Source organism: Corvus kubaryi, unplaced genomic scaffold, assembly GCF_017639235.1.
Source record: "Corvus kubaryi isolate FWS band 111438036 unplaced genomic scaffold, C.kubaryi_AGA036_p1.0 133, whole genome shotgun sequence".
Lineage (NCBI taxonomy): Eukaryota > Metazoa > Chordata > Aves > Passeriformes > Corvidae > Corvus > Corvus kubaryi.
In genome coordinates this window covers 35,205,272-35,277,360 of record NW_024580667.1, presented here as the reverse complement: position 1 = coordinate 35,277,360, position 72,089 = coordinate 35,205,272, and the positions used below count along the sequence as shown (strand labels likewise).

The 72,089-nt window shown below is 41.2% G+C and overlaps 2 protein-coding genes across 3 annotated transcripts in view; both read right to left on the bottom strand.

Moving 5' to 3' along the window:
• Positions 1-18,372, bottom strand: part of STK24 (serine/threonine kinase 24) — a 54,009-nt gene extending 35,637 nt beyond the window's left edge. The window contains exons 1-2 of one of the 2 annotated variants that reach the window (XM_042043446.1): positions 18,023-18,372; positions 4,379-4,609 (exon numbers count right to left, since the gene is read on the bottom strand). In XM_042043446.1, coding sequence (XP_041899380.1) covers positions 4,379-4,609; positions 18,023-18,064 — 273 coding nt within the window. In that variant the 5' untranslated portion in view covers positions 18,065-18,372. Of the gene's footprint in view, positions 1-4,378; positions 4,610-17,535; positions 17,587-18,022 lie in introns of those variants that run through there. The other variant, XM_042043455.1, reaches the window with a different exon arrangement.
• Positions 18,373-31,604: 13,232 nt separating this feature from the next.
• SLC15A1 (solute carrier family 15 member 1) lies at positions 31,605-59,369 on the bottom strand. The gene is made up of 23 exons (XM_042043381.1): positions 59,090-59,369; positions 55,641-55,663; positions 52,551-52,635; positions 52,326-52,467; positions 49,459-49,578; positions 49,206-49,305; positions 48,872-48,962; positions 47,194-47,277; positions 46,007-46,089; positions 44,770-44,856; positions 43,654-43,743; positions 42,319-42,363; positions 42,190-42,219; positions 41,980-42,068; positions 40,709-40,790; positions 39,815-39,940; positions 38,353-38,502; positions 37,892-37,941; positions 37,153-37,263; positions 36,910-37,006; positions 36,338-36,484; positions 35,393-35,500; positions 31,605-34,410 (listed from the first exon to the last, which is right to left on the bottom strand). Exons 1-23 carry the CDS (start codon positions 59,091-59,093, stop codon positions 34,222-34,224), a joined length of 2,133 nt encoding a protein of 710 aa, XP_041899315.1. The 5' UTR covers positions 59,094-59,369; the 3' UTR covers positions 31,605-34,221.
• Positions 59,370-72,089: the final 12,720 nt, after the last annotated feature.

The window sequence follows — 72,089 nt, the reverse complement described above, 5'->3', positions numbered from 1 at the left end:
ATAGCAATACTTCCTATTTAAAGCACAGCAAAACTCAGAAGAGATAGCAAATTTCAGCCAAATTTCTAAGAAATTTTCTAAAAATTAACAAAAACAAAAGAATCCCTAATCCATTACAAGGAAGAATGTGGATGCTGTTAACCTAAAGTCTAAAGAAGTAAATAGACCCAGAGAAGTTTCATTAATTAATTCTATAAGGATCTAAAAAGAACTACAATTCTTCTATCCTTGGAGCATTTAATCAGATCATAAAGGAACAGATAAACCTTTCATTTGGAAGACAGCAAGCAACATTGCTACACATTTTTAACACACCATGGCAGATAAGGAATGGCAATCCCTGTAGATAAATGCACCCATGTAAACCATGACACTGCAATTTGCTTTAAGAGCAACATTGCAGTTACTTCTTATATTCTACAGTAGACAGAAGACCTTTTTTCCCAATAGAATGGGAACATTAAGACTTCGTATTTAAAAATACAATGCTTTCAGAAAAGGGCATTTCTGTTTTATATAAATACATCTTGATTTCTGACAGAAAGATGTACCACAAATAAACTTATATTCAGAATGACAACCTAAACTGATACCACTTCACTATTGCTTTTGCTCTGTTTGCATGAACTCTGACCACAGCAACTGCACACAAACCTCCAGCAACAGACACACGGAACAAAGTCTAGAGGGAATGCAAGACTTGCTTTATGGGAGCAATAAGCTGCTTCTTATTTAAGACTCACTGTGCTAAAGCAGTAATATTTCATATGAACAGATATGGCTTAGTCTCTGGATATGAAAGAAGAATTTGCTATAAAGAAAACACATTTCCAAAGTATTCAATTAGTATATACAGAGAATTGTAGAGTAAGGAAATTTAACAAGGCTTTTGGCTATATCACACTATTCCAGATAGAACCTAGAAATTAAACAATGTTTTTAAAAAGTAAATTGCTAGAACAAAGTAACTTTCATTAACTCATTAAATTGCAATAGTTATTTCAAGCTGTCCTACTATGTATATCATGCAGTAGACAAGAAGAGCTTGACAAGCTCTTCTCACATCAACTCAAGACAGCATGAGGCCTCAGACAAGCACAGCAGTATTATATAAGCCTTCTAAAATTTCAAGCAACAGGTTCCTGGACACACTGGCACGTAAAATCACATAGCTTAATGGAAGAAGGTGTGGAATAACACAGAATGAAGAACAATATAAAGATTTCTCAGAAACAGGTGATCCAATTTATTTTAAAAGAACCCAAATATTAAAAAACTCAAGCCCAAAACATTCTGCCTACCAGAGAAAGGATAGCAATTCCAAAGACAACATCGATCTGTCCGCCAAAAATAATTAACAGAAAATCAAATTAAGAGTTCCCTATAAACAGTACCTCTTTCTATCCAACATCCACCAGACACATGGTCAACATGCATGAGGCTGCACAGACCACAGGATAATAAATGGTGAAACGGTTGGCAATATAAACTGAGATCTTATTGTTTTCCACTCGCTTACTTCAAAGAAGTTTGTTCTCTGAGAAGACATTACTATCTTTCTTGTAATTAGTGCTAAACTGTCCAATCACAAAAGAAATCATGTCTCTTGATCACTCAACACATGGAAAAATTAATGTGTTAAACGTACTCAGTGACGGATTATCTACACTGTTAGAGTTAAAAGACAGTCAGACCCTTAGAACTACATATAGCAGTCCTGGATTCCAAATACAACAGATACCTGCAGCAAATAAACTTAGATTTCTAGCCAAGAATATGAACCAATTCATTGAAATATTAACATAGTCCCTTTTGTGTGTGTGTATATATGTGATGACACATCTCTGATAACAAGACCTGACTCTTATTTTAGAAAGCAAACAGAACTGCAAAATGTTGCCTTTGCAAAGATTCTACCATTTCAGCATCACCTAATAACCACCACACATTAATTTTTAACAGCATAAAGAAATGAGCTTTTCGTTTTGAAGACCAAAAGTTCTGTAGTACCAAGTGTCTTACAAACAACACACATTCACAAAGAACTGAAGCCATGAGTCCATGAGTAGTTGCACATTCTACTAACTGTAGAAAGAGATGTACTTCATGGCAAAAGTAACTCAGTCATACACAGCCACTGTTGGTGCAGTATCATAGAAAGCTGACACAAGTTGAAAAACTCACAGGCTACTACACTGAACAGAAAAAGGCATGTGGAAGGTATCAGAGGGTCCCCCTCACAACAATAAGCATAAATATCCCTATTGGCACTTCGACCCAGCCAAACTCATTCAGGGCTCAGAGCCCTACAATCTCCTCTCATCCTCCATCAGGAAAAGCAACCACTGCCATAACACCTTCAAAAAACATTGACATTCACGTAGTTCAAATTTGAACACTGGATTTTCTTTTTCAGCCCCATTGTTATTACACATTTTTAAAATTAATAAGAGGTTTTCCCATCAGACTTTTTCTTATATTCTATTTCTTATCCTGTAAGAGCTAATACCCCTTGCTGGTTTCTCATGTGGGTACAAATGACACCAAGGGTAACTAGAAACCATCACATTCAATTTCAGAGCTCTGGAGATGATGGACAAGGGTCTGGAGGCCCAGGTAGTCTTCTCCTTGATTATCCCAGTTTGGGTCAATGACAAAAGGAGAAGTAGATGGATTTACAAAGTAAACAACCAGCTGCATCACTGGTGTTGGCAACAAGGTTTTGGTTTGGGACTGTGCTGATTGGAAGAGATGGAACTCACCTCATGAAACAGGTCACACAAGCCTTTGCCACCAGAATGGCCAACCTTGTAAAGTGAGCTTTGAACTAGGAAAAGTGGGAGAAGAGGAGAGGACTGTGACATTTCCCTGCACCCCTACTGGGACATAGATACACTCAAACACCTCCATGAAGTGCCGGCACACCAATGAAGGCAGTATAGGGAACAAGCAGCAGGAACTTGAGATCTGTGCGCAGCCACAAGGCTTTGATCTCACTGTGATTACCAAGACATGATGGGACAGCTCACACAACTGGAATGTCACAGGGAAGGGCTACAACTGTTTAGAGCAGACAGACCAGAAAGGCACAGTGCTGGAGTCGCCATATTCATTTAACTATCAATCCTTGACCGTGTAATTTCAAAAGTAGTAGTAGCCATGAGGAAAAATTCATCCAATTTACTGTGCTCATTAAGTGCCTTCTGATACTTCTGAGATCACACCTATACGTAACATCTAAGTCCTGTTCTGGTAATAAGTTATCAGGTCTAAAAAATCACTAACAAAGCCCTTCACTGATAAGATATCCAAGCAAACTGGTTCAGAGCACAAGGAAGAAAAGAAAAACTGTCCCTCACTTGAGTAATGCATCTCCTGGATCCAGAAAAAGTCCTTTTCTCTTTGAAAACTAACTGGCAATCTCAGAAATACAGAGATAAAGCAGGGTGCCCCTTTTAGAACCTTCACATCTTTTCTGAGAAATAGAGCACTTCCACAAAAGCAAAAGCAGACTGAATTAAAGTGTTTATGCCTACTTCTAACTTCAAATCCTGCCAAGATGACAAACTCTTATCTAGATTCTCATCTCACTGTCGTAAAAGAAAGAGCTATTGAGATGGGAACAAAGTCTGCCCAAAGGAATAAAGTAATACCAAATGCTTTCAGGTATTTCCACTACCTTCAAGATGTAATAAATCATTACATCCATTCAATTAAAACCAATAACAAAAAAAGCAAAACAAAACAAAAGAGCAAGATTTCTGGCACACTTAAAACTGAATCCCAACAATAATAATATAGCAGTGGGAGGAAAGGCAAACAGATTCACAAGACAGTTAACAGAAACGCCTTCCATCATTAGCTTTACTTATCTCTAATGTGCAAAAAAATTTACTTTCAGATTTTAATTTTTAAATCACTCAGATCAAGGCTAGGTTCAGTCTCCTCAGAAGGATAACCTAATAGCTTAGAATGATCAGGAATCAAACCCTGACGAAAAATTTCAAGCTTTACAAAACAGCTGATGCTACATTGCTTTTAATGTTTTGATAATTCAAATGTAGACTTAGGTTGAATTTTCTGAATTTAAATAACCTAATATTAAGAGAATATAAACATATTAGAGCTCAACAAACTCATGTTATTTAAGGGGTTTTTTGTACAGAAACAGAAAAAGACATGCATTTTTTTCCTATGAAGTTCTGTCACATACTTCACAAAATACAGTAACTCATTCTTTCTTTAGAACTGAAAGGACAGAAATACATTTTTCTTTAACTGAGGTCTGACAAACCTCACCAAAAAAACAGGCACAACTGGATAGCCTGGAAAAGAATTACTTATAAAATTAAATCGCCACCATCTGTGAGTATCTTACCTTTAAATAGGATCCATAATATTTAGTTACATATGGACTGTCACACTGACTCAACACTGTGATTTCTTGTTGGATGTCTTCTATTTCATCTTCTGCTTCTTCTAGGTCAATAATTTTTATAGCAACAACTTTCTGAGTCCGATTGTCAATTCCTTTAAAAACTTCACCAAAAGACCCCTTACCAATTCTCTCCAGTTTTGTAAACAGCTCTTCTGGATCTGCCTTCAGAGTCTGTTAAAAATAAAGAGAAAAGTCATTCAGTATTTGTAACACTAAAACAAAATGCACTGTTTTTAAAGGCAACAAACATTTCAAATTCCACATATTCCTATATATCTAGCTACCTTTTTCTACCTCCATAATTATCACATTCTTTCTACATCCCTTATATGCACACACCGATAGGATAAAACCCTGACACATGGGACAGGGTTAAATTTGTTCTTTATATACAGCGTAACATAAACCTATCTGGCAACAGAAAATGCTGCTATCTCAATTTCTTTTTCTTTGCCAAGAAAGAGTATCCAGAATGAAAGATTGTTACACAGATTCGGTTTTTATTAAAAGCAAATAGATCAAACACCTCTACCAATAAAAGTAAGCCTTTTGTCTAACCTTTCCTCTTGAAATTGGTTCCCTCCCACATCCCAGAATCCTTCTCTTTTGTATTTTTCACATATCTCATCCTCCTAAGGATTTCATTCACCTTCTTCAGGGCACAGAATACTATTTCCTTCTGTTTGATGTGACAAACAATCCTCTTCAATTTTCTCCTGCTAAGGATCACCTGCATGAACAGCCAAGCTTCCTCCTTCTCCGTGATGCCAAGGTTTTCTCAATCAGGATTTATCTTTTTCTTCTTCTCTCAGTTGTGTAAAGTCATTCAGTCCTAAAAAACATCCTGTTCCCAGCTTTCTTGATTTGAGCAGTCACATAAAAGCCACAAGTCCTCACCTAAACATGCAAATAAGACTGAGGTGGACCACACTGCCACACTTGGTTTTTTTCCACTGTCAAGTATTCAGCTCACTACTGCTGCTCAGACTTCTCACTTTCAGTGCACAGATGGTAAGTTCCACAGCATCTTGTACCTTCTTAATCTAACAGCACGGACCCTCACTAGGCAATAAAAAATACATACATTGCAACTATAGTGGGGCTGGACTATATGACCTTTAAAGGTTCCTTTCAATCCAAACTATTCTATGATTAAACTGGAAAAGTCATAAATAGAGGGAATAGTCATGAAATGAAGAAAAATAGGATAGGATTACTTAGAATCTTCTCCTTAAGAAATAAAAGTAATACTTTAAAAGACATGTTTGTGTTTTTAAAAGGATGACACTCATGCTAGCTAAGTGAAAATACATTGTTGATATAGAAAAAGGCTCATACAAGAAGAATTCAGTAATGCCTAAATAAGCATAAAACCACACTTTTTACTTAGCCCAACTTTGTAGTAGCATGAAGAGGGGAATGAGAATTTCTAGGCTACCACTGGCAAGCACTGAAACAACACTTTCTGTAACAAGTAAATTTAGCTTATAAACCACCTCCCACCTATACTTCTGTCTACTTCTGCTCTCACATCTCAAAGTTTACATAATTAGCCCATGCAGCTGCAAGAGGAAGATAGCCTAGAACACAGTTTTTCTGGAGGTATCTCAATTTCATACTGAAATAGGTGTTTTGAGGACCAGGTAGCTGGAACTGACCAAACCTAAAGATAAACCCACTCGGTTCTCAGAGCATTTTATCATCTGGCACAAATTGGGAGTACACTACTACTTTTAGTACTTTGAAGACAGCTATAAGACATCACGGCTTTCAGATAATCATTCCAGGAACACATCACTGGTGAGATCAGCCTAAAGCAAAAACACTCTAAGCGTACTTACTGCAAGACTTCACCAGCCCCAAGAAGTGCCCCCTGCTTTACGTCTTACTGATACATCCTTTTATCCAAAGTCAGTTTCAGGAAACAAATAGAAGGGCATGGGGTTTTATAACCCTTTTGCCATGAAGGTAACAGAGCAAAAGATCCAAATCCTTTCCATGAAAATCAGCTTGTTCCTCCTTTAATTTCAATGTAATGAGAACAACATACTCTTACACACTAGTAAATATTACATACGTAATATGCTAATATATCTCCCACTTGGAAACCAGACCAAGGCACTTCATGTTTTCTGACAGTCAACCCTTAGCTACAGAATAACCCTTACCAACACCTCCAGGGACATAATTTCTAAGAGATCACAAAACTACAAACCAAATTGTGCTTACTGGTTCTTCTCATGCTTCACAGAATGCCCTGTTGTCAACATTCAAACCAGTCTTCTCTGAGAACTCTTCATGAATAAAAATAACCTTAACACCTGCATCAGATATTTTCCCTTGTGGAAAACAATTATCTGTCTACACTTTCATATATCCTGCGTTGGAATTTGAGATAATGTGCCATAGAGAGCTGTGCACGCCTAATCCATCCACACAAGCCTTCAAGTTCCATTCACCTGCCACAGGAATCTGAGCATTACATCATTACAAAGGCATCTGGGTAAGCCACAAACCAATCCCAGTCACAGCTGCCTAAAAAATTCCATGTTTCACCTCCTGAGACTAAAAAGCCAGCACTGCTCAAAGTTGCAGTGCACTGCAGTTGTTCATGTGGAGAAAATGCAAGAGCTACCTGCCAGCAGCTCTTCAAGTTCGTATACACCCCCTATTTTCGTGTACGTATACACCCCCTATTTTCCCTCTTCCCCTTAACCATCTATTACTAGCATATATTAGATCCCCTTGTTTCACAACACCACAGTCTTCATAGACTTTCAGGAACCTCACAGTTTCTTTTTTACAGTGTCAAGCTCTTGGGATTCTGGTGTTAGGCTGGCAGTTTTATAAGACAACTGTAAAAGAGAATTAGTAATTACAGAAAAGCGAGGAAGATAACTATTCCTGGAAGACCCAAGAAGAAGGGAACAACTGTTCCTGTTTGATTTTTTATAATCAAAATTTAGCAGACATTTTGAAATGCTAATTTTTCAATAATAACAGGACTTAATGGGATTAAAATAATTATCAATATTATTTCATAAGTTTCTTGTGAAATGACTAATTGTCAAACAAACAAACAAACCAACCTTTCCTTACTAGTTCACAACTTTTGTAAATTCATTCATTTGTTCCAAAATGTAACAGTTGCCATTCCTGAATTTTGTTCTGAACAACAGTAGGTAGCAGTTGTTTCAAAAAACCCGAACAACACACTCTTGCTCTGCAAGAAGGTCTCAATTTTCTTCTCAGAACACCAGGTGTTTGAAGTGAGAGCCTTAAACTACTGGCAACCTGTGTTTTTGCAAAAACTAAGAGTTGGTCTCTTTTAATGACCTGCTGTCTTTCAAAAATACAGACGTCAGGCCTCCAGATACATAAATGAACTGCTTAAATCTGAAAGTACGGGAGTGGTCAATTCCCACCCATTTTTCCAAGATCACATCTGGAAAGGATTTTCCAAATTTGTTTTGGCTTGTTTTTGTAAATACTTCCAACAGAGACAAAATAAACAAATAGCTTTATAAATATTCTCTCTACACAACTACCTAGAGGAAAATGACTTCCACTGATACTTTCACTATGGTTTCGCCAACTCTATTCTTTGCAAGCTTTCACTAAGCATAGAGCTTATTTCTACTCAAAATAATGGGAACTGATAAAAGAGCCTTCATTAAGCATCAAATTAGCACTTCAAATATTGCTAGAAACCACAGATTAGAACATCAATATCTGCTGCAAATGGGTAAAGCTAATCACCTTGACAAAGAACTAGATCTCCACCACTACGACATTTTTTTCAAAGCTTGTCACAGAATACACAGTGCAACAAATCAAAAACAAATTATGGAGCATTCAGATTGGATGATTCCAGAACTTTCAGTTTCCACAGACACTTGAGTTACTTTGCTTTTTATTTCAAATAGTTTTTCACACTTTTGAACACAAACTGCCATCTTGTCTAGTGTCCAGCTTGTTTAGCCATGCAGAACAAAGTCCTTTTCACCATAAGCAAAGCCACCATTCATCCAATAATTTGAGTAATCTCTCTGTACTTGTTCCACATTGGATTCATTATTTTTGACCTTAATCAGCCAAAAAAAACCACTCCATTTAAAATTAACTCTTTTTAGTACCTAACAACACTGTTGCCCACTTCAACAGAATAAAAATAGTCCAATACATTCTCAGATCCTATTTGTTCAATTTGGCCTCATGGCTCAAACTCAGCTGCAATCAACTAAACCAAATCACCTCTTCCTAATGCTCTGCATTTCCAACTAATGAGCTCCCAGACTCTTGCAAAGGTTCTTTGTAATACTCATACTTACGACAAGCTGCACTTTATGTTGTTTTGTTCAGTAATTCCAGTTCCCAGGGTTGCACAGTTCTTCAGCACTGGCCTCTCAAGTGTAACGGGTGCCTTTAAATTTTGTACCATCAGCCATTTTAATCAGCATGCATTGCCTTTTTCTATGCAAAGGTCACTTTTCAGTCACCAACTGATGAGAACAGTCCTGGAGAAACTAGCAGTATCACCCACTCTGACACCACCTCTGCAGTACCCTCCTCACAGCCAGGATTACACATGTCTAGCAACATATTTATTTTTATGACTCTCCAATTCTCATCCACACTAATTGTCCCTCAAAGCTCAACAGAAAACATTACTGAAATTCAAACTAGTTAGATCCAACTTTACCCATAACCGTTCTGAGCAAAGATACAGCTTTATGTTTATTTCCATGTCTCACTCCAGTTCTTATTTCTAACCTCTTTTTATGAAGAGTTATTCCAGCTATTGTAGAAAAGCATTAAAAAATGTCTCTTTAACTTACAAGAATTATAAAGCATCTCCATAATTCAAGTTCTTTTTTACTTGCAGATCTGTGATTTCTCTGTGCAGCTCATTTGAAATAGACAATCTTTTAACACCTCATTTTGTATATGTTTAATTTCACCAAATCAATTTCCAATTTGTCAGTCCAATTCTCATTCCCTACCAAGACTGAGCCCAAAATATGATAATCTGAAGAGGTTCAAAGATTTCTGGGGATTGCTTAGCCTGGAAAAGAGAAGCCTGAGGGCTTGGAAATCTTATTGTGCGTGAATACCTGATGGAAAGGAGTAAAGAACACAGGGCCAGACTCTTCTCAGTGGTGTCCAGAAGAAGGACAAGATGCAATGGCCAGAAACTGAGTATAGGAAACTTCATCTAAACTTCCAAAAAAAAAAAAAAAAAAAAAAAAAAGAGGAAAAGAAGAAACAAACAAACAAACATACAAAAAATAACCACCAAAACAACTACAAAGGTAAAACCCCAACCTTCCTTAATGTGAGGATAATCCAGCACTACACTAGGTCTGTCCAGGCAGGTTGTGGATCCTTTGAGGTATTAAAAAACTAGGCTGGATGTGGTCCTAAGCAATCTGATGACTCTACTTTGAGCAGGAGGTGGACTAGATGTGCTCCACAGGTCCCTTACAATCTCAGCTATTCTGTGATACACTTCCTATCACACCAAGAGTTAGTTTTGCTGCTAAATTTACTGCTCAAAAACAATTTCTTCAGAAATGAGACACCATTGCTGCACATAATTTCTATATTTTAAATTTTTTCTTTGGTTAGATCAGAGAACAGAAATCTGCCAGAGAAGTTCACACAGGAAATTTTCCCACGTACCCAGAGAACTTTGAGCCTAAAGCCAATCAAAGTGAACAGCAGGCACAGTTGATGTCATTCTTCACACAGCTCCCCATTTCAAGAAGGCACTGCAAAGGTTTCCCCATAGCACCACTTGCAATCTTTCAAAAAACCATTGAAAGTGTCTTCATCTCAACACGGTATTAAGCAGTTCCCCTTTTTACTTTGATCCCCACAAAACTAGCAGCACAGTTTGTGCTGTAGTAGAGGCAGGCAGTAACAGAGATACATAAATTTGGGTAAATTGCACAAACTCAAATCATGCAGCCCTCCCACAAACCTGGGCTACCAAAGCAGGGGGCAGGGAATAAACAAACCCACAGCCAGAAACAAACAAAAAAAAAAAAGCAACCACCAACTCCCCAAAACACCCATATAAGATGGTTTTGTATCAGGGAAAAAACTACCTCCAGGAAGGAGAAGCCTCAAAGTTTGCTTTTCAGCATTTCAGCTTTCTCAGAAGCTCACAAGTTTTTGTGTCAGCAATATATATATACCACATATGAACAACTGATACAACACAAAATTATTTCCTGCAGCTGGTGTGAAATTGAAATAGAACAGAGGCAGCAGGCAGATTATAAATTGTTCAATTGTATCAATCCCTACCTATACTTTCAAAGAGCAGCTAATTAACCCAAAAAGACAAATTTAAATGGGATTTAAAGTCTGGGATTTTTATATAAACAAGGATAAAAAAAATACATTTTTAAGAAGCCTTAAAACTGGAACCAAATTTGAACCATCTCTCAGTCTTATCCATCAATAATAAAGTAAAATGAGACAAAGTACCATAGCTATGTTATAATTATCATGAACAGCAACAACTGATTTTTATTTCATTTTAAGAAGACTAATCAGCAAAACATTGAATGAGAAGTACAAAGACTAGAATGAAAGCATTCATCTATAATAAATAGGGGTAGAATTTGTCAATTATAAGAAGTAATTGTTTTCTTTTTTTCTTCATACACATTCCATATTTCTAATTTGCCATCTCCCATACTATAATTATTCAATTCAGACACATGCTACCATAAGGAAATTGCTTTCTTCTGGGAGAAATAAAATATACCAAAAATGCAGAGAATTAGCAATAGCAATACTTTAACTATTGAGAAAAAGGAACAACTGCCATAAATCCTGCTGTGAAACTTCAGTGGGTTGAAACAGAGGAGAGAGGAAGCAAAAAATAAAGCTGTAAACATTGCATCTCAAACACTGCAGGTAAAAACATATAGCATGAATCACTGTGGCCTACTAATACCCATATTTGTCACACAGTTCAACTCTCTTGTTCTGATTTCTACCTAGATTGAAACAGGGTTTAAGCACATTTCCAGCAGGAATAAAAAAGTTGCCTAAAGTTAGCCTACCATAAAAGTATTCCTCATCCCTTGTATAACCCTCTTTCCACTTATTTTCATGCAAGATGCACTTATCTTAGATTCAGAATACAAAGTATTCAATTCTTCCTCAGTAACACAAATATACAAAGCATGCTTCCAGATTTCTAATTAACCAATACCATTTTCTGGGTGCAATGTCCCCTGCACAAATTAGTCTGAAATTTTCTGATATTTTTTATTCAGAAAGCTGCTTAGTGTACAACCCTACAAGTTTAATACCAAAATGAATAGTTACCTAACCACAGCCTGCTTCCAGAAAGCATATTTAATTGGAATTTATTCTGAGTTTCTGAAGTTCCTCAATTTTTAGTGCAACATCACTAAAAACTTTCATAACATGTAACTGACTTCCCCCCCTTTCATCCACTACACTTCTAAACGGTAAATTACTGCAATTAAAAATCTCTCCATGCCTTGAGCACACAATGAAAACAACACACAAGTATCAGCAGTAGGTACATTATGGCAGTGAAACAGAAGATGTATTTTAGACACCAAGAGAAAGACAGCTAAGGAAAAATGTCCCAAAAAGAGTTTTAGAAAAATGTCTCTCACTTGTTTACACTTGCTAAAAGGCTAAATGCTGTAAAAATGACTCTTAATTAGCTAAGCTACTGATAAAAAGAAAAATAAAGTAGCTCTTTGTGGAAAATCCCATCATTATGACAAATGGCTGAATAAATAGTGCTAATTGAGGCAATTAGAAAGTTACATTGCATTAACACTACTTGAGAAAAAGAAGGAAAAGAGCGAATTTTAGGTTCTACAGCAATTCCATAATTTGAGGGGAGACTCTCCTTGCACCCATTGTTTTCTGACAGGAAACCCAGATGTCTGTCTCAAGAAGCTGCCAAGCAGAGCAACTAAGAATACAATAAATTCTCCTGGTCCAAGCCTCACTTTTAATCAAGTTACACTGCAGAAGGCTCTCAGTTCTGTACTAACATACAATCAGCACACTCTGATGTTTGTGCAACCTAAACATTTATTACTCTAATACCCATTCTTGTCCACTAAGAGGGAACAACACCATGCACAAATACTTCCAATAAAGAAAGTATTTTTTGGTTTATGAAAGCCATTTTACTAAAAAAAAGAGCATCTATTCAATACATCTCTTCAAAAATAAACTACACTTATCTGAGTTTTGGAACTTCCTGAACGCAGACAGAAGTCTGGTTTCACGTAATATACTAAAGCTTAAAGCAAGCTTGGGAAAAACAAACAGATTTTACTGCTATCAACTAACTTGTGAATGCCAACATCACCTTGCACTGATCATAGCTCAAGACTCAGTTTGGCATATAACCCAAACACATCAGCTTAAGGGAGTTAGCAATTTTGGCAGAAAGAAGTTGCTACATTCACAGTCAAGCTTCTGTGTATAAAAAAAATTTAAATATGGAAGCTGAAGTCTACCATTAAAACAAACAAACAGACAAACATTTTTCTCTGTTGAGAAATGGAGATAATTTTACTGATGGGTTAGGAAACCCAAGATTAAAATCTTTCTAATGTAATGTAATTTTATTATCTCATGTTGTCTTCTCATAAAACTAAATATTGTCTTAAAAAATTTGTCCCTCTACATCTCAAATCCAGTACACTGAAGAGATTCTTCCTATGTATTGTATTTGTTATTAATTGTCAGGTGCATACCTACACATGGAGACTTACCCAGATCAACAAAGAGTTTACAAGTAAAACCAGTTCTGATTATATACCTGCATCCACACAAATTATTACTTTTAGGCACACAGAACTCTGCTGAATTAAATAGTACTCCACAAATGCAGGCAGGTGTATCATCACAAAAGCAATAACCAGATCAAATTCAATCACAGAATCATAGGATACCAGGTTGGAAGGGATCTCAAGGAAAATCTGGTCCAACCTTTCCCAGCAAAAGCACAGTCTAGACAAGATGGCCCAGCACCCTGTCCAGGGAAGTCTTAAAAGAGTCCAGCAGCAGGGAATCCACCATTTCCCCAAGAAGATTATTCCAATGGATGATTGTCCTATTTGGGAAAAAATTTTCCTCCTGTGTCCAATCAGAACCCTCCCCAGGGGTAACATATACCTCTTACTCCTCATCTTTCCACGTGATTCCTAGTAAAAAGGCAGTCTCCATCTTCTCTGTAGAAACCTTTCAAATACTGGAACATGGTGATAAGGTCTCCCCTAGGCCTTCCTTTCCCAAGGCTAAACACATCCAGCTCTCTCAGCTCCACATGACAGGCTTTCCAGTTCTCCAATCATCTCTGTGGCCCTTCTCTTGACCCTCTCCAGCTGTCCACATCCTTTTGTATAGCAGGCACCAAATTATTATCAGACACAGTATTTTATATTATTATTGATTTATATTAGATGCCTGGTTAACTTTTTTAGTTAGTGTTTGGTGCATCCTCTATTCTCCTTCCCACTCCACCCCCCAAGAAAAGGAGCATGAGAAGAATTTAAGCAAATTTTGAAAATGCGGCCAAGATACATATTTCCATCTTCTAGTTCAGAAACACAAAAGATGCCACTGTGTAAAAGCTGACATCAGAGCCTTGTACACCACTCATAACACAAGGCCCGATATTTAAATGTGTTTGCTGCATCAGTAGCCTTTTGTCTCTCTGGGGAACAAAGATGACAGCTGGCTAAGAGGGTACCTTACTCAAACATGAAACTGGTACATGAAACTTGCCACAATGCAGGACAAGTCTGACTGGTCTGTGAGGATACCTGAAAGACACAGTCGCCATAAGCAGTATCTATTTACCTTTTCTGGAAGGCCACACAATGGAAATAGGTTTTCCTGACTCCTCTCAAACAGCTCCTTACATCTATTACATAGCCCTGACACAGCCTTTGACTACAGAGTGAGAAGATGCCCACTTCATTTTCACCAATTAAAACTTCTGTCCTGCCACCCAAGGGCTGAGCTTGTAATATGTCACAGAACCATGACATCTGTATTCAGGATATTTTAAAACTCATTAGCCAAGATCATAACAGTTCAAGGATCTGTCCAATATTTAAGTGCTGTAAGTTACTGCAAAGCTTTTGTCAAACTATAATGTAAACAGTAACAGTGAGCACAAACTCTCAAACAAAAAAACCAAAAAACAAACTGGGTCTCCTACACAGAAGCTGCAAATGGAAAGCAGTAGAAGCTAAGCAGCCTTTCCACAGTGCCTTTGATTTAGCAACACAGTATTTTGCAATTACCAAACACAGAGCTCACACAGGAAGTCGTTAAAACAGTTTCTTATAAAAGGAGAAGGAGTTACAATAAGGAAGACAGTAACACCTATAGTGTGTAACTATGAAAAAACAGCCATGCTGGATCAGAACAAAGGATCCTCTAGGCCAGGACACTTCTCCTACAACAGTCAAAAGTGAACATCTTGGGAACAGTGCAAAAATAGAAAAGTAAACAGCAGTATTTCCCAAAACACCCTTCCAGTCTCCAGCAAACTGACACTTTAGACACTTTCTGAGCCAGAAAAGGTGCCTTTATACTTAAAAACCTTTCTTTTCTGTTAATTCGTCAAGTTCCCACTTAAATTTAGTTAAACTTTTAGCATTTCTTGAAGCAAAACAGCTTGAATGTCAATGCTTATTTACATTAAGAACCTGTAGCTCGTGTACTGAAAATACAATGAAGAATGAATAAAAATAACTTACTGCATAAACACTGTTATTGCTACAGAAAAACTGAAAGGGAAGAAGATAAAAAAGGGTTTTATCATACAGAATAGGCTTGTCTTAAAGATGATGGAATTTTAAAAGCACCACAGGAATTTATTACCATAAATTTATTAACATAGTACTTGATTATTTAAAATACAGCTTCCATAAAGAAGCTACAGAAGCTCACCACAGCCTTGAAATGCAGGCCAGTCTGAAAATCAAGGTCATATACACTTACTCGGAGCCAGCCTTGCAGGAATCTCACACATTTACAGGCAAACACACACTCTCCTCAGGCCACTTCCATAAGGCATGAACAAGCAAGACAACACATTCTCAGTTTAGTAATGATGCGGCTTCACACCGCACACCCAAACTCATATCTATACAAAGCCCTTAAAACAACAACAGCAAAAACTTTTGAGTCCAAACTTAAACTGCACACACAGAAATTTAGGTCAAAACCCAACTCTGTTTTTATTCAGGTTACAACATGCCCACTTTGCAGCAGACAGCAAATCTCAGGTTTTGACAACCTTCCAGCACCATCCTACATTTCCTCCACAGTTTTTCATTCCTTTGGCTCACTCTCTACCCACTCACTTTTTATACATCACTCTTCAAACATCGATCAGACATCTTGTTCAGGGAGAAATAGATTAATCTTTCATTCCTCTGCTCTATTTACACTACCCGTGCTCATGCCAAACAGCATTAATAAAGTGATGTCCCTCCAAGTGATTTTTTGGGGTCAAGAAGTTACTCTGCTCACACAAGCACACTGGGTGCTCTCTTGTGTAAGTACAGCAAAGAATGTCAGAGAAAGCTGCATAACTTGTCACTGACACTGCTTCCACCATTTGTGGCAGAAGCTGGTAGGTGGGGAGGAGGGATCACACTACAGAAAAAGAAGACATAGTCCCGTGATTTAGGCAATTTAATTATAACTCAGAGAACTAAGCTCTATTCCTCTCTTCTACACAACGAAAAAGTCCCAAACCTTTTTCTTATCGAAGCAGATGTCACACATTGCATGTACTTTACTCTTTGAACATTTACTTGGAAATAAAATCAAAGAGAATCATGTACTGAAAACAGACCACCATAAAACTGCTGTATATTCTGACAGAATGGAAATGGATATAGACATCTTGAACTGGGCACCAAAAATTAGCAAGCAGCATTCACATTGCTCGCAGACTTTATGCCTCTACCTCTCAGCAGGTCTTTAGTTTGGTGTTCAGGGGGATTTTTTTAGACTATTAAAGTTCACACTTCAGCAACTCTCATAATAATAGAATAAAAATCATGAGAAAAATAACACCATCCTGAATAAAAAGATTTGAAGCAAAGTCCCAAATTACATGGACTAACAAGAACCCTGAAGATCCACCCATTTAGTACAGCTAACAGTACTACAAACTAAATAATAAGTCAATAAAAAGCACAGGTCCTTAGATCATGCAGTGACACACATCAGCAGTACATCCATAATGATGGAATAATCTTCATTCTCTCACAAGCAACTACAAATCTGACTTTTTAATTCTAACGTGTTACAGATTGTGTTTCAAAGTAGATAGTTGCCTCAGTTCTAATATGTCTCAAAGGAATAAAAAATAAATAAATTTTAAAAAAGCCCAAATAATAGCCATAGTCAATCAAGAAACCCTTATTTCTCTGTCTCTGGCAATCAGCAAACTGCTCATATTTGGAAGGTGAACTTGAACTCTCAACAGAAGGACCTACAGAGCAATAAATTAATCAGCTCAGAGTGTGGGCCTAGTTAGGCTACAAGGCATCCAGTACTATGTATGAGCATATAATTCATGTCATGCATGTAACATTTTCAATTCAAATCCTCAGATTTTTGGAAGAAAAGAGATTCATGACTTAGAATCTTGACTCACAATAAAACCAACCATGGTAAACCAACACTTAAACCAAATTATGCACAAATGCTTTCAATCCAGGAGACAAATTAAGGGAAACTCTTACAGGTCATTCATAGGTTGTTCCTTCGGAGATTAGGGCAAGAAAGTTTCCAATCAGATGTGAGAAACATTAGAATAACAACACACAGATACCAATGATCTTAATGTTTTCCTGGCAGCAGTTTCCATTTAAACCAAGAAAAACGAGGCGGTGAGGAGGGGGGAAAGCCAGCTCAGGCAGTACAAAAACGCATTAGTTATTTCAAAAATACAGTTAAGACACAGAACCAGAAAATTCCACCGTATAAACAGCAGCTGACGAACTCTCGGAATCAAACACAGGAGCCAAACACGATCCCCGAGCACCCACCTCAGAGCAGCACCACAGATATGGGCACTGCAGCATGCGCTGAAGGTCAACATTTCCAGGCCCTGCTTTTACGGACTGGTTTTACGTATGCTTCCCCTATCCACCTCAAATTAACGGGGCCGAAAATCGCCCACTGAGCCGCGGTTCGCTTCAGGAATTAAAACACCGAGAACTCCCGGCCGGGGGAGGGGGCCACACACCACGCTCCGCTCCGCACGCCTGCAGCGACCCAGCGGCTACCGAGGACAGGGACGGAGGGAGGCAGGGGCAGGCAGGGATCCACCGGGCCGACGGAGCTCGCTGGGCACCACGCCAAGCGCTGACAGCACGTTTCGTCTCCATCCCGCTCCCCTGCTCCCGCGGCCGAGCCAGGGCCAAGAGGCGCCTGATCCCCGAGCCCTGACCCCCGAGCCCCGGGAAAGCCCCCTTTTACACCCACCCTCGCCCGAGGTGCGTGTCCGGGCCTGCCCTGGGGGCAGCTCCTCACCTGCATCCCCGGCAGCCCCGCCTGCACGGGGGAGTGAGCCATGGCGGCGGCGAGAGAGGCAGGGAGGGAGCCGGCTCTCCTCAGGCGGCTCCAGGGCACAGAGCTGAGCTCATCTCCACGCTCTCTCACACACAGCACGGCCGTCCTCCTCCTGGCCCTTCCCCCGGGCGAGCAGCGCCTGTGCGCCGGCGGTGGGAAAGGGGCCGTCCCAAGGCCAGGCTCTCCAGGCCGCCGTCACGGATGAAAAGGCGGCAGCGGCTTCCTCATCCCTCCTCCTCTTCCTCCTCCTCCTCCGGGCCGTGCCGGCGACACGATGACAAACCTGAGGCGGGAGGAGGAGGCGAAGGAAGAGGAGGAGGGGGAGGAGCGGCAGCGGCGGCCCCGCCTCCCCTGCGCGGGTACCTGCCCGCCCGCCGCCATGGGCGCGTCAGGAGCGGCCCGCCGGGGGTGCGGGTGCTGCTCCTCGCCCCGGGGAAGGCACCGCAGCGCCGGCACTGCGCTGCAGCCTGTGGCGTCAGGAGGCGCTTGGCTTCCTGTCAGAAGCTGCAGAAGCCGCAACCCAAAATGCCAACCGTGCTTCTGTAGTTCCTAAGCGGGAGCAGAGTGGGTCAGCACTGAGGTCTCTCCCACGCAGCAGAAGCTCTGCATACATGCAAACCCCTTGAGAACTCGACAATGTTCTATTCTCTGTTACAACTGGAATTTAACAGCTCAGTCGCACAACTTTCCATGTGCCATGGAATGCCCTAAGATTCTCTCCTTTTTCCACCCCGCACAAAACCTAGGGGGTTTCATGAGTGTTAAAGCTATTGAAACGTGTCAGCCGGTGGGGCTGGAATCATAGGACAGCGCGGTTCGCTGTCTTTTCAAGTGGTTTTTAAAAATGAGGTGAGCATCCACTGCAGCATAAATTGCTTTTCATTAGATAATTCACTAGAGTTTGTACAAATCTCTTAACTGCAAGAAACACTTTAAAATATAAAACGGTCTTATTGAAAAGTGATTGGAACTTCCACTGAAGTTTTTCCTATAGTTACGATATTCTTTGTTGTGTCATGTGAGCTGGGTTAATGCTACACAGTCTTGTTTTCCTGAGACTTGTAGACATATAAATGTTCCCAAGGTCTCTACCTCAAAGTATTATTCAAATAAAATTAGCCAATAGCCTTATGCAGGCAAGTAAGTGTGCACACGTACAAACACATTGGTTTTTTACCTGAGAAAATAAACTAAATATACCAGCCTTTGAGTATAGTGAAACAGGAAAGGATGATGGCTAGAAACTGTATAGAAAACTGAATTATTGGATTAATTTTTTTAGTTGTTCAGGAAGGAGTTGATAGTTTCCTTAATGCAGGCATGGAGTTTAGATTCTGTGGAGTTTGGCTTCAGGAAATATGGACAGGTTACTACCGTTTACTGGTATGTAATTTTCAAAGAAGTGTAAAGTCTTTTCATTTGAGTTCTACCTCAATCCAAAACAAAATAACAGTTATCAGAATCAGTATCAAAACTTTATATTTAGATTGTTTTCTGAAGCATTTTTGCAATCTTCCTTTAAAAAACAGTTTTAGTACCTCTTTGGTTGCTACACTGTTTGCAGTAAGTTTTTCTAGCTTGCTACAGAGAAAGTCAGTGGGCTACAAGCAAACCTTTTCCTTTGTCTCATGAATATCATTGAGCTTTTGCTACATCACATAATATTAAAAAGCCTCATTGAGAAAATGTCAGTTTTACCATTGCCTATGCAGTTTTATTTCTGCTCTTTCCTGTATAGTCATTATGATACAGATTTTATCAGCTGCTTTACCTTTTCTGCAGTTGCACGTTCAGTGTGGAGTCAAAATAAAAAAGGTACACAAGTTTTCTCTTTTGTATTACGAAAGGTATACAACTGTTATTTTCTGTCCATGAGAATATTCTTTGGGACTTAAATAATTTTCATATGGAACATATACTTGATTTGCTAGAGTTGGTTCTGGTTTACCTTGTTAATTCCCTTTCTATGTTTGTAGATTCTCTAGCTCAAGGCACATAAGCACAAAAATGTTCCCATGCTGCTCTGAAGTGACTTCCACCATGTAAGCTCCAGGCCTGGGGCCACTGTGAGGTCTTTCTGTTGCTTGTATACTGTCACGGATTTATTTAATCTTAAGGTTTTGAAGTTCTGCATTATATGTTCAACAAGAATATGTGCCTGAAAAATTATTATTTGAGCCGTGGAATAAATTCTGTGGGCAGATTTACTTGTCAAATGCAGGAAAACAAAGGAGCAGATTCAAAACTCTTAAGTCATAAACCAGCTACCACATACCATGAAGTCAGAACATTGTATTAGAAGATCTAATATCTTGTCAGCTTCTAAATTTTATACTGTAGCTCATGTTCTGATACACTTCCAATTTCTCCCTGGACTTGTAGAAATTTTAAACAAATAGTTTTGAATGTAATTTTAAAATAATGAATGTGTGCGTTTGCTGTTCGTTTGGTAAATGCTAGTCTTTCAATCTAAATTTCAACTCTATCTCACAGACTAAATAACAAAAGCCCTGCAAATTTTCCTCCCCTTTTCTCAACCTTTTGTGGATTTTTAAAATATTCTCTGAGAAAAAAAAAAATTTTTATTAGTCCAAAGAAGGGGTACTCTTGCAGAAATCTTTATAAAAATAGAATGATTACATGATATGCTGGCCAACCATCCCAATTCAATGACTGACACTTCAAAAATAAACAGTTCTTATCATTAAGACAGTTCCCTGATGTATCTTTTTGAAGCCAGATGTTCCCAGCAAAGATTCAATTTATTTTATGTGCCAACTTCTCAATAACTGGTTTGCTTTCAATTTAACATGATACTTTGAATATGCAGAGATTTTCTGCCTTGCTGGTTATGTTTAAGTCATAAATTATAACATTTCAGTCTCCTTTTTCAGTAAGAAAGGAATTACAAAAGAAAAATATAATTACATAATTGTGAAGGTCGTGACTATGAACTTCTGCTTATAAATCTTTCTGTGAAGAAAAGACGTTCTCCTTACTGACAAAGACTGAAACTTCTCAAATTAATAATGTAAGACCAGATGATTTCTAAGATGAAAGGTGCACCAGAAACCCAGCTGGTTTAAAATTTATAGTTGTAAAGGTGTGACACTTGCCTGTATCACACAATGCACAGCAGCATTAATAAGGCTCTTCATAAATGGACTTTTAAGAATTTAAGTGTTCCTGGGGCAAGAGGGGAGGTCCTCACATGGGTCTCTAACTGATGATAGAGAGGAAAGAAAAATACAAAAACATTTCACAGTGGGGGGTGTTACCAGTAGGCTGAAGCAGGACCAATCTTGCTCAGCATATCCATGAATGACCTAGGAAAGAAAATTGACAGTCTCATATTGCCAATCATCATGAGGAAGAAACTAAAACAAAGTCCAAGGAGTTGAAGAAAAATCTCAGAGTGAGTGACTGCTGAGTGACATGCCAGCAGATGGGGTTTCAGCATTGAAAATGTGCTCCTTCAGCAGAGTAGAAGAATGTCAGAATATGAATGCTGTAAATATCCTTAATGTGGCCCTAGAGAAAAGCAGCTTTCTGGGCAAACTTTATAAGCACGAAGTAGCTAAATCAGTGAATGAAACCCCAAAGGTATAATTAATGTTCATTTCTGCACACTGAGTCATCCTGACTATGGCTTCTCTTTTCAGATCAATGCGCAGTCCTTGTCTTTCCTTTCTGGGAGATCTGCTCAAACAGCAACTTACTCTCCCAGGAATGAACCAAGGAACAAGACAAGGGTAGGATGCAAGTTTATTAAAAAAAAAAAAAAAAGTTTAGTGCTAAAAAGCACATTTCCCTGTAAATAACAAAAAACATCCCTGTGTTGTCCAGGACTGATATTTTCCCTGCCTTTGGTTGTGTATGCTCCACAAGATTAGTTTCCAGTGTACATCCAAACTATGCAGGAATGATACACCTACAAAACATTGGGGTTTTCTCTGTTTCAACCAAAAATTTAAAATTTCAGTTTTCAATTTCTGTTGGAAAGGTTTAATCCCTTCTACAAAGTTTGTCATTGAGCCTTTCTTCCTCTCAAGATGCCATGGGTAACCCTGCAGCTGTGTATTTTTTCCAGCAGAGGAAGCTTGTGTAGTTTCAAAAGCACACAGCTTGCCTTCCACAACTAGATTTGGCTGTGCATTTATGTTCTGGTTTGACAAGCCACTTGCCAGAAAATGGTTTTGTCAATTACAGAAGTAGAGCTGGAAGTTCAAACAGTGGCATTCTACTTCAGGTCTTGTGAATGCTGAAGGGAGAAAAAAAATAGGTTATTAAATTATGTTCCCCAAAGAAAAAGCTTTTTTTTGCTATGTTTGTATAAAACATGCTGTTTTTTATATATTTCCCTTCCTGCAGTGATGTTATTCATATCATTCATAGAAAACTGCAGGTTTTTGAGATTCTCATCACTAGAAGAAAATTCACTTCCTTGTAGTACTGAGAAACATAATGGATAAGCCAGAATGAGGCAGGAAATGGAAGAAACATCTTGAGTGTTATATGCTGTTCATTAATAATGAGCAGAATATAAGTGCCTGAAAGTATTTTAGTATTCCAGGCAGACAACTAAAATTAGATGGAGACCTAGAGCTCATTAAGAAACATGAGACTGATTTTACTGTCCTATGCCTCTGCCCCTGAGGAGCATCAATTGCATTATATATTGGTTTTTATATGCCTTTCTCTTACCCCCTTGTCACACAAACCAAACACATACAAATGGAAAAAAACATACCTTCTCTATCTTCTTCTCACATTTCACATTTTATAATGGAGACATCTGTTCTTATCTCAGGTTAATGTCTGTGTACACAGTAGACTAGCAATGACTAAATGGATCCATTAAGGGTGACCTTTAATGGTTTTAAACTAAAATAGAGTCGATTTAGATTAGACAGAAGGAAGAAGTTTTTTACAATGAGGGTGATAAAACAGTGGAACAGGTTGGCTAGAGAGGTGGTGGATGCCACATCTCTCTGAACATTAAAGGTCAGATGGGGCTCTGAGCACCCTGGTCTGTTTGAAGATGTCCCTGTCCCCAGCAGAGGGGTTGGACTAGATGATCTTTAAAGGTCCATTCCAGCCCAAACTATTCTGTGATTCTATGACCCTGTAATCATGCTGAGACACTCACCCTAGACAGTCCATATCATCACAGATGTGAAATGTTTGCTTGCAGGCTACAGTTGTCCCAGCAGAAAAATTGCACTGTATTTCACTGATAACTGATAAGTAGTGGTCTTACAACTGACTGCATTATTTCACTATTTTAATTCAAGAATTATCCCATTTTACTCATCATTAATTTCATTATATACCAGATGTTACCTGTAAAATCTTGTGTTGACAGAAGTGTATTGTATTCATCTGTTGAATAAATAAATGAATAAATCTGTTGAATAAATAAATGAATAAATAAACATATCCTGCAAGTACCTATTATCACTCTGGGGTGTTGTTACCAAATTAAAGTCATTGTGATGTGATGAGTTTTTTAGAGTACAGCTTTGTGCTGTGTTTAATCCAACTTGACTGCAGTCTACTGCCAAAGTGCTGATCCCACTCTTCCTTTCTCCCAGCCCTGGCTCCAGTCCTTGCATTAGCAATCACATGCTCACTTGGTGATTTGGATCAGTTCACTGATCCCGTGGGAAATGCATCCACATCCTGCTGGATTAGTCTCCTCCGGCAGCAGGAGTCTCTGGATGTCTCTGGGTGTCTCTGGGTGTCTCTGGGTGTCTCTGGGTGTCACACAGCAGGGACACCATGTGTGAGGGAGCAAGGGAGGGAGGCCAACATCTCCCATTCACTGGTAGCCCACAGTTAGCTCAGATGAGCTAGGAGGTGAAACTCCATCCAGAATGTCCTCTGTGGAGTGGGATGGTGGCTCCAGCTCTGTCATACCACAAAAGCCACCTTCTCAGCTTGCAGGAATGAATGCTCCAACCTGTGGTTTCAGCCCAGAGCTGTGCAGTCATAGCAGTCAGTCTTCACAGAGCATATACAGAAGGAAACAGTGGAGGAATAACTTTGCTGACACTAAACCTCTTTTGCTAGGTAATCAGAGACCCTCAGCCTGCAGCCTTCATGGCCCAAAATTTAACACCCAAAAAGGAAAAGCCAGAAATCAGATACCCTCAAAAAGTGAGCTTGTTATTTTGGGAAGGTGTCCGTTTCCCGCGCTTCACGGGTCGGAGGAAAATAACTTTAAGGGATGGGACTATGCAACTACACGAATTTATTGTTTAAAATAACAAACTCATCAGTCGAGGCGTGAGATTTTACAACATCTCCGAGTAATGGCGACTAGTCACAAGATTTAGGGTTACATCGTAATTTATAACTTTCTAATCCAATAGATACTTAAAATGACACTTTGTTTTAGATTAATGACCTTCTTCTTCTCACTGCAATGCAGCTATTATGTCTTGACCAATAACTTCTCATGTCACGTACACACAGATGTCTCTCTTATACCATCTACATTCTTAACTTAAACTATATAAAACCACACTATTATATTTTAAAACCCTTCACCAAAACACCCAGTGTACAATTTTACTTATAATGATAGGAGCACAAGTTTGTAATCCTTTTGCTTAAAGTCCACAAATCTCTGTCAATTAAGCCAGACCTAGTCTATTCCAGGGTTGTAAATCAAAGCCTCCTTTAATTGCAGGAGTTTCTACTCCTCTGTCTCCCACAGGAAGGTTTCTATAAGAAAGTAAATTACAGGCCATGAGCTGTTTTCTAGCATTTGAACCTGCCATCATCCCCACTAGATATGTGTGGGGGACAGCTACAGCTTGTAACTGTGCCCCACAAAAATGCAGCTCCTGTGCGTGTACCTTCCTACTCTGCTCCTCATTCCCATTCCACAGTCTTCTAAAAGTAATTACCCAGTAAGTTCCTGTTGTGCTCACAATGCTCTGACGTGATCCAGCCATCTTTTACCTCTTCCTGCAGACCTCCCCTCATTCACAAAAATCAGCTGCAACCTCCCACTTGCACCAGACCTTTGGCAAGATCCCACAGCCTTGCGCTGCCTTGGCATCTATAGTTGCCAGCTCAGTTTTCCTACTATCTTTTTCATGAGGGCAGGGTTGCTGGGGATTTTGGACTGAGTATATCTCCTCTGCCAGCTGAGGCAGTGGGTACCTGACGCTTTTATTTCAAAGAAGAGCAGATTTTGCTGTTCCACATCAGCACTACTCTTCTTCCCTGCACAGAAGCAAATTTACAGGGTGAGCTGTAGGCTGTAGGCTTCTATTTACACTTCAGTGGATTAGCAGAGCTGCACAGTCTTCCCATCGCACGGCCTCCTGACAGCAGAGGGATTTACCTCAGCATCACAGCTGCAGAACGCCACAAATCTACATTTTTTTTCTGTTGAAGCTTAAGTGAGAAAAACACATATAAGCCCTTGAAACTGCTACCAAGAATTACCATCACAAAGAAATACAGAGATGACTCTTCTAGACACTTTGTATATAGACTTACTTGGGTTAAATGCAAATTTCTGCTACACTGAGTGTGCAGAACTCACCTTGACATTCTGTTCTTCCTGGATGAGGTTCTAGTTTCTTATCTGAATACTGCAATTTTGAAAGACATTTGATCTCAGTTCTGCTCAATCTGCATTTTGCACCTGGAATATATCCTGCCCCAAAGTGAGCCTTCTTCTCAAACTCCCTAGGTGCAAGTCATGAACTTCCCTACCATTCTCTTGAGAAATTCTTCAGTACCAACTCACAGGTACTGTGAATCAGGTTTTATATGTATATATTTATGTTCATGTTTATATTTATATGTGTGTAAATATATATATATTATCAGATCTGTATATATAAGGTGATGCGGTTATGTGCACTGATAGGCTTAGGCACAGCATACTGATACCAGTGCAAAAATTCTCATCAGCTTCACTGGACTCTTGATTTCTGCTGTTTGTAGGTAGTACATAGGCTTCTCAGCCCATGGCACATCTTCCTTTTCACCTGCATATAGGCTGACACTATTGTCATTGACTTATTTACGTGAGCAGTTTTCTCAGAGAATTCAATACAGACTTATGCTTGCTTTTATTTGTATTTATGAAAGTAAAATAAAAATTTCTAACCTGTTCCTTGTTACAGCTCAAGGTTTTACTATGTGTCTTTACATCATTCTTCCAGCAAAAACACAGGATCACATAGTTTCTATGTTCTGGTGGTTAAGCAAAGAAGCACTTTCAGAAGATGCATCTCTGTGATTTTTATACACATGAAGTGTTTATATTTAATGATTTTTCAACCAGCTTCTGTAGAGATTAATTTTAAAGCATTTCAGTTCAGTTTTAAGATTATATTCCAGGCTTCCCAAGAAGTTCATGTGAGAATGAGGGTGCAGCATCATTAGGGGGTTTAACTGCTCCAAGACTGTCCTTCCCAACAACCACGTCTTTCTTCGGCACTGGCATCATTTCATGTTGCCTTAGTCTGAGCTGGAAAGCACACTCTCCCCTACAGAGATCCTAAGCTGAAGTTTCCTCTGCTTTCCGTAGGGCAGACACAGTGGAGGACAGAGCAGGAAGGTGCAGCTCCAGCAGTCCTCGCACACAGCTCCTCGGCCCCAGTCTGAAGATCTGGCTAGAAGTGCCTGAGGAGCTGCCATCCAGTGACTCTCCTAACTCCTCCCACCCCAAACCTTTGTCACTGAGCATCCCAGCCTCCCCCATCAGCCCTGCCCAAATGATTTCAAGCACGTGATGCCAGGGTAATGCAAATCTCCTCTGAGCAGTCCTGCCTCCCAAGGCTCTCCCATCCAAGTCACAATTCACTGCAAATCCCTCCTGCTTTGACGAGCTCCTCAGGACCTGATGGTCCATCCAAGAGCTGATCACAGTCCTGTCAGCCCTTACAGCAGCAGCATCCATAGCCCCACAGGCTATGGAGGTTCCTTGTTGTCCTCTAAAGGACTATACCCAAAGCTCTTTTCTAAGCATGTCCAAGTTTAACTCTAAAGTTTGCAGGACAGCTCTAAAACCTGCATCTGTATACACTTGAGGAGATGTCAGGATGAGAAGTGCAGTGCTTAGGAGGTGTCTAAAGCTGAATGTTATTCAGGAATTCTTCCAAGAAACTCCCTTAATGGACAGTGTCCAGCTGGCATGGCCTCACCAAGAGCCCTCTCAGAGAGCTGGGGCCCCTACCAAATGCAGTGGTTGTGGCTTTCTTGTTAATGATAGGGTGGGCTGAGTAGTTGTACAACAGATTAACAGTCTGGGAAGTCACCCAGGAGGCAGGAATCTGAAATCAGTGCATACTTAGTCTGTCAGAACCAAATGCAGCCGAGTTCAGCCCAAATTTGTATCCACTTAAAATAATGGTTTGCTGAAGTGTGTACACATCCCTCTATTTAACATTGTGCTGTTTTCTCTGGGGACGAGTCCGCTGTGCCCACAGAAGTCAATTTTGCTTTGTCTGACTGACATTTAGCTCAGTTACAAAAACTCCCTGAAACTTGCTTGTGGTTTTGTTTCTTAGGGCAGAGTTTCGTGCCTGGGGTTCGAGTCCTGCAGTTAAATTGGATTAAGCACAACACAAAGCTGTAGCCAGTGATTTTATCATCTTTGAGAGTAAGTGCTGGGTGTTGCAGCACAATCCACTTTATTCTTGTTCTTTACTATTCTTCAATATCAAAGTCTCTTTTTATAATACCACCTGGGATTTTGGCAGTTTTAATAAGTGTTTAAAAGTTTAAAAGAGAAATATTTTCACCAATGCTGCCAGAGACTCTCTCTTGCTAAAATCCACCCAAATATTTTTATTTTTCTAAACGTACAGCAAGCCCTATGGTCTCCAAAAGCAATCCTGATCTGTGCATCTGATAGGATACAATAGTGATCTAGGTCTTTTTATAGGATAATCTGAAGCTTGTGATACCTGCGAGTGAAAAGTGGCTAAGTTAATGATGTAGAGAGCTTTTCTGGATGTGCCTCTCCGTCCCCTTCCCTGCCACTGTAGAGTATTTTTCTGCCACCGTAGAGTATTTTTCTGCCACCTGGTGGTGGAAAATGAGGTCCTGGGGAGGGAGCCCGGGCTACACTTGCCTGAGCAAGGGGTCTAGAGTTGACAAAGAAAGTAAGTTTCAGTAAAGGTAGGAAAGTGTCGTGTATTTTATATCTATTAGTATTATCTAGAATCTGTAGTCACAGACTGGCGCTTCACTGCAAAAAGCCCAATCTGGGCAAAGCAAATAAATCCTTCCTGTTCCAGACGCTGCCTCAAGGCAGACGGGAAATGGCTCTGGGCTTCTCGGACTCCTCCTGGTTCTGCCAAGCTCCCTGAGCTGGAAATAGGTGGCACAGAACAGCATCTTGGGTCTTGCCCATACAACAGGGGTAGCAGCAAGTCAGGGACGGAGCAAGTTCATCACCTGTGTGCTGTGGGTGCTGGAGCAGCCATCTGCTCTGAAGCTGTAGTGGAGAAATGATGAGTCACACTTGCAAGGAATGCATGAAACAAACAGCTAAAACCGAAAACCAACCAAGCAAAAGATGCCAAAGCCCAGCTTGGGTTTCCATAACTCAGTCAGGAATGTGTTGGTGAGTGACCACAGGCTAGTCCAAAAACAGGGGGAGGAGATGATCTGTGGCAGTAACATCTTGCTCTGCAACAACAGAGAATATAATGACCATTAGTCTCATCTCCCTGCTCCCTGCAGGACAGCAGGGGCAGTTGTAGAGAATCTGGAGGTTCTCTTCCCACCCTTCCCAATTTCCGTGCTCAGTTTCTTAAGCAAAGTCTCCCCCTCCAGGTTCAGCACTCAGCCAGGCTGTGCCACCCTGGGATATCCACAGCTCTAACTTGAGTTAGCAGTGTAGCAGTAGTAGCAGTGTCCTACTCCTACCCTCCCATGTTTGGGATCCGATTTCAGTAAAAATATATTCAATAGCATTAATTCACTTAGGTGGTTAGAGAACTGATCTCAGGCACTCTGTTGAACTAAAGTACCAGCCCGAAGGGGCTGAAAAATTTGAATTAACCTTTACTTGAAATATTTTTTGTATGATAAGACCTTTTTGAGATAGAACTCCCATCTAAGTAGAAAACATTTCCAATTTTCACCACCATGGTATGGCTCCAGGAGCATTGAGGTTTCTTTTTTTCCTTTTAAGTTTGCAAGGCTTGAATGAAGTATTTTTCCCAGTTGGGAAAGGACTATGTTCAACTTAGAGTAAAAAAAAAATGCCCTTTATGGGCTAAAATGGAAAGAAGCTCAGACAGGGACATACATCGCAGTCCTCTGAATCTCACAGGAGGAGGAAAAACACAATTTCACATGAGCAGACAGCTGAAATTTCATCTTAATCTCATGAGAGTTTTATCTGCCACTCACAGCAGAAGCAGGTCAAATGAGGGGTTGCAACAGCAGTTTGAGAATGAGTGCTATGAAGGTGCCGCACTATCACGTTTAGCTCTTGCATAATTTTTCTTCGTTATTTTATTTAGTTATGCAGCTTCCAGAGTTCGAAATTTTAACTCCCCCTCACCCCCAAAATACAGCAATAGTGTTACAGGGACAGAGCCGCTTTCACTGCAGATATTCTCCTTATGAGTGTTCCAGAGGGTCTTATGACCATTTTGGCATTGCAGGGAAAACCAGCTCTTTCTTCCCAGTACATCTGCCAGCAAAGGCAAACCTGTCTGATTGGCATTTGCAATAATTAGGAAGTAGTTGCTGGCTAGCCAATGTGACACCCAGCTGCAGGAAAGGTTGGGAGGAGGATGCCAGGAGCCCATCAGCCTGACCTCAGTGCTGAGGAAGGTTATGGAACAGATTATCTTGAGTGTGATCGCACAGCACGTGCATGGGATCAGGCCCAGCCAGCACTGGTTTAGGAAAGGCAGGTCCTGCTTGACCAACCTGCTTTCCTTCTATGACAAGGTGACCTGCCCAGTGGATGAGGGAAAGGCTGGAGGTGTTGTCTACCTAGAGTTCAGTAAAGCCTCTGACACTGTCTCCCCACAGAATTGTGCTGGAAAAGCTGGCAGCCCACAGCTTGGGCAGGTACACCCTTTGTAGAGTAAAAAACTGTCAGGAGCAGTAGCGTTATAGCCAGTGGTGTTCCCCAGGGCTCAGTATTGGGAACAGTCCTGTTTAATGTCTTTACTGATGATCTGGACAAGGGCATCAAATTCTGCCTCAATTTGCAGAGGACACCAAGTTGGATGGGAATCTTGATCTGCTGTAGGGTGGGAAGGCTCTGCAGAGGGATCTGGATAGAATGGATCCATGGGCAGTGGCCAATGGTATGATGTTCAAAAAGACCAAGTGCCAGGTCCTGCCCTTGGGTCACAACCACCGGTAGCGCTACAGGCTGGGGGCAAGTGGCTGGAAAACTTCCTGGAAGAGAATCACCTGGAGGTGCTGGTCAACAGCCAGCTGAACCTGAGCCAGCAGCAAGCCCAGGTGGCCAAAAAGACCAGCAGCATCCTGGCTTGTTGCTTATTGCATCAGCAATCATGTGGCCAGCAGGACCAGAGCAGTGATTAGCCCCTGTACTCAGCAGTGGCGAGGCCACAGCTCAAGTCCTGTGCTCAGTTTTGGGTCCCTCGTTACAAGAAGGACACTGAGGTGCTGAACAAGTTCAGAGAAGGGCAATGGAACTGGAGAAGGGTCTGGAGCACAAGCCCTGTGAGGAGCAGCTGAGGGAGCTGGGGTTGTTCAGCCTGGAGAAAAGGAGGTGCAGGGGAGACCTGAACCCTCTCTACAACTGCCTGAAAGGAGGGTGTAGCCAGGTGGGGATCAGTCTCTTCTCCCAGGCAGCTAGTGATAGGATGAGAGGAAAGGAGCTCAAGGTGTGCCAGGGGAGGTTGAGATTGGAAGTGAGGAGAAATTTCTTCACTGAAAGAGTGGTTAAGCATTAGAACGGGCTGCCCAGGGAAGTGGTGGAGTCACCATCCCTGCAAGCATTCATAAAAAGGTTGAGTGGCACTTCACAACATGGTTCAGGACAGAGTGGTATTAGATGAAAGGTTGGACTTGATCTTGCAGGTCTTTTCCAACCTTAATGATTCTGTGATTGATGTAAACACACAGCTACTCTCTGAAAAGCACAGGTCCTGTTCTGCTCGTCTTCCTCTCCTCTCTCCCCCCTACACAGTCAGAGCAGCTGTTAAACTCCCTGGGATGTGGACTAAAGGCCACCTCTGGGGTTAAGGTAGTTTATGCAGAGTTTTGACTCAGGACTAGGAAGGAGCATGAGAAAGGGATAACATTTATAACAGCAGCATTAGAGAACCCACTGAATTACAGCTGTCATGTTACCTTTGTGCTGTGCTGAATTACACAAAGTCCTGTCTTGGTGTCTGTAGGAAGAACAGTATTGCTTGAGCTAGGGGGAAATGGGGCATCTTTGATTTTCCCAAACCTCTTCCTGGTGGTGGAGGACGATTTTACTTGTTACTTCCCCTTTGACAACTTGTCTCCCTTTCACACTTTAACTGGCTCCTGCCTTATTTTATTACCAATATTGTAATCTCTGCACAATGATCAGTGAATATTATGCTAAAGTACAACATCAAGCTGTGAAAGAAAAAGGGAAAAGCAAGTTGTAGAGTACGTATCTGTGGCTTGCAATTGCTTCCAGGAAAATTTTAAAAACTAACAACTTTGAATAGACACTTATCTGTAGTTATAGCCAAGTTTTTTTCAAGGATTATGCTGCTAATCAGACAATTTTTAAGAACAGCAAATGGCAGAGAATGGATTAAGGTAATTCAGAGAATATGACATTGAACTATTTTAAGTCAAGTGTCATTAGGCTGAGGTAAGGGGGAGCATGGAAAAAGCATGGAAGCTTTACAGTTATTTATAATATTATTAAGCATACAGACATGCACATTCCTGTATCTACCTGGCCACGCAGAGTGCAGATGGGACTGCTAGAACAGGGTTTCATATTTAACTACTCTTGCATTTTTTAAGGGTTATTGTTTGTTTAAGAACTGAATTTAGAATGATCAACTGTTAATTTGATTGAGTTCAGGCTGTCTTCTCTGTAACAGAAAATTATATGCAAAGTAATTATCAGCAAGTCTGATAGTCTAGACAGCAGCATCCTAAACGAAACACTGTCATATTTAGCAGTTAACTGCACCTCTTAATGCTTAAAACCAAGGAACTGAAAACACTCAATTTCAGCCCAAAGACCAGTTGCCTGCACACGGCTTCTGGACACAGTCACAGCAATGCTGACAGGAGCTACCTGGGTAGGCACGTGGATATTTTAATTACTTAAACCCCTGCTGAAAATGAGATTAAAATCTTGTCACACACAACCGTCTCCATTCTACCTTACAGGTAGTTTTCATCTCATCAGAAAAGTTCCCCATCTAATTTTACAGTATTATTGGCTTTCTAACCATAAGCCACATCCATCATGTTGTAGACAAGTTACTGGGCTTGCTAAAGCATGAAGTTCCAACAGCTTATGGTATAAAAACTAGACACATGACCTGTATTCCAAAGGGAAAAAAGGTAGTGTTAAAATGCTAAATAAACATTTCACCTGGCATGGACAAAGCAGTAGGCAGAAGATGCTATTCTGTTGGGATACAGTTAGGAGATAATTTATTTTGCCTCACTTACATGGCAGAAGAAAAGCTAGTCTGCCATAAATAAGCTGGTATAAAACTCCCTTAACTCCTCAGAGAGTGACCGAGAGCCAGATGCTCCTGTGGCTGTTACAGGAGACCCTCAGTTCCATTGGCTGGGGGACATGTGTATCTCAAATCCATAGGAAAGGTTATCCCCAGATGACCCTAGAGACCAAGAGGGGATTACTGCCTATGGGATAACAGAACTACCTCTAACACAAGCAAAGAGTGCCTTGGACTTGTCTTCTCAAACTCCATTTTTAACTGTCTTCATGGGTGAGGGACTCTGTGCACATGGACACCTGGGTGCCAGCAGCTCCAGTGGGAACAGGGATCACAGGGGCCCGTGCACCGGCAGTGCGAGCAAAGCACCCAATTGCTTGAATACGGATGTCTGTGTCACCACTTGAAAATACCAAAATAGAATTGCTCTAAAATAGAATAAGAGTATTGGAAGACAGGTATCAAAGCAGCTGAAAGTCTGGCCAGGGTACTGGAGGGGCCAGCGAGTCCAAGCTGGTGGGAAAAGTGTAGCATGTAGACCTTAAAAAACAAGAATTACCAAAACAATATGCAGATCACTGGCACTCCATTACATGGAGCACAGGACTACAGGAGCAGGTCCTGCTAAGCAGCAAAATGTAGTCTCCCCTAGCATAAATTTGGTAGGTGTTAGGGTATATTAAGATAGAGAAGACCAGCACTGATCCATTAGCTTTAAGTGATGGAGCCTGTAGACAAAGGTAGCAGAGAGGTGGTATCGAGTTTTGTTAACATGCAACTGTAAGCCATATTCTTAAAACACTTTCCTTATTTTGTTATAACACAAGTTTTATTGCTCTTGCTTGTTCCAAAGGTCATTTGCTGTTATCAGTTTACCTGAGTGGACACTTCTACTATTAATTAAAGACATAATAGGAGTTAAATGGGTAGTTAACAGGCAGATAAAGCACTACATCCATGTCCAAGTTACTGCCACTTGGAATACAGACAATATTTTAATCTGATCACTGCCAGAGCTTTGCTCCCATTATCTGTAAGGAAGTATAAAAGAATTTAAGGCACATGTGACCTGCTGCTTTCAAGTAACAGTGATGCGAGAGGGATCATGCAGAGAGCTTGGTTTCCATTGCTTTTTCTTGACAAGTCTTGTTTCTTTCATGATATAAAATTGAAATGCAGTATAAAAATACTTCTTGTCACAGGGTCCAATAGTTCCAAGTCTAATTTAAATATTCTAATGCTATAATATTTAAGACTGAGGTACATTAAGAGTGCAAATTCTGCTGGAGTTTCTTCAGGATACCACATTCAGTACAAGAGAGAGACTAATATTTTCCTATTGCTTCCCTAGGGAGGCTTCACTTTAAACAAACAGTTTTGCATAGTGTCTCTCACAAGACATATAATCCAGAGGTGTGATTACTGATACCCTGATTCCTCTGACTGCAGGGAGAGTGAACAGGATTTCCATCATTTACAGACACTCCTTGAGTACAGCTTTTACATTTGAGAATCAGCTTCAGCTTCCTTTTCATTGTCATCTAGATCCTTCTTGTCTTCTCCTTTTTTTTCCTCACTGAACTGGGCTTCAATCTCATTTGGATCAACATAGGTATAAAAAGAAGCCATGATAGCAAAGATGATGCAAACTACCAACAGCAAGGCAGCAAACAGCACATACTCTGCCCACTGTAAAAAAAAAAAGCAGAATTTATCCATCAATATTCATTTGTCAAGAGTATTACACCATTTTAGTATTTTCAGGAAGTAAACTCAGAATGTGAAACAAGTATCATAACAAGTATCATATGGCTTACAGGACTAAGTGTTAATACATACAATACATATTAAAGCAACTCAGAATTGAGGCTCTTTCAGCTATGCTATCTTCACTGAAAAGACAAAAGTTCTGTGAATGCTGAAGAATTCTGTAACATCCTTTTCCTGGAGGAACAGGGAATTGAATGAAAGACTGAGAAGGAAACTCAGCCCCCTCCTTTTGGTCAGATAATCTCACTCTAAACCAGGCTGGCACTGGTTCTGCTTCCACTTAGACATTTTTACTGCTGACCTACTGACCACAAATGTGGGCAGAGATCAAGACCAGAAACCCTACCTGAAAAGCCTCAACATCTCTGTTTCATGTTCTTTCTGATTTAATTTAGCTGAAGTTGGGGACTGCCAGACCTATTTCAGAGACAAGCTCTTCCCTCTCTCAGAGAGCCATTTTAATTCATTACTGAGCACCACTAATGAACAGAAAGTCTTGTATGAGTGCTCTTTACCAGGATAGCCACAGTTTTAATGCCCCAAATAATGAGGGATGAAACCAGTGGAGCCAGAAGAAGGGATGTGGCAAGGCTGTGGTATGCAGGTGAAGGCTCATTAGCAATTAACAGAATTTTGGTAGGCTTTGATTCTATTAATGCAGAATTTCAGCTCAAAAGTTCACAGACTTTCTACACCGTGAGAAGAAATTTACTGCAGAGACTCTAGAAACTGCTGCTTGCAAGCAAAGGAGCCTGACAGCGAGAGTTAAGGATGGCAAACGCTAGGCAAGTGAAAACCTTTGCTGAAGAACTATTTGTATTATCTGCCACGATTCCCCCCTGGATTAGAACTGCTTTCTCACAGTGTAACATAACAGCACACCTACTGCTTGCATGCTTACCTGCTTGTCGAGTTTGGATGCCCCAGCCACGATAAGGACAATTATGTTACCAACAGCCACAGTCAGCAGCCATCCTGCCTGCAGCACTGACTTCATGTTAGATGGGGCCTGCAGAGACAGACATTTGAGTTTCGGCGTTATCACTTATTTTATGATGCACTTACTGCATTCTTTACCTTATAATGAAGACTGTTTCTCTGCAGGGAAGAGGATTTCTTGGTTTGGGAAGTTTTGGGGGCAGTTGGGGTTTTTTGTGTGTTTATTTTTTGACATTAAAAATTGCTAGAGAGCTAAACGGGTCTGGAGAAGGCTTTGAGGAACAAGAGACCACTAGCACACTGACTATAACACCTTTTACTTTATACACACTGAGGAACTAACAGGCGTATTTCACATCTCAGTAACGTGGCACACATGACATGAAGAAATTGAGTGCATCACCTAGCAAGCCATGCCTCACAACATTCCCATCACTGCAGTTTCTAGATTCCAAATTAAGAGAAGAAATACACACAGCTAATAAACTGGAGTCAGAAGACAAAGGAATTAAAAGTGTATAACTAAACTGCTAATAAAGGCTGTATGGAGTAACCTGGTGTGGAGATAAGATGTCAGGACTTCCTGGTTTTGCATTTGAGAGCTCTCCAGTTTGGTTTTACTGCAGCAGGACAGTTGCACTTATTTTCAAAGGAAAGATATATGCGAGAAGGGAATTTGAAGACTGGTAGTCAAGTCTTCAAATGACAGAATTCAGCATAGCTTCATGGAAAACACCAAATCCTAGTGAAACAGGACCAACTTGCATCAGCCTATACAGTCCTATTAGGGAGCTGTGAGGAATACAGCTGATCAAAGCAGCAGCACAGAACCACCACTTAAAAACAAGAGGTCACGGAAGATGTTAACTTGCACCAAGATGCTTAACACAAGAAGAGAAATACCTACCTGTGAGTATGAAAACTCCAGCCCAGTGACAGAGAACACTACTTCTCCACATGTAAGAAGAAAATACTGAGGAATCTGCCAAGCCATATGGACTGTATTTGGTGCAATATCTTCGAAGTATGTTACATTAAGATGGGAGCCAGTACACTGGAAATGAAAATAGCATATTAGGAGCAGTAATAATGAGTGTGCACAGTAAAGGCATTCTAAGCAGTTCTATAAGCATATAGAAAGTTCAGAGTAAATAATAAATGTTGCATATGAAGCTCTGCATACCTAGTCGTAAAGCATAATTTTTTTACAGCCGACTTTGTGCAAATCTGTAGTGTCTAACAGGGCTAAAGATTTAGGGCCATTAGTGGTGACCATGAATTCTTGCATTGCTATTATCATAACCATCATTATTTTTATACTTAACAATGGTTTCATGTTCCTGTTTAACATAGGAGAATTCCATCATATATACAATTAAAGACAAGGGGAATAAGTCTGCAAGTGTTTTTTTCATTAAAGGAAAGTATCAACACGGAAAGTAATTCTATATTGTCCATCCAACAACAGTGGCAACTCACATCATTAACTGAAATGGTATAGGCACTGCCATATCCAAATGTCTTTGAAACAACTGTACAAGTGGCCAGAGGCATTGAAGCGTTAATGGTAAATGACCTGAAAAAGAAAAAAACCCAGACCCCACAGTTCAGACCATAGGTGTAATCAATTGTGTGTATTACACATTTTAAAAAAGCTCCGTGCCCTTTTCCCAAGGACAAGTATATCTAAGAGATTAAATTAGGGTAAAAGAAAATGCTTACTTGTCTTGTTTTGTAATGACGCTGTAATTACTGACAGAAAGAGGATCCAGTACTCCAAAAGCCATGCCATCCATAGTAACATTGACAGGAAGAGAGTAATTGTTTATGAACCTTTAAAATGGAAGAGTGATTAAATACTACACAAAACATGCATAAGTCAAAGAGTACAGGTTTTACTTTTAATTATATTTGGGCAGCACAACAAGTATCAAGTCTACTCATTTAACACTTCTTTTTTTTTTTAAATCAGTTAACATTTTGGAAAGAACTCTTAATCTCTTAAACTGTAGCTAATACAAAAAGGAAGTTAGACCCCCATCAGCCCACTACCTTAGGAGAACACCAAAAGCAAGCTGGTGCTACAACCAGTAGGTGATGCATCTGCAAGTGGGAGATGTAGAAGAAAAGCAGAGAAGGCAGAAGTAGGAAGATACTTCTTATCCAAGATTTAAAAGGAGGTATAGATATGTAATTTATGCCATTTGTCCAGTAAAAAAGTCTAGGCAATGGAACGAAGCATACACTTCCATTTTTAGCTAAATTACACCCAAAACAGGTGTGCAAGATAACTTAAGTGGATCACAACTCAGAAGTCATAACATCCCCTAAAACATCAAGTGACGTGTCCAGCAAGAGGTGTGTTCCTACAGTATAGAAAAGTATGTTCAACGAGAGTCCACCCAAAGATTGAAGAGACAGTCACACTACTGTCAAAATTTTGACACAAAAAAACCTCTACCTGATGAGATTTTTTCCTTCTTCTGGTTTTGATGTAACATTGTCCCATATCTGGTGGAAGAGACCATTATCAAGCTATGTCGATGGCATCAGAGAACAACTTAAATATGTACTATTACACAGCAGTGGGAACTAACAGAGGTTTCAGAGCAGGACTCCAGACCTTCCTCTTTAGGATCCTACTAGCACACACATCTACTAGAAAGCACTGTATGACCATGCATCTAAGTCTTGGTGAAAGGGTAGTTGTCAAGGTAAATAATAAATTGGTAACTTTTTAAAAATTATATCCTGGTGTACTCTCTACCACTCACCAGCCCTACTGGTACAGGAGAGACAAGGAGAGACAGAAAACAAGACAAAGGATAAAAGCCATCCAGAGCTTGTCCTCTGAGCTTCACACACTCCACAAAGATAGCGGTCAAAACATTGATGTATGTCTTAAGAAATAAGCAGACTTACCAAATGGGAATTGATGTCAGATCCATTCCCTTTAAATGCCAAAGTGTAGCGTTCTCCATCTAGCAGATCCAAAGGCACAGTTTCATTTCGAGATGCAGACATTATGTGTAATGATTTCAGCTTAGAACTCTCAAATGTCATGTAGGGAGTCTACAAAGAGAAACAAATTGCCATGGGCTTCTGTGCAACTGCATATTTGTCTACACTTTTGTGAGAATGTTATGGGCTCTGGAGAGGGTCAGAAGTTTACACACGTGTTATTTCTGAAGTGCCAGAGATCATGAACATTCCCTAACTTTCATTTTTGTTAGGTTTTCTACATCAAGCATTAATGCCATTTGATCATTATTTTTTATTAATTTAATTTGTCACTCAAGCTTCAGAGTTACATGAGCTTGCCACAAGCATTATGGAATAGCTGTTATATTTTCCTATTTCTTGCTCCAGATAAATCAGGCTTACCATAACCATCAAGTAAAATTCTATTTAGCCAAAGAGGTGGCACCAGCATAAGCTGCGATGCAGTGTTTTCCAAAAAGCAGAAGTTGTATGTTTTATATATTCAAAACACATTTAATCAACATAAAATACTTAAGCCATTAATAAACACATTTGTGCTACACTAAAATAAGCCTTTTGTTTTATAGGATTATCAAAAGCACTTTATAATCCACATCTGGATTATAAAATGTCTGTAATAGGGAAGAGAGTATTCTATACCTTTCATTTTCTGGTATGTACCATGGTTACATCAAGACCCTGTCAGTATACAGTTTGGGTGCCCTTATCTTCTCCTCACACCTCTGCTTCCATGTGAGGCAAATTTGGAGGAGGTTGGAGTAGGAGCTTTCCTCTTCAAGGGAAACAGAACTGCAGGCTTTCAGAGAACACACTTCCTAACATCCCTTATCAAAAGCATCCATCAGAGGCACCACATTTTGCTGTCAATAGAACTACCAATGCTGTGCTCTATGAGAACCTGAAGAAGTTCTTTGGCAGCAAAATCTGAAGCTTAACGTGTGATGTAGCCACAGAAGAAGCTCCCTGTTCAGGTAAGCCATCCCTCACTGTAATAGCAGTGACTCACTAGAGCTGAATGGACAGTTGCTGAAGAAAAGGATTGCTCTTAAGAAATTGAATCTTTTTAGCAAGAGGGAAATTTTCAACTAGTTCCAAGTCACTGTTAAGTTTTTGAAAGCTTCTTGGAAAAAAATCCAGTCTTGTCAAAACAAACTAGTAATACATCAAACACTGACATAGTTACCATTTTGTCACCCACTGTGTTTTTAGTAACAATTCATTCCACAATACAAAGAAAAAAAATCATTTAAATTATTAGAGTAAAAAAGTCCGAGAAAATAATCAATTTTGAACCATCAGTTAAGAATGACTTTGACTTACTCCATTAGATTTTTTTTAGTTTTAATTAATTTTTTAATATTTTTTATCTGCCCTTACTTACCGCCTCATTAGGTGCTACATCCGTAGTCGGAAGCTGAGGCTGGAACTGAACCGTTGCAGGAGCAGCACCTAGATTTATTAATCTGACTTGAGTTTGCTCAGCTGCAGGGAAAACAGGAGAGGTTTTCTATAGGACAGAAAAAAAAATAAAATCAGTGCCCTAAGTCACATGGAAAAAATTGCTATAATTACTGTAATCTTTGTTTTTTCATGTTGAAGATTGGCATTTGCCTGCTGATATGTGATTGTCTGAGGGATGAAACTTGAATCAGGATTTTTACTCGTCTCACAAGCTGCCTTAGGAAAGAAATCTCTCGTCCACATCAGACACATCTAGACAGCTATTCAGATCTTGGGTTGCAATGGATCGCTGCCCAGAGGTGTTGCAATATTCCAGCTACAGGGGAAAGCTTAATCTGGTTCAGGCATGGCACCTCCCTTTAGGGCAAGGAAGGTTAGGGGAGACAAATCCTTCCTTCGACAAGTGTCATCATTGCTCATGCTGTGATGATGCTTCCCAGACTGTCACACTTCACCTCCGGCTTAAATACCAGAAGAGGTCAAACATGCAAAGCAGCCCTCTGGTAGGCCAAGCAAATGTCTAGTTTCCAGCTTTTAGTCTCAGTTTAAAGATTGATGTTGCCTTTCATGCATGATTTACATTAACTTCAATGTGATGTTTTGCAGGATGGTGTTTGTTGCTAGTCAATTTTACTATGCTAACCACAGTATTGCAATGTAGTTCCACTCCTGCTACTTCTATGCTTATATGATTGGCTCCAAATTTAGGAGTCTTCTTTCTGGTTCAGTTTCCCCTTAAGCACACCTTTTTTTCCTGAATTAACAAGTAACAGCTAAATATTAATAGTAAATACTCGCATGTGGCTGAACTTACATCTATTTGCACCTGCACAAGGGCAGCAGCAACAAAAGCCATAGAAGCGAGGAACATCCCCACAGTCATCTTCCTCAGGGGCCTAGTACAACAAAGGACACGAGAGATTTAAGAGAAATGATAATTCAAAGCTTCAGCTGCTTGTTTTCTTTCCACTCTGGGAAACTCAAATGGCCACAGGTAGCACATTATCACCATTTGAAGGACTGATGTTCTTACAGAAAGTGTTCTGCTAAGCTGGGTACCTCTCAATTCATAGTTACACTGTCAGGAAATACATCTTTCCTGCAGCATCTTAACCTGTTATTCTGCATCTGCTGGGCTCAAACATTGACTGACCATAATTATCAGGTTCCTGAAAAAATCTGTTCTTGCAGGAAGTAAAAAATCCAATCCAGTACAGTTGTTAGTGGTAAAACAAGAAAGAGACAAGAAGATATGCCTTTAAAAAAAGACTAACAACTTGTCTCCATATTCCTATGTTTAAATAAGATTGAACAAAAACAGTCAGGGAAATTTGTTGAATTAGGAGACATCTACTGGCATTCAATTAAGCTGTAAGGATAGATTTAGAGTAAATATTTCATTTGTGGCATCATTTATCCAGTGTAGAATGTCCACAAATGAATGACAGTATTTCCAGCACAGCACACACCCAAGATTTTTCAGAGCTATATGGAAAAACAGCATTGCACCGTAGCTCTCTGAAAATTGTTTTCAGAACCGTATTCTCTTCTGCCTCTCCAAGCACTCTTGCAAGTGCTAGCCACTTCATTACCAACACTGAAAAGTAATGTGTAATGCCCCCCAAGCTCCACCTAGAAGTATCCAGTGAGCCAGACTCCCAGCTGAGACTGAAGAGCAAACATCTCGTGTCTCAGTTACTTTTAAGCCCAAAATTTGACAAATGCTAAGGATGTATGTTGTATTTCTATTCCCTATTCTTCAGGAGGGAGAGGGGGTAGACATGGGGGATGTGGAAAACAATCAAGATCATCTCTCCTGCAATCAAAAGATTTTGTCCCTAATTGAAAAACATTGTTACTTTACTATTAGCTTCTCCTCTTCTAATCTGTGCTGCCTCTCCATACCAATTGGAGTATTCTGGGTTTTTTATATTTTCATTTCTTTAAAATATTAACCCATTTAAAATACACTTCTATTTCCTCCTTAGCTGACTGCTTGCTCTTGTTACATTAGGGCTGGAAGAGCCAGTTAAACAAATGACTAAAATGAGCCTCTCTTGAAGTCAGATAAAGACATCAACTTACGTAAAATTGATCTTGCATTTCTTGATTAAAGGATAAACCAAATAGTCTACAACTGGGACCATTATAACAATCAGGATTGGATTCACAATCTGGGGAAGATGAACATGAGAAAAAAAATCAGTATTTCTCAAAGTGCTTTTTTTAAGTAAGGGCAAGATGTACATAATCTTTCAGAAGTACTTGAAATTGGAACATAGAAAATTAATGTACCTGCATTTGGTCTGGTTGAACTAGAATACCCTGGTGAAGAAAAAAATAAATAGTTTTTAATACTGTGGCAACAAATAAAACTCATCTGAAAAGTGTTAATTAAAAAAAAAGGAATAAAAAGTAACCTACAAAATCCCCATTCATTGCTGTGGCTTGCAGTGTCCATCTTGACCCCTAAATAAGAGAAGAAAAAATTAGATGTCACAGTAAATCAATGTTCTAAAGTTCATTTTGAATTGTTTGCGTAAGTCAAGTGTTGGAAAAGACATGCAATGGAACAAAAAGTAAAGCTAGCTTGCTATGGGAGTATTCTTACTCTGCAATGTAAACATTTGAACAAAGTGAGTCTCATGGCCCATTCCAGTTCATTTACTCATTTTGTGAAATACAGCAGAAAATAACTTAGATGCAGAAATCAGCTGGAGAGAGGGCAGGGACATCCTGTGCAGGGCACTGCTGCGTGCTGTGCACAGAAGCCACCCTGGGGCCCGTGTGCCGCCAGCCTGAGCCCAAGCAGCCCACACCTCCCACTTGTCCAGCCTTCCTTCACACAGCCCAGAGCCACCGGCCAAGCCAGGGCTTGATCTGCCTGGAGCCCTGTGCCCCAAAAACCTGCCTGTAGCTGGGACAAGCAGGGCTGACTTTAGGCCTGAGCCCAGGATGAGACAAGAACGCTACCGCTGCATCTGTGGCGAGAGCCTTCAGCTACCCGCGACACCCCACTGTCTGAGATGTGAGTTATGACCCATGTAATGAGTATTGACCTCTGAATTTATAGCAGAGCTGCCTAATTGGAACAGGTCACACTGACAGCTACAGCTCACAGGCACTAGACTGAATCAGTAGGATACAGGGAGTCTGGACCAAACTTCCTACTGTCTGACTTGGATGAGGCTTTCAACCCCTGGTTCTCCTCAAGCATGTTCCTAAATTCATACTTCAATGCTTAACTATGAGTTAAGCTGAGTGTTGCTTTTGTGAGTCTTGAGCACCCAGTCCACCAAGTGAATGGGAATTATAGGCTTATACTTCTGCTTGAAGGTGTAAGGTATTTATAACAAGGTATGAGTGATTAAGCAAACTGGCATTCAGATAATTTGAACCCTGGTTCTCCAGATCATTTACACTAGGACCCTAAATTTCATCTGACAACTGACAATTGAAGAAACATTAGCGCTAAGAAAGCTTTAAATTACTGTTTCATCCCGAGTCCCAGGCTGATACAAGATTTGGAGAGGCCTGTCACTGAATCTGTCCTGGGTGTGCTCAGATAAATTGAGATTGCCCCTGGCTGCAGATCACCCTGTACTGATGTGACTCAGGAACTAGTCTTTTGCAATAAAACGAGGATAAAGAATTTGTTTTTCCACACTCCCATAGGCACCTTTTATGTCTGGTGACTTCAGAGTACGTAGAGTGACATGGTACAGCTGTAATTACCAAGCCAAACAATTTCTACTTTACCTGCTGGTCAAAAAGCGCCCAGAACATGGGGAGAGGGATGTAAAGGAAAAGCACCTTCAACACCATCTTAGTCTGAGCAATCAGTTGTTTCTGCAGAAAGTAAAAATTACACAAGAGGAATTGGTTTAAAAAAAAAAGAAGGGGGGAAAAAAAAAATTCAGACTGCTGCTCACATCGCAGCAACACGTAAAGACCCATCATGTCATGTTTACCCACACATTAGACTTTGCATGTTGTGGGTACATCTGATGATCTCTGTTAAAATGGTACAAAGTCTGCTTGTGCGTGTGTGGGAAGGGCTGCTGGTTAAAGGTCACTCAGAGAGACCTGAGCCTCTTCGCATGCACACTGATGGCAGCATGAGATCCAGCACTTAGGTGCCATGTTATTTTTCTAGGAAGGAGGCATTTGAACGATAGGCAACTGAGGAATTTCACATAGGAAGAAAGCATAAAGGCAAAAGGAAGATAAAGGTGACAGGCTATGGTTTGTGCTGCCATTGACAACAGGGTAGAGTGGATAGTAGGCAAGGGACAAGTTGGGAACTATGGGATACAAGGCTTTGAGAGTCATGATGAGAAATCATACAGAGGCTGGAGAGGATGCAGTGTTTAGCCACTTAAACTGAAATTCCAAAGCATAAATCTGATGTTTCATACCAAGACAAGTATTATGGCCCTGTGCATTGACCATGACAGGCAGCACCATTTCCCTTTTCCCCTCTGCAGTCATTACACCAGCGTATTTTGTTTGAGGCCAGTTTACCATGAGATACAGGAAGTTGAGAAGGAAAGATAATGCCTGCTATTTTCCTAACCAAAACCCTTAAATGTTTGTATTTGTTTGGCGAGGGAAAGTCTTCTCTTCATCTCCCTTGAATTTCCCTGGACAGCCTATGATTACACAGAGCATTGACTCACACAGCTCTGCTTTCTCCCAAGGAGCTGAGGTGATAACCTGCAATGCCACGAGGGCACGGAAGTTTGGCCAAATCAGCTACTGAATGATCCAGAGGCCCAAAACTATTTTCCCAATGCATGAGGCAATGGATCAGAGCAGACAGAGAAGCTGAAGGTCAGGGGATGTCAGAGCAGAGGAGGCTCTCGGAGTACTTACATCATACTTCTCACTTGCCCAGTCTAGCCAGTGTTCTCTCTTGGGGAACTCCTTGCTGCGATGCTGAAACCTGTTTTTGATGGCAAACTGAGGAGAGAGAGAATTATGCTTAATGTCACTACAAATATTTAAAACGCAATGAACTGTTTTGTCATTAGAGATGATGCTCCTGGCTTCTTGGGTTTAGAGGCTGCTAAAGGTGACTTGACTTCTGTTAACTGCTCCAATCATCTAGGGGAATATTGTTTTTAAGGCCTCACACTGCATATCCAGCAGAGCATGCACTTGGGGTTAGGTGGACCAAACAGCTCAGAGCAGTCTCTCTCAGCGTGGGTTGCTGCTAGGAGCTGCAAGATCTGCCCTCTTCAGACTTACTTATGTACAACAACAAATAGAGTAGTGTCATATACACAGGTTTTCAGAGCTGAATGGTTGTAGGAAGACATTTTACTGTGAGAAGCTGCATCTTGTAACTATGTCTCACACCCTGACATAGAATATACACAAATATAGTCCCAAAGAACTCCTGAGATTTTCTGCACATTGTAACATGCAAGGCCGAGCTGGGCCTTAGGAGCAGCACTCTAAGCAGTGGCCAAAGTCACCTACAGAGATTTGCTTTTGACAGTGCTTACAAGATAGGTAATAGGCTGGGCTGTATAAAGCTATCAGATCTGTATGGATAATGAAGAAGCTCATCCAAGAATAAATCTGATCTCAAAGTTGAGGCACTGCAAAGTTGGGACATGCTGTGCTTTTTCTGTAGATTCCACTCCTTTCTTCGCAGGATGACACTGATGTGCAACCCCCCAAACTTCCTTAATACAGTGGGGACCAGTAAACCTCTGCATTGTAAATAAAAAATCTTTTAATAAGGAATAAGTCTTTGCTGATAAGATGTACTGATAGCTCTGCTCTTGACTCAGCTCAAGGCATGTTTGTCTCTTTCTGCATAAAGGTGCACAAATGTGGAGGGAATGATTCCCAGAAGCTGGGATAAGCTTTTACATAACACTGACACCTTACTTTGTTTCTTTTGCGTATAAATTCACACATAAATCAAGATATGCATAAAAAGACAGTCTAAATCTGAAGGTGTCAGTAAGAAGCCTTCTGTAATAAAGTAAAAATCTTCAGAAACTTTCCTCATATTAAGACAGATTTCTGATTTAGGCACATTTACAGAACACTTTTAAGAATTGCTGCCAAGGATTTGGGGAATGTAAGCAGTACTTACCCCAACACATTTGGAAACCTGAAGCATTATATTTCCTTGCGGTTTAACTTTCTTGTACATTTTGCTTCCAATTACAAACACAACTACAATAGGCAAACAGAAACCAAAATCAACTCAGGATTAAATTAAAATAGTAACAAATATTTTGGTATGGAAACTAAGTCAAGGAGTTAAATCAGGGTGGGAATAAGCCTCCTAAGAAATTGCCTATTCACATGCTATCATACAGTAAGATAAATCAAATTAATATGAGCAGATTGCTTCTATTCAAGACAAAAAACTAAACCTGGAAACTCTTATGGTTAGTGCTCAGTGGGAGGTTATCTCAATTAAAGGAATGGTCAAAAAACAAAGACCATTTAGGATCTTGACTCTGGCCTTGCTGTAGAAGCTCCTTTTCAGGAGCTCAGGATGCTGCAGCTCACATCACACAGGGACATACAAAGCTCTGCCTGAACTGCAGGACTCACCAAGGTGTCCTGTGCTCCCAGGCCCAGGCACATTGCCCAGCCTCATTGTCCCACATGCAGGGCAGGACATGGGCAAACCCCCTCAGCCGCTGTCCAACCTGGGCTGGGCTCATGGGCAAGGTGAGGTCACTGGTAGCCAGGTGGGCTCCCAGTTAGGACCTTGAAGGACCAGGACCATGAGGGATACTGTAGTACATCATGGCACCCCCAGTTTCTTGGTCAGCAGTAAGGCTCAGGGAGTGACCTGTACACAGCCAGTAAAAATGCAGGTGTTTGAGAAGTATTGATATATCCAGTATTGTCCTCCAGTGCAGGGACAATTACCTCATACAGTTTACCATCCTGGACTAGAGATAATGTCCACAACACACATTTGCTGCGAGTTCTTACCCTATATTCAAAAGATCTATTTGTACACAACAGTAATCCAAGAAACATAGGCAGTAATTTACATCATGTATAGAATTTGAAGATACATTCATGTCTCACCCCAGCCCCATCAGACTCTCCCAGTAAATCAGTCTCTTCTGTAAAAGCGAGTGCTTCAGATTAATCCCACCCACCTCCCCACCCAAGAAAAAAATTTAAGTGAAAAATTGCAGAAATGATCAGGTACTGGTAGAGGTCAATACCTGGAGATTTCTATCACACTTTCATTATTCTGAGATTGTTATCATCTAATTACCGAGGCAACAGGATGGCAACAGATTCACCTACCCAAGGCAACAGCCATGAGGATAGCAGGAACTCCAAAAGCTAGCGGGTAGCATCGTTGTTTGGAATGAATGCCACACTCCGTAGCTGAAGTAAAAAGTAACATCAAATAAAAGTCCCAGTCAGCACAGCTGATGTTTTCCATGTGGTTTCTGTTCTTTGCATTCACTGTTAACTCATGGGGAAACAACAAACCTGTCTGCTGACATCCTCAGAGTGGAGGATCAGTATTCAACTTATCTTTCATTATTGAAAAGGGGAATTACGTGTCACAGAATGGTTGAGGTTGGAAGGGACCTCTGGGCATCATCTGGTCCAAGTGCTCCTCTCAACTAGGGCTACCTGGAAGTAGTTGTCTAGGACTGTGTCCAGATGGCTTCTGAGCATCTCCAAGGATGGAGACTCCACAACCTCTCTGGGCAGCCTGTGCCAGTTCTTGGTCACCCTCAGAGTGAAAAAGTGTTTCCTGATGTTTCCTGGGTACCATCCACTGAGAAAAGCCTGGCTCCATCCTCTGCATTCTTTCCCATCAGGTATTTTTATACTTTGATTAAATCCCCCTTTGCCTTCTCTTCTCCAGGCCAAACAGTCTAATGCCTCTCAGGATCTCCTCACAGGAAAATTACATCTAGATTTACACTGGGACATGAAGAATTACACTAGAAGGGTCAAAAGCATGTCCTTAGTGAGAAAGGAACTAGATTACAGAAGTTTTGGGATAACTTCATAAACAAAGATTCTAGTAATGTAAGTGTCACTTGTTGAAAAAACATCCCAGTCACAGCCCCCTCCCCTCCTTGGCATTAGTCACAGATTTGACTCTATAGAATTCAAGCACACATCCTAAAGTCATGCTCAGAGTATGAACATAGCTACTAGCAGTATAAAATAAAAGACTAAACAAAATTATTGCATTCTTCACCGTACTTCTTCTAAGAGGAGAATTAGAGAGTATGGTTTGGAAAAAAATGTTAGCTTGTGGATAATTCACGTCTTGATTAAATTGTATTAGTCTACTGGTTAAACCTTTATAGGAAATAACAGTTTATTACTTCCCTCAGCTCAATTTGTCATTTTTTTCCAAGGTATTTTTCACCCTGTATCAGCAAGGAAGTAAACCACACGCTGTGCCATATGCATCTCTCCTCCCTTTTTTGGGAAAGGATAGAATTTGCATTAAACAAACATCTAAAAGTCTTCTACAGAGTCTTTTCCAGTCAAGAAATCCAAAGGCCAGAGTTTCAGCCCAGTGCTTTAGGGTTATTCCAGAATTCACATGCTGTTTCCTTTCTTTTGAGAAAAGCAGCCTTTTGAAACTGCTAGCAAGTGCATCCATACAGCACCATCTGTGCAAGCTTGCCACAGAAATCCATATGCATATAGGTTAGCAAATTGCTCAGTTTTGTTTAGGATCATGATATTCTTTATAAGCAAAGGAGAACATAGATTTCTTATTTAACAATATGAAAAAATATTTATTTTGTCACATGGATAAATCCAGTTTTAAACTGGCTTGTTTTGAGAGTACCTCATCTCCGAGAAGCTGGATGACACACTGAAGACTATTTGCTAGATAATGCCAGTGTGTCAGAGAACAGAATTTTAATTTAAACCTTACTGGACTGCAATCCAACACTCCTTTTCTGATGTTTAACAATTGTAAACAAACATGTGACCTTACCTCTGAGATTTGGGGTGACTATAGTCGATAGGAGACTTCCAGCATTAATGGACAAATAAAAGAGAGAGAAGAAGGTCCTTCTTTGCTTTTCCTACAGTAAAAACAGAAAGATGTTTAGAAAGGCTTAGCCAGAACCACATTGATGAGCCTAGATCAAAAAATCAGCACCTCAGGTTTCAAAGTTCAAGACAAATAATTAACTAGCTCCTTCTTCAGCTCCCCAGGAAAACCTGCAGTAATGCACCTGCCTAAATATGTATATTATTAGAGTACTATATTAGTCAAACTTTAGTTAGAGTATCAGTATAACTGAAAATCTGAAAGACATTGTTACCTGATCTTCTTCAAACTGATCTCCACCAAATGCTGACACACAAGGTTTGATCCCACCAGTACCAAGGGCAATAAGGATCAAGCCAATCATTGACAGAGCACTGGAACAAGGAGAAAGGAAAAAAGAAAAAAAAATAGTTTTGTGTTTATTCTCAAAGCATACGTGATAGAGTGGTTGAAATTCAAGTAGCATAAATTTAAGTTGTCCCATCCTTCACCAGCCTGGGAAATAAAAGGTGTACAAGGCAACTCACATGTGCAGTGCTACACTATCGGGAGAGCCATCCCGGTTGTGATCTGTCAGGTCATTTATGGAGCCCACAGACAAGACTGTCTGCCCAATTGTATAGACAATGGACAGGTAGACAATGGTCCTGTTGTCAAGAGAGGAGATACATTTTCTTAGATATGTTAACACAATTACACACATAAAATGCACACAGATAATTACACAGCTAATGCAGACTTTTGCTTATTTTAAAGATTCGTGGCAATGAAAACAATTAGCGGATACAATAAATTATGGACTGAACTTGTCAGAAGCTGCTATAAAAATCTGCCCACACACCACTGCCACAATATTTCTATTCTTTTCATTATTATTATTTTAGGTAGCCTTATTTAATTAAACAAGGCAAGATGACAAATGGATTCTATAGGGATCACTAGGTCCCAGGAAATACTTTCATATCTTCAGTGGTTGGCTTTTTACTAACCAACTCGAGAATGCCATTTTCATATTTTTTATATGGTGAAGATAAATGGACTTCTCTTCAACACCGGAAGATGCAATTTACACTGATTTAAGTATCATTAAACATTCTCTATGTTATTTTATATTTTAGTTGCAGGAGTAAAGAAAAAAGAAAAATTAAAAACCTGCTTCAAATGTGAAAATTGCCCTGAAATACTGTTTTGAACAACAACTCTATACTCCTACTCCCTCGGCTGTAAGTGTACCAACATTTTTACACTCAGATCAGAGTGAGAGCAGCACTGAAGAGTGCATGCTGCAGGCTTTCAGCCTGACTTCTCTGCCAGGAGGCGCCTAGGATGGTAGTATTGCGTAATCACCAGCCCCCACACCTCAGCTTTACGGTCCAATCCTCTTTTCTGTATATAAAAACATACTCCCTTTTAACTTTGTTGGACCTTAAGTACGTGGCTGTAGTTTAACCCACGTTCACTTGTGTCCTTGGGTGGACCTCTGTTCAACAGATGTGGGTCTCCAGTTTGGAGAAAAATCAGGAGAAACCCAATGCAATGATGTGAAATTATTTTAAAACCCAGTTTTCAGGAGTAGTCCCAAACCCAGTGCAAGGCATGACAGTGAAGGACAATGCTCAAAAACCTAGAACAATCCGACTACTCGACATAAGCAAGAGATCCTCACAGCAAGCTTGGACCAGCACCCTGACACAACAGGGACATTGACCAAGTTACTCTCACTTTAAAACAAGGTTGTTGTTCTCTGACTTAAAATTGCCCTCGCCTGTAGCAGAGTAAAAAAAAAAAAATCCATAAAGTGGGGCAACGATGAGTCTGCTGTTTAATGATATTTAACAGATACAGTTGAATGGGTTGGTTTTTGAATAGCGCTTCCATAGTTACTTTAATTACCCAACAACCTGGGAAAAAGTTTCCAATTGAAGTTGAACCTGAGCTGATCAGGAGAGAAACTTCTGGTTTTTATTTGTGAGGCTTATAAGCCCACTGCAAAGACTTACATAATTGGCACTGCATTGATGACACACAATTTAAAAAAGTAATTGTGATTTCTGTACTATTTTCCCCAAGATTTTCACAACTAATTTCAACAAATGTGAGCAGGTCCCAGCATGCTCTTTGACAGACATCACACAAAGTACGTGAACTGTGTAAGATTTGAGTCTCTCCTTTAAGAGTGCTTAGCAGTGCTTAGATAACTTCCTCATCCTCTTGTCATCATAGAATTTTTTTTTTTTTTAATTCTTGTTTAAGCCTTCCTTGTGACACCTTGCATTAAACCCTAATGCTGTTTCCTAAAGCATGTTTTTTCTTGTTTAAGCCATCCTAACAAGCTCCTGTTAAAGGTCTGGGCCTTTCAGTTGCGGCACTGGCATATCCAAGTACCAAAGGAGAAGAGATGCAAGGTCTTCAAAGTTTCATCTTGATAAAACAAGTAAAAGCCAAAATAAATTTTAAAAATAAACCACAGCATCTAAACAAGCGAGTACACAATATATGTGTCCTGCAATCTGTAAGACATCCAGCTAGTTGCAGTGAGTTTGCACTGCTCAGAGCAGCTGCACAGAGCACACAGGGACGGCCCTGCTCATAGCCCTGGGCTCCCAGGGGCAGTCCCTACAGCAGAAGGCAACAGTGCCGCTGACTGCACAGCACATCTCTAATCTCTGGGAGACCTTTGGCAAGTCTGCTCACATTCATGGCTCATAACCCTCCATAAAATCTTTATTATGCTTTTTTTCTGGCAAAGTAAATACTTTTAGAATCAAAACATCAGTAAAGGAGAGTGAGATAAAGCTGTTGGAAATAATCTGGTTACATTTCAAAGCACTTCAGTGCTACTATCCTGACCAACTACCCTGCAGTTAAAAATACAGAAGACATCATTTAGAGAAAGAATTGCTATTCAGTAAGACCTCTCATGGATCTGTCAATTCTGAAATCACACAGTATTTTAAAACTTTTTCTAAGGCCCACTTAACACCAGATAACACAGAAATTCACTATTTCAATGGCCACTTGCAACAGGTAAGGAGACTGTCCTATGTAATTATAACCTCCAGTATCTATTTTCACAGCTTGGTGAATAGTCTCCTTAGTTTAGCTTACATTTTGTCCAGGTGAGAGGAGAAACATGCAGCCTGCTGGGGAAGCATGCTACTACCCTTAACCAACTAGCAGAACTGGAACTTTTGTTGATTCACAGCGCAGTTGCAAGTCTGAGCTGAACCAATTAAAAGCTCAAGCTTTGGTGAAATAAAACAAACTACCCTGGAGTAGTCAACAGCAGTTCTGAAGCTGTTGTTGAGAGCTGCTGTTTTTGGTGGTGGTTTAAGTAACACTGATTTCAGGTGAGCTTTCAAGATCTTTGGTTACTTTCTAAGGAAGCACTTACTTAAATTTTCCCAGCCAAGAGTCCGCAATGATTGCTCCAAGGATCGGTGTCAAGTAACACAGAGCAACAAATGTGTGGTAGATGGCAGTGGAAAAGTTGTCTTCCCAGTGCAGGAAATACTTGAAATACAAAATGAGCACAGCTGTAGGAAGAACAACAAAGCAACAGGTTACAAACCCAAGTCAGGCCTGGGTAATGGTCAGCACAAGGAGACAAGGGACATACCTTTCATGCCATAGTAGGAGAACCGCTCACAGAACTCATTGATGACGATGAAGAAGATGCTCAAAGGGAAGCCAAAGCAGAGCACCTGGAGGTAACAGACAACGCGAGCTCAGAGCTGTGCAACCCAGACTAACACTCTTCACTGTAACCCACAGCCTAAGCAAGCTCAACGTGGACTCAGTGGGAGTGGGTAGGTACTCAGGGTCCGGAAGCTGCACAGGCTTCTGTGGGATGACAGTAGTTTACCTGAACCAAGAGTCAGTTCTCACTTTCCCATCTTGGTCCCCAGAGGTCTGCACACTTCTTATCTGCCCTTTGCAAGAGCCCTTTAGCAGTGCTATAAATGACCTTCAAGTGCTGCACAATGCACATTTGATGTCTCCAGCACCTAACCCTTACTGCAATCTAGACTGGTATCTAAAAATATGCAAAAAGCCAATGTTTTTGGAAAAATAAAAAGTCAAAACCCAAAGCCAACCAAAAATGCACAACACGAAACGCCTGCAGTACACCAGCTAGAAGTTCAGGACTATTTTTAAGCACCTGTAGTTGAGCCAAATAAACATTTAAACTTTTCGTTCAAGCAAATCTCTCAGGAAAACTCCTTATCCTTAAAAATGCTCTGCTTGATGAAGAATCCTTCATTTCTTCAGACCTAATGATAGAAGGGACTTTATTCGTAACCTAAAATGGCATGGCATTGGCTGCCAGATTCACTGAGCCTTCACCTGCTGCAGCAGGCATGTCCATGGTCATCATCATGCAGCTCATGACACAGTTTGTGCCATTGAGACAATGTTTAAAAAGCATACATCAGGTACAAATCTGATATGGTCACCAGAACTGGAAGTTTGTCTTCTGATCACCTACTTGTCTTAGTAGATGAATATATGATATATTCATTAATTTCTATTAAAATTAATGGGAATGCAACTTAAACATAATACTCCCTTTTAACCTTTTTAAAATGGATTTAAACCTGCAAGTAGCAAAGAATCAGATTTTGAAGACGTTTCAGAACATTGCAGAGGCAAAACAGTTCTTCTCCATGCTCCAGTTTAATTTAAAAATGTCATTGTTTGGATTACAAAGGCTTAGGAATTCAACTAATCTGTATTTCATGTGAAACAGGAGGAAGTTAACTTTGCAGCTAAAAGGAAAAAACCTTAGATAGGGAAATCATGCCTGACACAAGTAAATTGGAGAGCCAGTGTCTCCAGCAAAGCCTCAACAAACAGAATACTTGGAAACTTGGGAGCTACAACAATTTTTTTGGGAATGTGACAAAAGAAATGAAAATAAGAGAGTGGCAGGAGCATAGTTGACTGATCTGACTCAGTTGTGAGGATGCCTGAGCAGCTGGAAAAGCATTGGCCATTGATGTTTGCAGAACCAAGTACTTACTGCATATCCTACCCATGGTTTGATAAGCAGGCTTCACAGGAAAAGCCCAGTCTCAGCTGAGGCAAGTTCTAGGTGGGACTCCTCTAGCTTTAGAGTACACAAAATTTGAGCCGTACATACAAACTTGTCACTCTTGATTTATCACATCCTCCATGGGCAGAAAGAGGTGTCTCCAAAGGAAGATCATTCACATCTATCCCAAAATTAGGTAAAATTCCCTTGAAGTTACCCATTTCCTTCAGCTGAAGGCAGCAAGAGGTTTGGACAACTACTCCCAACCTGGACACAGGTGTTGGTGGACTGGAGTTCACACAGAAGAAGGCTTTGTGCCCTGTCCACACAGCATTCCCCTAAGCCATGCAAATGGTCATGGGATGGAGAGCCACACACTGAAGTTTTGGTTCAGCACATGTTAAGTTAGTTAACTGAAACAGTAACCCAGGCTGCATGACTCGTAATTGGGAAGAGCCCAGATGGAGAGGAGAGAATGTCTGCTCCTGAAGCAGAACAAAGAATTCCCCATGTCTGTCCTGCCTACAGGAAAAAAAAAAAAAAAAAAGACAGACCAGTCCTGGCCCAGGAGCTGGTGGGACCCATCTCCACCTGAATTTCACAAAACCTCACTAAAATCTTTTGACCACTTTGGGGTTCTCACAAACCTCCCAAGTGTTTTGCCATCACCCTACCTAATACCTTATCCTTTAGGAGGGTGCTACATGCTGGTCTGGGGAGGTCACAATCCAGCAAGCCTAGATATTTGTTTCAAGATACTGGTGCTTTTGTGCCTGGTGGAGCTGTCCTGCATTCCCATGCTGGCACAGCAGCCCCTGGTGGGTTTTTACTGGCTGCCCCCAAACTGGAGGGGATCTGCATGTCACAGCTGGAGCTGAGCATGAACACAGGCATGCAAGAGAAAGCTACTGGGTCCTTCCCAAGGTGACAGGCCTTCAGCTTTTCCAAGATGCTACAAGCAAGAGGAGACTATGCAATTAATGCTTGCTAATACATGATGTGTACTTGTCCTTGTTTTGCACTGTACTGTCTTCTGTTACAGTATAGACGTGCCCATACACACATTTACCAAAACCTTGTCTGTTGTTGCCCTCATTGGTCAGGAAGTGCTGGATCCACCACCAAACAGGTAACCTGAAGGTTATGTTTTATAATGCCCTCTGTAACCTTGCCCTGCCCTGGGCATGCCACCACCCTGCTGCACAGCTTTGACTTTGGCTGCTGAGGAAGCCACTAAGACGAGGGAAAGTCTGTGGAGTAAAACCTTGCAAGATAAGAAAAGCAAAGGCAGAGATAGGGTTGCTGAGACACATATCAGTAACAGTTCAAAGATTCAAGAGTGGTGGATGATGATAACTCAGCCACAAGAAAGATGGGCTCCAGGGACCAAGCTCCTCCCACCAATGTCTGCTCAGTCAGCAAAGGCTCTTCAGACATTTTATCAGGGTGCTGAGCACACTAATGCTTAGCTAGAATTTAATAAGTTACTAGGCTGCTTTTGCATGTGTTGGCCAGTAAGTCATTATATTGTATACAATAATGTATACATTATTGTATACATTTTATGTATGTTTATGGAGTGATTTTTACTTTGGGTACTGCTAACATTACCAAAACAACATAACCCAAAGAGAGTCAGTAGAGCAACTTTTTATAAGGGAAAACAATACTTACCGACTTGCCGGTAGTTTTTCCACCTGTGGAGGGAAAAAAACCAAAATACAAGTTAATGGCAACTTTTAAGTAATACTCCTTTAAAACCAATGGAAGATTCAAAAAAGGTTCAACTCTAAATAAACAAATTAAATGTAAACACAGTACTGGTCAGGGTGAGTACATTTTCAGTTTCTAAAAGGGAAAGTTTTCATAGTTATTAGGCAAAGCTTCCCTTGATAGCCTTTGGGTTTTTAGGGTGTGCATAAAGTCATACACTGCCAGGAGAAGCTCAAAAGGAATGATGAGTCAAAGCATCCCATGGTTGCTCACCACACATCATTCAAGGTGGTGGTAAACCAGCCACTCAGAGATGATGAGTCCTGTTACAATTCACTCTTGGGGATGTTACCTTAAAGACAAGTCAAGATTAAGGAATAGGCTCAAGATGCCCTGCCAGGGATGGAGGTCAAGTCCTGAAAAGGGACTTTTAGAGGACGGAATATACAGCCCCAGCTCTGTGATCCACGTTAGCAGGCATTCCCAAAACCTGAATCTTAACCTGGGAAGACCTGGAAGAACAGAGAGGTCCCACTGAGGGCAGGAAGAGCAGACAGCTGCTTGCAGCCCTGAAGTCACTTCCAGCTGCTCTTGGCAGGCCCTCTCCCCTGGCAGCACTCCAAGTGGAGTCCTGCAGGGCTTCCTCAGCTCAGGAGACAGGCTTGAAGGCTGAGCTTTCACTGTGTCAGATAATGGCCCTATGCCCACATAGTGGGGATGCCAACATTTTCCATAAAACCACATGAGCAAACTCATTGTCATTAAGATAAGACCAAGTACAAGATGTGAACTTTGAAATCCCTCCTTGTAAATCAAGTCTGCCTATAATATATCTCTATAAGAAAAGTATGTTTGCCAAAATCATTATTTTGTCCATAGTTCACAACGGATGAGAACAGCTGACAGCAACACTATAGTGTTTGACACAATACTAAATAAGGTAATTTCCAGAAATCACTAAAACAGATTGTTCTGATTCTTTCCTTCACTGCTGTGGACAAGTACCTTCACAACAGAGACAGTAGTATTATGCAGGTGATTTGAGAATATATTTTCCTAGAGAGCAAGCAACATTCTGAAAGTGCTAAGACACCCAGTTCAGGGCACATGCAGGTACACGAGTTATTCAAGTTATCGGCAATGCCCCTTCCACAACCCACACGAGCAGATACACTGAAGGATACCAAGGTGTTACCAAGAGCCTATCTTCCTATCAGCTCCTTGGTTATTTCCAGTTGTTGGCCTTTCCAGCACATGTGCATCACACTGCCAGTTTTTCATGACATGTACAGAGAAGATCAGTCTGGGCAGCTCACTCCCGTCTGTTGGGCAAAAATTATCTAGGATCTTGTTGGTTGGGTTTGGGGTTTTTTCTGCTTTCCTGATGGCAAAAGTGTCACCTCTGCAACAAACCTTACACAGAGGACATCACAGAGGCAATTATTTTTAGACATTGTCTGACTTCAATGTTTAAGAGACACAATTATTTCCAAACATTTTGACTTTACCCCTCTATTCTCCTTTTACAGAGACAGTTGGGGAAACTCCAGATAGCATTAAAGCCAACCTTTCAACACAGGCACCTAAACTAAATAAGGACTCCACTGTCAGGCAGCTTCAGGGATTGACCTACACAGCACAGAACACCCAACATTTTGCATCCTTTTCAGTGATAATCTGAGATTTGCTTGTGGCATGTTGGAGCAGTCACTCTTGAAGGGGCAACCTTCAGCCTCTCTTATTCTTTGCCCACAAAGAATGACCTGCAGAACTGCTCATTTTCACCACAAAGCACAGAAGAGCTCCACATTTTTCAATATAAAGCTCTCAGTGCTTGTGCACTTTGTATTCCCTTCAGATACATAATATCTTTTAAGAAATATAAAGTCAACAGCCACTCAGTTCTTGGCTTCATCACCACATCTAAATAATTATCAGCAGGCCATTCTCTCCGTCCCAAACTTGCAGGCCAGGTGGGGCAGGCTTACAGCTCCAACCCCTTCCCACCAGTGTGGTTCCTCCCCTGGAGTCACAGAGATGTAGTGGGATGCTGCATCCCTTGCAGCTCACAGTCCGTGACACAAAATGGGAGCACTTTGCCCTGCTCCATGCAGCCATCACAGCAACTCTGCCTGGATGAAATGCTTCTTGTCTGTGGACACAATAAATCTGTACACACCCATACTGTCACCTGGGATGTTTCTGGCTCCAGAGCAAGCCTACAGTCCTGACACCTGACTTGGGGCACAGACAAGCCTATTGCCCCTGCTCCCTGCAGCAGCCTTACAGCACCTTCACAAGGATGCTGCTACCATCAGGACATCCCCCTCCAGGAGTCCCTGTTTCATACCTTGCTATTCCAAAAAACACCAACACAGAAACTATCCAAGCAAACCTATAATGCAGCAAGCCTGATATTACATGAGCACACCCAGCTGCATCCCATTTCTTTCTCTTCGCGGAGCTATCACCATTTTCCTGGTTGTCTGCTCAAGCCAGCAAGACCCCAGTTAACCCCTGGGCAGCACCACTGACCAGTTCTGCCTGCTCATTACTACAGTTGCTTGTCCCTAGAACACAGATTTCCTTGCTGAAGATGCAATGGCACTTTCTTGGGTTGTTTTTTTTGGGGGGGGTGGAGGGCAGACATTTCAGGTTCCTTCCCTCTGTGAGATAAGGTTTCTCCAAGCCCAGGAACCGCTTGCTATGAGAAACACCAATGTGCTCAGACAGACACTGAAGGACCAAAGGTCCAACAAAGGGCAATGGAGAGAGATACATCACAAAAAAATTATTTTTTGTACATCTACTGCTCAGTGTTCCAGTTTAGACAGGAAAAAAATCTTCAGAATTCATTAGCTAAATGGGTTCTGCCCTTATCTCAATCTTCCACCCGTGTATCTGTGTTTTTAAAAAACACTAGGTCAACCCTAGGTAAACACTCTCGATGAAAAAGCATTATTTAACATCTGCGAGATACACCACACTTCTGCTCAGATCTTAAGCTCCACATGCCTTAAAAGTGTAGTGTAGGGTAGACCTTACCCGCCAGGGGCTCAGCTTAAAGAGCTTACAGAGACCGAGGCAACATCGCTCGGCTCTCACTCGGGTTTCAAGGCAGGGTCATGTAAACCAGGATAAAGCGTTGCCAGAGGGAGAACTGCCCCGGAGGAAGAGGTAGAGACGCAAGAGTGCCCGGGGACTTCCTCAGACCGACACCGAGCAGCAGAGCCAGCTCTGGGCGAGCAGGACCCTTGGCCATGCTGCCAGCTCACAGCCCGGCACGATCACCCGGCTCGGAGGGAATCGGCTTGAGGATCCCGCGGTGCTCATCCCGGGGCGGCATCCCTCCCGCGGGCCGGGGACCGCTACCCACTCCGGGCTGCCCCATCCCACACCGCCACACCTACCCATGTCGGCGGCGCGGTCCCGCCGGAGCGCTCGGGGCTGAAAGACAGAAAGAAAGGCGGGAAAGAGGGAAGGAAGCTGCCGGGGGCGGCCGGGCTTTAAGGGCGGCGGCGGGGCCCCGCCTGGCCCCGGGTGGTGCGGGGCGGCGCCGCACAGGTGTCGGGGCGGGGAGCGGGTCACTGTCGCTGGGGAGCCATCCCGGGGCTCACCTGGCCCTGACCCGCCACGATCCGCCCGGGCTGCCCGAGCGCAGCGCTCTGCGGCGCTCCTCCCGGCCGCCTGCTCCCCTTGCGGCTGCTAAACGAGGGCTGTCCCCGGCCGCTCGGGGCTTCCTTCGTTCTCTGGCCATCAGGAAGCACCGAGACAGTGCCATCAGCTGAACCGAGCGCTGTGCAGTGCCGTCAGCTGCACGTTGTCCCTTTGATGTCAACGGCGTTAAGGGAAAACTTAGTAACCGAGTAAGTGGAATACACACTATGTGGAGGGCGGCTTTCTGCCTCGTTCGCTCCTCTCAAGCCAAGGAAACAGATTCCCTCGACTGCTGCTGCCACCGCTTTTTAATGATCTCTGACCTGTGGCTCCCATGAACTGGTGCTTCTGAGAAGTTGTCCAGACAAGATGTGGATGCATCCCTGGAAGTGTTCAAGGCCAGGTGGATGGGGCTTTGAGGAATATGGTCGGTGGAAGGTGTCTCTCTCCATAGCAGGGCATTGGAACTGGATGAACTTAAAGACCCCTTCCAACCCAAACCATTCCGTGAGTCTATGTTTCTATGACCCAGTTTGCTCATCACCTGGTCAGTCCACAGCAGACACTTGGCCCGTGTGCCACTTGTGCTACCAAGCCGCAGGGAAAGCCAGGGGAATGCACATCAATACAACGTGACGTACATTTCCTGCACGCACTTTACTGAGCCATGTACGTGAAATAAATGGATGAGAAGTTTAGCATGAGAAGAAGAGCGAGAGTGTGAGGCTGACAAGAAGAGTAGGTTAGGGAAGCTGCATGTTACCAGGACCTGAAGGACTCAGAATGCAGAAACAGTAAAATATTAGCAGACATTGCCAAGAAAGAATTTTCTGACAGAAGAATAAACTCCTTCTTTGAGGCTTGAAGATACAGTGTTACACTCTATGCAACCAATCCAATAGCATTTTCTATGGCATGCAACTTAATAATTACCTGGCTGCTGAACAGGTTCATTTCATCTTGGCTACAAATCAAACAAGCATTGCAATGCATTGCAATTTGGAAGATCTACACTCAGCACTTCAGGTTCAGAAGGCTGCTCTGATTTGTGATACAGAGCTACAGCTGAACCTGGATTTCTGAAATTGTGTCTATATGGGAGTAATCTACTCAAAGGAGCTCTAACCTCTTGGCAGTTACCTGTATGCTTGACTGTTAAAATTTATGAATAAATTCTTAAGATAAAACATGAGTAGGTGGTAATAGCTATATTTATAGCAAGTTCTCCCGTAAGAAACATAAATCTTGCTGCATAAGCTCCACTGACACAGCTGATGCTAGTCATATATCACTTCTCAGTGGGATATATATATATATGGCCACACAGCACAGGCAGTGTTGCATTTCTCTATTATGGTTACTCCAGCAAAACAAGCAATCTGTAATGCAGCAAAGAATGCTGAAACCACCAATGGCTTGTTCATCTACAGAAATAATTGAGATACTGTCACCATTTGCTGTTAAAGTATGAAATTAAAGATGTCATTTCTTTCATGAACAATGGGAAACTTCCCATTGCATGAACAATGGTGGTAAAAGGGTAGTTCCCAGGCACATCTTATATAGACCCATGCATTTAGTGAAAACAAAGGGTAGGCCTTCAATGTTTCTTCCTAGAAAGCAACATACAAGTGGCATGCAGAAAGTAAGAAAAAACAGCTGTTCTCTCAAAAATTTGGGATAAATGAGCTAGCTGGATCACCCTGGCTTTCCCTTGTGTTATCTTTCAATTTTTAAGGTCTCTGTTAATCCACAAAGAATTCACCCTGATAAGTACACATTTTAATTTGTCCCACCGAGAGAGATAAAAGTAGATACAACTGCTTCACAGCTATTTCTGAGGTGAATTGGCTTCTGCTTTCCTTTAGTAAGCTGATGCCACAGGATTGATCTCTGTGGGGCTATTTTATGGTTGTACTCATAGGAGGGACAGAATTTGTTCTCAGAGGATTTAAGTTTCCCAGTGACGCTCCCTTTCGATGAGAACTCAGAGCACAGCAGGGCTGTTAAATACTCAGCAAACAAAAATGCAATTCTGCTTTCTTCTACAAAACTGTGAACTCACAGAAGCATGTTTTCAAGGTGTAATAGAAAAGTCAGCCAGCATAAATTTGAAGAATTAAGCATGTTTACCTATGAGGGAAACTGTCAGAAGCCTTGCTGATGTCAAGGTAGACAACATCCACTGCTGTCCCCTCATACACCCAGGCAGTCATGCCATCGAAGGCAATCAGGCTGATCAAGCAAAACTTCCCCTCAGTGAATCCATCTTCACTATTCCTCATAAGCTTCTTTCCCTCCACATGCTCAGAGATGACAACCAGGATGAGCCATTCCATCTCCTTTTCAGTGACTGAGGTGAAGCTGTGACAGGCTTGTAGTTTTCTGGGCCCTCCTTCTCACCCACTTCCAAGACTTGAGTGACCTTGACTTTCTTCCAGTCCTCAGGCACCTCTCCTGTTCTCCATGACCTTTCAAAGACGAAGAAGAGTGGCTTAGCATAACATCTGCCTGCTCCCTCAGCACTCATGAGTGCATCCCATCGGGGTTCATGGATCTGTGGGTGTCAAGTTTGCCTACTTGACCTCTAATCCAACTCTATGACCAAGAGAAAGTCTTCCTGTCTCCAGATTTTCTTTCTTGGCTTCAGGGTCTGGGATTCCTGAGGGCTGGCTTTAGCAGTAGCAACTGAAAGAAGGCATTCAGTAACTGCACCTTCTCTGTGTCCTTTGTGACCAGGGCACCCACCTAACTCAGCAGCAGGCCCATGTTTTCCCTCGTGTTGCTTTTCCTACTCGTACTCAAAGAAGCCCTTCTTGGCCTTGATTACAAACAGGCCTTAGCCCTTCTCATCTCATCCCTTCGTACTCTGATAATGTTGCCATATTCCTCCCCGGTGGCCTGTATCTTTTTCCATGTTCCATAAACTTCCTTCTTTGTTTGAATTTTACCAGAAGCTCCTTGCTTATCCATGCATTTCTCCTCCCCTCTTTCCTTGATTTCTTACTCAAAGGGATGCACCCGGTCCTGAGCTTGGAGGAAGTGATGCTTGAATATTAACTCTTGGACCCTCCTACCTTCTAAGCCCCTAGCCAATGGGATTCCTCCAAGTAGGTCCTTGAAAAGGCCAAAGTTAGCTCTCCTGAAGTCCAGGGCTGTAATCCTACTTACTGTCTGTGGCATTTAAGTACAACCTTATAAAATTAAGGCCTTGTTGCCTTTGTAAAATTATGGCTCAGGCCTGTTACTTTGGCTAGAGAAAGACTGTGAGAAAAGTCAGTGAGACTATCAATTAAGACTGAAGTATTTTAAAGAAAATTAGGACAAATTACTATCTGTTCAGATTATGTGTGATTTATAAATATTAAGAGATGTTTCTGGCTCATTTTGTGGATTGGAAGAATTGTAACAAGGATAAAGAATTTGCAGGGGTGTGCAGCTCATCATGGGATAGCCAGTATTGGATCAGATGCTGCAAACTGATTGAGGTTGTACATTAATTCATTCTAAACAAAGGCTAATGGATCTTGCTGTACAACCACAATCCATTTGGCTTTCATGATGGTAGTAGCCAAACACTAACACTAGTCACTTCCCAGTAACTACTCCTCCCAAGATAATGCATCATTTCAAGAAAAGTTTTTCCTGCTTTCCAGATAGGGAATCTCAGGGGAAAAAAAGTGATTTGTTTGCTGTGACTTTTCTCATGCACTGTGTCATGTTTTGCTAGCAGAGCAAGTAACAGGTGGGATGGTCTGGAGGAGATAGGGACTGCTGGGAAGGAGGGCAGCAGGGGTCCCTGAGAAGGGGTCTGCAGCAGTTCAGCTGCTTTCAAGCAGCAGCAGTACAGCCACTGAGTGCTGTGCACACATAGTGACATAGGTTGGTATTTGAGATGCTCACTCAATTTGCCTGCAAGGAACAACTCTGGTCCCAAAACATATGGATTTGCTTCTTCAGGAGATTTCTGAACCAGACCAGGGACATGCAGAGAAAGAGGTTTCTACCAACCCAGCCTGCCAGCCCAGCTCAGCAGCATTTCGCAAGTAATTGTCTCCAGAAAAAGGAAAAAAGTTCATGGGCTACGGCCCAGAAGGGACTTGGCTTCTCTGGCATGTCTTTATGTACACACACTGAACGTGTGGGTGGAGGGTAAAGCAGGGGACTGGGAACTAGAGCAGAGGCTTGTGCCTAAATAAAGTAAATAAGTGAACTGTATTTACCTGGAGCTGCCCCAGACTGATGGCAAAAGTCCTGTGCCTGTGACAACATGCAAAGTTAACCAATATGGCAGATATAGACCTAATGAGTTAATGGTAAACAATACATTGTGAAGTCACTCCTGCCAAGATGTGGGTTTGTTCCTTTTATTTTTGCCGAAAACATAACCTGTGGTTGATAACTACGATTGTTTTGTTTCCCCTTCATTTACTCTGATAACATTGTTTCCTTGGTAGAGCCAAATTTACTCCTTGTCCACTTCCTCTTCATATTCATCTCCATCATGACAACACCTTTGCTGCTGTTTCCTTCCATCGGTTTTCCCCTTGGAGAATCTGAAGGGGATCTTTTGTGCAAAGCCTGGATTTAATAGGGAACCTTGGTTCTGGAAACGCAGGTCTGTATGGAAATCAGCCTTAGCTGACAGTTGCAAGGAGCCATTAAAAATCTTCCCTTTGGACTAAGAGATGTGACCACCCCTTCCAGCCCTGAAAGGCCTTTGTGGATCCAGCCTTCAGCCTGAGCCTTTGTACCACAGGCACGTGTTGCGCCTTCGTGACGCATCAGGCACGAGACAAGGAGAACAAAAACACACGCAGTAATCCCAGCTTTGGTGCCGATTTACGGTCAGATGTTGTGCAACCCATCTCTGGAGCTGGGAGATTCTCCCTGCCAAGGAAGGGCACTCCCAGTAGGTATGTGGGGTAGACAAGTAGGAGTGTTAGCATAAGTATTAAGGGCAGCTGGCAAGGGAAGTAGGGCAGAACAAAAGAGCTCCTGATTCAAAACCTTTACATATTCCTTTCTACTACAGACAAACACCTGTTTCTACCCTTGAAGTATGTCACTGTATTCAACAAAAAATATAATAACAAGGGCATGAGTATCCTGCACCATGCTAGGATTCAAGCCTTTCACTGGGTGGTGAAAGCATTTTTTATTCTGAATTATGTACCTCTGCTTTTCTTCATGTTAGATTTGAATTTGCCTGGCACACAGCATCACCCTCTCTCACCTAAGGCAGCACAAGGATGCTGAATGTTGTTCAAAGCACCTTGAAATCACCCAATCACCTCTTCAATAGTTTTTTTTTCTTTGTACTGCCACATTGCTATTCTCCTGAAACTTTAGATCTGTGCTGTGAGGCCTGACATTTTTGATTTTTAGCTTCTCACTGCATTGTGTCTGCTGAAGTTTCACTACTAGTATGTTTTTAGCCAAGCTGTGGTCTTCTTTTTTTCTTAAGGACAGCACACGAGAATGTCAGCAGCACAGCAGCTGCTAGGGCTGGCTGGATTATCCTGTCAGCTTATGCAACCAACCCTACAACATGAGTCATGTTGACTGGACCATGCAAGTACAAGTGTCATCTCTTGACCAATCTGTGTTTTGACTCAAGCAGATGTTCAAAGACCAGAGTTAAAGTGACACAATGTTTAGGAACTGATGTGAGATTTGTATTTAACTCATGAAGATATTTAAAGGATTATTTTTAAGTGATGCACCCAACACACACATGCACACACACACACACCCCACCCCTGAATAAATCATCTTACAAGATTTCAAGGAAAAGCATCCTAACATCTTTTGACTTTGTACGTCCTTTTTGGGGTGGGTGAGGCAGCACTGGTATACAAAGCATACCTGATTTCAGCTGGCATCAATGTCCACAGTGGAAATAACATATTTTGAGTTCAGGTAACAGGACAAGATCATATAATTTTCTAGAGATGCATTTTCCAGTGTTGAAATTCTGCAGCTGGAGACCAAGAGCTCATACTGTCTACCTGTTGAAGCCCTGTTAGAAGTTTGCAGATGGACTCATTCCTCCTGAAATGGATTTTCATGTTATTTACACAGTCATATTTTCACCACAGGTTAAAAAGCTTCCTTCTTTCCACTACCCAGAGCTGTCCTGTGTATTGCTCAGATCTAAATGAAAACTTTAACAGCAGTATCTGATAGAATTTAGTGTGCAACTGGATTTCAACAGGTTAATTTATCTCGCTGCTCTCTCGTGAAGTCTCTACAAAGCCAATTTTTGTATTTCATCTTAGAAATCTTGATCAGTTTTGTTGCTATTGAAAGATCAAAGCATCCAGTGTTCAATTGGATTAATTCGCACTGCGGTCCCCCTGAGGGCTTCCCTGCCTCTCTACTTCTCTTTGGTCTTTTCTAGTAGCACCTCTAACCTTCTCTAAGTAGTCTCCATATTTTTGTAATACTTCTCCAAACAAGCAAAAAGATGTGTTATTATTGATCTATGCAGTTATATACTGTTGGGGTTTTAGGAGTTCTCCTTTTTTTTTTTCTCTTAAGGAATTTTCTGCCATATGTGTTGCTAGGAGACAATAATGACCTGATACCTAAGAGAGACAAAAGAAGTGGCCACAGCTCAGGGGAGGGGTTCAGCTGGCTACTCTCTTTACCTGGGGTTTCTCCTGTAGGGCAGAGATACCGGAGATTTAGACTGGGAAAATGGGGTTGGGTGCAGCTCTTGTTCTCTCAGTGTTCGGAAGGGAGAGAGCCTGTGGTCGCTGTGGGGAGAATTCGTCACTACTGCGGGGTTCCGTCTCCTGCTGCCTTTCTTCTACCATGAGTAGAGCCCTGCTCGTAAGAGTGGCCATTGCACTGGGACTTTATTAAAACTCTACCTCACCAAAAGAAAGGACCCTTGCCATCTGTTCAGGTGCCTCAGGTGAAAAGACTGGGACCCGGGACCCTGACCCCTGACCCCGTCCCGGAGGGCGTGTTTCCCCAGCTGCACGCGGCAGCTGCTGTGGAGGAGACCGGCTGCCACTGCCCAGCTCCGCTGCTTTCTGCCGCTGCCTCAGGCTTTTTTTGCTGCACTCTAACCCATACCCCCTGCCTGCCGGGACACCCTGTGGCCCCTGCTACAGCTGCGGAGTTTTTGCTACCTCTTGCTTGCTACCCCGGGTGAGCTTGCCCTGCTGTTCCAGCCACTGCTCCGAGGTTCCTGCTGCAGCACATCTTCACCACGTGGCCTGTCCGCCATTACCGCGTGAGGGAGGACACGCTGACCTCGCGCCACAGCGCCCCCTGCAGGCGCAGGGAACCATTGCACCCACCCTGCCCGGCCGGGAGCCACCGGCGCCCCTGCCGGCCGTGAGCGGAGCTGCACCCCACGGGAAAGGGCCCGCGGCCGAGAGAGGCTGGCGCTGGGTTCCTGGGTCTGTTTGTTGTTGCTGCCATAGTTATTGTTGTTTGTTTGACTTGTTCTACATCCTAGTAAAGAACTGTTCTTCTTTTTCCCATATCTTCGCCTGAAAGCCCCTTAATTCCAAAATTATAACAATTCGGAGGGAAGGGGGTCATATTTTCCATTCCAAGGGAGGCTCCTGCCTGCCTTAGCAGACACCTGTCTTTCAAACCAAGACATATACTTACTTTCTTTGTTCTTGACACTCTTGAGCAACTGATTCCCAATCAGCACCACAACACAATCCAGTTATTTTGTTTTGTCAGCTTCTAGAACAAGGAGGTCTTCTTACTTTCTCACACTTGAAAAGCCCAGGATCTGCTATTACTTAGCAGGAATGTAAACAAATCTAATAGGTCAACCCAATTTCCTATTAAGAGAGTGGGAGATTTTGAAAAGAAAGAAAAAAAAATAAAAGAAACCCCAAACCTCAACAACAGAAATCCAACCAACAACATCTTTTTCCTTCTTGCAAAGGCATCTGAGTAAAATGCATTCAGTACAAAGGTTATACTATGACCGTACATAAACCACTTAAAATTACATAATGTATTTCATAAACTGAAACTGCAGCACATAAATAATCTACTTGTCAGCATAACATATCGCTAGGTCACTTGCTGCTTCCCTCAACAAAAAAAACTTTTTCAAGGAACAGGAAACTGTCTTCCAAGAGGAATCAGAGAGAAGAGAAGCAGCATATTCCCATTGAGCAATGCTGTTATGCAGAATTACAGGGAACATACTTAATGACAGGGAAATAGTTTTTTAGGAAATCATTACAAATTTGACCATGAAGGTTAATACTTTTTCTAAAGATGAAGTGAATTGTGCTAGTTTTAGGTATTTCAGCAATTGGGCTTTTTCCTTGGCAACCCAGTTGTAAGGGCCAAAGATTACCAACAGCCTTTTCAGCCTCTGCCTACAAATAACTTTGTAAATACAGTCAGATTAATCCACTTCTTAGGCTGAAAACATTAGAGTGTGAATTTTGGAGGAAACTCCACAGATACTTGAACACTTCCCATAAGAATATTTTCATGTCAGGACAAAAGCAAAGTCTAGGATCTTATTGAGTGCTGCACAAAATGTTTGGACTTCTTCCCGCTCAGGCTACACCTGTTGTTTAAATACACCCAGCCATTTCTTTCTTTAAAGCACATGTTTATTCATATGTGTTGAAACATATTCCCTTTCTCAGAAGCATCTTGTGGAGATACCAACAAACAAATGATTGTCTATGGCCTTGTAGCACATTCCTCATCAAAAAAGTAGCACCAGCAACACAGAAATTTTAGTCCTGTAATGAAAATTACTGCAATTCTGGTGCTGAAAGCTATCCTGAAAAGAGTGAGCAGAGACACTTTTTGGCAGGTCAGTCGGGAAACATCTATTTTCAGACGTTTTAAAGAACCCTAATCCTGGCAGATGGGTTCCTTTCCACCAGTGGGTCTTTTTATTTTTGTTTCTCCCTCCTCCTCTCATAAGATTGAAAATCAAATTGCCATCTCTCTCTTTCTGCCTAAAATCCTTTTGCTGAGGGAAGGATGCAACGGGAAGGAGAATAAAGGGTATAACATTACTTGCTCTTGCAGTTTCCTCTTCTTAGAATCATAGAATCTACCTGTCTTTTAAATACCTCCAGGGATGGTGACTCAACCACTTCCCTGGGGAGCTTGTTCCAATGTTTTACAGCCCTTTCAGTGATGGAATTTTTCCTAATATCCACTCTAAACCTTCCCTGTTGCCACTTGAGACCCTTTCCTCCTGTCACCTGTTACCTGGGAGAAGAGACCTCCCCCCACGTTGCTACAACCTCCTCTCAGGTAGTTGCAGAAAGTGAGAAGGTTTCCCCTGAGCCTTCTTTTCTCCAGGCTAAATAATCCCTCCACTCATCATGGAGTGTAGGTTTCAGACTCTTCACCAGCTCTGTTGCCCTTCTCTGGAGGCACTCCAGCACCTCAATATCTTTACTGTAGCAAGAGACACAAAATTGAGCACAGGATTCTTCTGGTAAGCATGGCGGCTAGGTATGGAGAGGGTAATGATCACAAAACCTACCACTATTTTTATAGTAGTTTTAATGTTTAAAAATAGTATGCTGCCTAATCAAAGGTTATATCTTGTTCCATATATTGATCAAGACTTAATTTTCACTGCTTTCTGAGCTGTAAAAGTTTGCAGAGTGTGTAGTTATTTTTTGACTTAGTATTTTTATAAATGAACAAGTTTTGCAGAAAGAGCTGTTATTAATCAGACAGTAACAGGCCTAATGGGTTGAAAACAGGGGTTCAAAACTCAAAGCTTTGCTATTTCTTTCTTTGCTATTGACGCACTGACTCTTCAGTGAATTGTCTAAACTTTTCCATCTGTAAAAACAGAACAGTTACAAATCTTTGCAAATATTAATCAGATTCTCACACTTAATATTTTTACTTCTATACCCCAAAAAGCCCATATAATATGATGATACCTTTCTAAAGTTCTAAAGCATTCTAAAATATCAAGTCTGCTTATAATGAGGTCATGGAATTATCCCATTGTAAATCTTGTGATCCCACACACATGCTACATGAAAAGCTTGTAAAAGAAAGATTTCAAATTGCTCAGCCTAGCCAACAGATACACTACATATGCAGGAAACATTTTCTATAATAGAAGCAGTCCATAATGCAAAAGCAGTGCAATCTTTCCCTATAATCTATACTGAAGAGCAAAAGAAAAAACAAAAGAGGGGAAGGGCATGCAAGCAGAATTAATTGCTCTATTTTTTGTTTGGAAACGGATGCAGAACAGATTAGCCTGCAATGTAGTGCATTCTTCCATAAACAAGCAATTACATTTGGTCAAAAGCAAAGCTGTTTAAAATACCCCTGGCTAGTCATAGGTAAAAGCTCAGAAAAAAAGTAGCCTAAAATGGATGGGCTTGTTATTATGGAAAGGCTTTAAGACCCTTAAACATTTTAGAAATAGGTTGTAAAATCATCTTCCAGAGAACAAATGTAGCATCAGCTTCTGAAATTGCTTGAACTAGAGTGGCTGAGAACTGATACTTTGTGTATCAGAAGTTAATCCAGGTGTATCCATCCAAAACTGCCAAAGCTTCAGATGAAACAAGTACTAGAATAAGGCCCACGTTTATCTGTTTCAATACTGGAGTTAAAAACTTTAAAGTTACGTATTTAAGTTTGAATATTGCTACTAGAAACCAATGCTTCATTAATAGCAGTTTCTAGGACATTTAAAAATTCTTTTTAACTAATATAATATTTATCAGAAGTGCTGTCTTTACCAAGTCCTGCTACTGCTGCAGCAATACCTCTCTTTTGCTTATGGTAAAAAATCAAGTATGTTCAAGCAGAAATTATTTATCTGCATTCTCTCCACAAGAACAGAAATGCCTTTTTCATGACAGTGAACATATTGAATAGTGGTTTATTTCCGGATTTCCTTTCTGATAAAATCACATTGCTTGTCTATTACCACCTCTCTATTACTTATCAGTGTGTCCCAAAAAGAAGTATCCACCTTAAGCCTCATATTGAAAAAGATAGATTTTTTTCTGGTTTTGAGAACATTTCTAAAAAGTGGATGAGAAAACCTGGTCAAAGAACAAAGTATCATCCTCTTGCTCCCATATCCATTCACTTACAGTTCCTGGAGACAAGGAGTGGTTCCTGCATCCTACTAAAATAACTTCTTATTCCCTCTATTATGAGATAAAACAAACTTTTAACAATGCCTCTCAGCCATAGTTGGTTTTGGTAATATTCACTCTGAACTTCTCCTTTATGGTTCACTTGGTAACAGCTGATGCTGGGTATATGCCTGAGGCTTGAAATACTCCATCCAATAACCCTTGATGAGCTCCTCTGAAGTACAACAAACCTTTCCAGAAAAAAAGTGTTACATTGCACTCAGCTGAGACCACAGATGTTTTCCATAGGGCAAATATTGCCTACTACAGAAAAACCCCAGTTTGTTCAAAAAGCTTGTGCAGAGATGGACGCTGTCCCACCAAGGATCCTCACTAACACCCTCAACTTGCTGCGTGGGGTTATTAATAAGCAGGAAGACATTTTGTGGTGCAAAATGCCCATGTTCAGAATGGATTGAAGTGAGATTTAGGACACCATTGTAGTACAAGTGCACAGTTCAAAGTATTTGTTTCTGGCTCATCTTAAACATGACGAGCTGAACCATGACATATCAAGAACATGTTCTGTTTGGTGCTGACCATAACTATTGTTTGAATATCTGTGCTGCTGACACGTGCTTTGAAAGAAGAGCTGAACACAGCGAAGGACTTTGGCTAAATAGCTTATCCACAGGGAAGAAAACGACCTGTTTTTTCCCCCTGAACAATGCCACCAGATCTGAAAAGAATGAAAAATGGCCAAAGAGGAGTGTTCAGAGACTGGGCCTTGCAGATGGACTGGTGAGGAGTAAGACCAGTGGACTTTATCTAAAGGAAGCAATGATACAGACAGAACCAAAAATATTTCAGCAGCCAGGCTGCTGAAAATGAGCTGGCCCAAAAGTCAGGTGGAAAGGTCAGTCCAGGCAGAAGAGGCACACTGTACCTGACTTATCTTTTCCCTTCTCATGATTAAACATGTATTTTTCACTCCTGCTGTTATGCAATGCAGCTATACATTATGAAACCATTGCCACATCCTCCTAACAGGTGCTGCCACATTTTGTATCAGGGTGAAGTTGGAGTCATATTAATTGTGTTTTGAATTATTGGTGATAGAGAGGTGTCATTTAACCTTCATTGTAGTACCTCACTGTTTTGGTTTTTTTTAACAACAGATTGACATATTTGGTAACCACAACAGACAGAAGGAACAGAGATGATAAACTGCAGCTGATCTTTTATGTAGTGTTTCAGTTCTCCTAGCAAAGAGGTTTTAAAGAATTAAGGTTTCAGTAAGGGAGAAGCCAGGCCTGAGACAAGGTCAGGAAGCTGGATGATCCCTCTTATCATCCTTGTGGGTCTCTTCCAACTCAAAATATTCTGTGATAGTAAGATGCTAATATTTATTGCCAATAAATAAATAAATAAAATATGTATCAGTTATTTTTTAATATAGGACCTGAAAAATGGTCCTGATGACCACTGTATATATAAATTGCATGCAATACATAAAAAAGGGAAAGAACAATTTAGTGCAGGTTTTGGGCAGGAATTTGTAAACTTCAATGGCAATATAACACATCCTGCTAGGATAGGAGGGAGATCTGTTCATGTCTTTATTTACATATAGTGATAGGATTAGCTTAGGATAGAGCCAAGCTGATACATA

Excerpts from the sequence above, each read along its gene's own strand:
- SLC15A1 (XM_042043381.1), bottom strand. Across the intron at positions 39,941-40,708 it reads TTGTGCAGGTGCAAATAGAT|AAAACCTCTCCTGTTTTCCC; the intron begins GTAAGTTCAGCC and ends TCTGTCCTATAG. Across the intron at positions 36,485-36,909 it reads ATACCATTTCAGTTAATGAT|TGTACTGGCTCCCATCTTAA; the intron begins GTGAGTTGCCAC and ends TTTCATTTCCAG.